The 72,089-nt window shown below is 38.7% G+C and overlaps 2 long non-coding RNA genes across 2 annotated transcripts; one reads left to right on the top strand and one right to left on the bottom strand.

The window, feature by feature from the left end:
* Positions 1 to 13,016: 13,016 nt before the first annotated feature.
* Positions 13,017 to 70,628, top strand: LOC113479750. The gene is made up of 5 exons (XR_003398330.1): positions 13,017 to 13,108; positions 31,034 to 31,118; positions 57,199 to 57,341; positions 58,330 to 58,472; positions 70,414 to 70,628. It is a non-coding gene; the product is annotated as an uncharacterized LOC113479750 (long non-coding RNA).
* Positions 45,992 to 64,571, bottom strand: LOC113479751. Its single transcript, XR_003398331.1, has 5 exons — positions 63,162 to 64,571; positions 61,192 to 61,283; positions 58,818 to 58,912; positions 47,432 to 47,522; positions 45,992 to 46,056 (listed from the first exon to the last, which is right to left on the bottom strand). It is a non-coding gene; the product is annotated as an uncharacterized LOC113479751 (long non-coding RNA).
* Positions 70,629 to 72,089: the final 1,461 nt, after the last annotated feature.

Here is a 72,089-nt window from a genome sequence, read left to right as displayed (position 1 = left end):
AAATCAGGTATAGTTTGATGAGATGAAGTTATCACAGATGGATTAAAAATGTATCTGACTGCAAAAAAGCAGATCTGTTTCGCTACTGTACATCTCATGTCGAGGACAAAACACAATTCTTCATTCTTTCTACACCCTCTAAAACTGTGTGCTTAAGACTTCAACAGGGGCACACAAGAAAGTTCCATGGTTTGAAATATAGGAAAGGGGGCTGCACTTTTTTCCATCCTTATGAGCTGACTTTGGTTTGCACAGGTCGGGAGGAGTCTCAGGACAGTGTCTACACTTGTCATCAGTTTGTATTTTAGGGGCTAGTTGCGTGGATGGGTAGCAGATTTGTAGACTCAGTTACTCTGCCACTGAACATGCCTACTCATGGAAGTAGGTGAGACTATGCCAGAAAATCCCAATATTTCAAAGGTACAAGTGTGTCATTTGAGTGTAAAACTTCCTAAGGCTGTTTCATTACCTATTACAAAATTCTATCCTACAGTAATGTTTCATGAAGTGCCCCTAATATCTGCTACACTGGTGACCCATCAGCTGCAGGCCAAAATCACTGCTTCTGTAACTCCATTGACTTCAGAAGTTTGCACCAGGAAAGAGTTTGGTCCATTGTAACTAACTATAACATAGAGTTCTTTGCAACTTCCCAGGTGTATAATTCTCATAGCCTTCTTTCACGGAGTAAAGGAGATTAATTTTAGAAACAGTAGATTTTACAGATCCCAAGACATTTGCCCTAACCCTTATTTTGCTTTGAGTAAGTAGGCTCTCTGGCTAAATTTCACTTGTGGGGAATTATATCACAGCCATATTAACAGCTATACCCCAGTTAAAGTGTGTAACACTAGGGATTGTCTTCAAGCCCAATAAGCTTGGTATTATTTCCTATTTTAAAATCTGTGCTAAGTAATAAAAATTGAAAAAAAAAAAAAAGTTTGAGGTCACACTATGGCTGCAGTCTCACTGAGAATTCAGATGGAAAACACAAGCTAATCTATACAAAAATAACACCTAAAAATGACATCTGAATAATTCTGGACATGAAAGACAATTTTTTAAGTCCCACAGTATTAGCAGCTTTAATAATATGTTAGAGTTGTAATCACCTTTCCTGGTGATGGACAGACAGAAGGATGTTTTGTTGTAACCTTGTCCTGGTCTGGGAAATCCATAAATCCATTTTCAATTATATGCATATGATCAAGTCTCATTCCTGTTATGGCCAGTTAAAGGTGTGATGTTGCCTTATCTCTTGAAGGGTGCGTGAAGACCTTCTACCTTAACTCCTACAAAGAGCCACACGGTGTAACATATTCTCAGGGGCAGGAAGGGACTGTTGATTCCTGCCTTGTGGCTTTCACTAGCCAGTTAAGGAGTTGTATGACTGGAAGCTCATTTCTGTTATGCTTCCCTTGACATCTTCATTGAGTGGCCTACACAATTCTGTAAACTAAGTCATTCTTAATTTTAAGACAATTTAGTTTGTTGAGGACTTGGGAAATCCTTGATGTTGCAAGTAACCAGGTGATCCCATAATTAATTATAATTGAGCTGATTGGTATTTTGGAGCAAATATTTTTATAATTGACAATGGACTTTCTTTTTAAAGTAGGATCCCCATCCATTAAAGTGATTTTAAAATGGTGAGGATATTTCAGCAATTTTTAAAGTTAAAAAAATATATATTTGCAATTATTATGTGCATTTGTTTCCTGTGATCACATTTTTATCCTCTATAGCCATCTTGCTAATTTTGAAAATTGATTTCCTCTGAGCTAGAATGGGAGGGAAATGAAAACAGGCAAAAAAGGGGAGGAAGAAACGGAAATCTGTAAATGAAAGATACATTTTACTTTGAGTAAAATGTTGAAAGACTTGTGAATGGGAAAATAAAGGAAGAAAACTTGAAATAAAGAGACTCAGAAGCAGGAGAAAAAGTGTAAAAATTATTAATGAAATTGCTTTCCAGCTTTTCTAACATTTTGTCTCAGTAAGCCACAATACAAAATTGTCAGCACAGTTCTAAAATGGACATTTTAGTGTCTCTTTCATAATTCCATTTCAGAGCTATGGAAGGAGATTACAATCTGTATTTAATTCTTAGACTTACAAATATGCCTTTTCCCAATAAATAGAGAATCAGTGATGAACTTTACTGTTTTTTCAGCTTTCTTAGTAGGGAAGTTTGGCCTCTTTACATTGGAAGACCTCTCTGTGGTGTATGTATTTCAGAGCCTTCCCACCTGCTTTTGTCAAGCTGAGTGAAATATATCAGTAAGTAACATAATTTTGACATAAAAGTAAAACTGTATGCAGTCACAAATAATTGAATAAGTGAATTCACAGTTCAATTTGAACAGACCTATGACTAACAGTAATCCAGTGTTAGTAGATTATTAACTCCACATTTATTAATATTTATATGCTAACAGATGAAAATATTTCACATATGAACTAAGTACTGTTCTGTTCATAACTAAATATTTGCCTGTGTAATGTTTTAGAAGCAGAATAAAGAGTAGCTTCATGTTGAGTCAGGCTACGGGTTGGAAGAACTATGATATGTTAAGACAGTCTTATTAAAACCTTCTACTCCCATTGGGAACACATTATTGCGTATGAGGGCCATCCTACTACGTTCTTAGTATCAGCAAAGATAATAAGGTCAAATTTCCATGGATGCTCTTGTAATGCAAAAATTTAAAAGCCCTTCAGGCAAATACTAAAACCACACAGAGCTGTGTTATCTGAATGATACCACTGATCAGTAGGAAGGAGAGAACACAGGGCTATCTGAAACTGGTTACCAACTCAAAGCGGTGGTGTGTGTAGCAACAGCAGTTAGACTGTATGTAAGGTAACTGTAAGTCCATCTGACAAAATTTCTACTAACAACAGCCAAACTCAGCCAACTTTCCTATTAACACAGTAGGGGCAGTGGAAGCCTCACAACAAGATCTTGGAGTCTGTTCAAAATACTGTTCAGACAGTATTTTGGTTCTGACCCTGCAGAGACTTAATAACTTGGTTAATTTTGACCGTTGCATGTGACCAGAGAAGTCAATGTTAAGCCTTCCTATTTGGCATGAAAGAATAACAATATATGTAAATGTTTAATTTCCATATCGTCTGATCCAGTAAAGCCAAATTGACATCTTTGCATTAATTAAAAAGAGGAGTCCAACTCAGTTATTTGAGCGGTCAATGAGAATAACTGACCTGAAATTAGGATGAGAGGCTTTTGTTTTTCATTACATGCTCTAAATTAGACACACCATTATCAGGTGTAAGGTTTTGAATCCTGCCATGACTTGGGGGATTTTTTTCTCCATCTCTGCTGTTCATGCAAGAGTAAAACTTTTGAGAAATATTCCTCACAAGGAGAGAGGGAAAGGAACAGTGCATACCAAGAAGATAAAAAAATTCTAGTGTCCTGAATGGCATGATCTTCTGTCTTTACTTACCTGGTTATAATAATGACAAAATTGTTGGGCTCTTCAGATAATAATCTGTTTAAAGCTCTTGGAAAGTGCCCTTTTTAACAGCATTAATTGCTTCCAGTGGGACTAAGCATTAGTAAAAGTAAGTCTTTGCATCACCAGAGACTAATTAGGATAAGTGCAAAGGAAAGAGAAGTAGAGTGAAAATTGTTCTTACTATTCTTAATCTTGCTATGTATTGTGTTCTGACCCTAACAGCACACTTTTCTGTTTCTTGCTTGTAACGTTGCCTTCTAGTGTTATAAACATTGTCTAACTTAGAGGGCTTTTTGTCTTTTGTCTCTCCTTATTTTTCATGTATTTACAAATATGCTACCAATTAATGTTTATTTTTGATGCTGCTTTCAGTGGGAAACCACAGTTGTGAAGATCAAGTATGCAAACAGTTTAGTGTCCTATTCAGGGAACACTGCTGAACAGCTTGATGTAGATTTTTCCATAGTGACTTTACCTGGACACATATGGGAAAACATAAGATGTGCAGTAGCTAAGCAGGAAGTATATTATTTAATTTTCTGTTAGCTGTCATCATGTTTACAAGTTTAGGTTGACTATATTCCCTCATTATTTGGCTTTTTTGAAAGATCAGTAATGGAGGGATGAAAGTTTTAGTCTTGTAATAGGTCCATACTGCATATAGTATACTAGATGTGTAGTATTAGGTATAGCAATAGGTGTTTAATATTTATGTTATATATATTAAAATAGTGTATTTAAGATTAATAATATATTACCAATACTTTCAGTGAAAAAATAAGAAGTTTGATTCCTGTGTTTACTCAGGACCTTATCTGACTCTTTTATAGTGGTGTCCCTGCTGGCTTGATGTAGTAATCTGTTATAATTAATCTAGTTAATCTGATTATAATGTAACTGAAAGTAAATCAATATAATTATAAACCAGAAAAGCATTTTTTCCCCAGATGCTCACTATCACTTCTGAGAATGAGCAGACAAATTAATATTTCCAAAGGCACAGTAGCCCAGGCATGAAATGAGTCCTTAGCCCAGAAGTTCTGCAGCCACCATAATTCTTCAGGATAGCAGCATGAGCTGGTCAGTTTGGTTTTAGTGATATGGCAAGGTGAAATTTTTTGTTGGTTTTGCATCCTAAAATTCTTAAAGGCTTGTGAGGGTCAAGTTTAGTAGCCAACTTATTTTCTCTTTGTGTAATATATAGCTTTCGCATATAGGCACTACTTGATCTCTAAAACAATGTATTTTTCAGTGGTGTAAGAATAGAGTACTTCGCTGGAGACACACTCTAGGGCATTAGAGAATAATCTGTAAGTAAAAAGCAGAATGTTGTGATCACCCCTCCTTATTGTGGTTTCTGATTACCCGATTTACCAATCACACATAGGATTTTCCTTAATGGAGATAAGCTTCACTGACCACAGGACCAGCCGACACTTAAAGTGTAAAACTTGCAAGTTTAATTTATGCTTGTCCGTGTTTGTTCTAAGAAGAAACAATCTGATCAGAAAAAAAAAACCCAAAATAGAGTATATTTTAAATGCAAGAAAAGAATCCATTTCATCATATTAAATGTTTCCAGAAAATTATGTACTTTGGAAGGCATTTCTGTGCCCTTTTAACTGTTAATATTGTAATTACTGTTTGCTACTATTGTAAAACACTTTACTGTCATATGTACACCATATGCACAAGGTAGACTGTCCTGTTTAGTATCTCTCTGTGTGCAAGTAAATTACTGATAACTACATTCTGACTATTTCTTTCCTTGAACAACTGGGCATCTGTTGTTTAATCTTGACCATCTCTCCCAATTTGCTTTTGGGACTTTTATGTTGGACTGTGTCAAAATCTTTGTTATGCTTTGCAAATTTATGTTGTAATCCTCCCACTCTTCACCAGGCCAATTGTAAATGAAGGAAAGTAAACTAGTTTAGCATTTGGTTTTGATAAATCTTTGCTTTTCAGCTTACACTGCTTTCGGTGCCTGTAAATTGATTGTAATAATTTTTCCAGATGTTTTCCCAGATAGTCAAATTAGGTTGCCTGTTAGGTTCCTGAGATGGCGTTTTTCCCTTCTTTTTTAAAGATAGGTAGGATGTTTGATATGGTCCAGTTTTCTGGATTTTAACTTAGCTCAGAGACATGGAAAAAAGTGAATTTACCCAGGTCACACTCTGTTCGGATGCCAGACCAAGCACAAACAGAACAGATAACAGGTATCTCCTGATTCCAGACATATAACAGATACTACCTGATTCCAAATTCACATTATGCCACGCTGGCCCTGAAATCTCTTTGAAGTACTACTAACCTCTTTATACTTTCATCCTTGTCATTATTGTAGTTGCAGAACCAGAGATTCTGGAGGCAGTCTATATAATAAGCTCTGAAAAACTTCACTGAAGTTTGAGTTAGATCTTCAGCTGTTATCAGTGGTTTACTGGTGTTGTCTGACATGATGATTCACAAGACCGAGGTTAGGCAAATGTTGTGATCAATTCCCACATTTAAGAAAATGCCTTTCTGCCTCTGGTGTGCAGCTACTCTCTAACTAGTCAGCCCTGTCACCCTCTCCCCAGTTTATTTTAGCTTGGAAGGAGAAAGTGGGCCTGATCACAGGGAGTCACACTGGGGCACACAGTGAACATGGATCCCAGTAACAGGTAAAGTGGCAGAAATTTGTGACCACGTGAAGAAAGGACTACAGACGGGAGTAATGAGGGAGAAGTCTTATCTCTAAGAATAAAGAAACAGGAGAGCACTGCTGTAAAGAAACAGAAAAATAGCATGTTTTTTGGTGAGAGACCTCAATGATTATTGTTACTGGAATTATTAAACCTTTCTGTAATTAAGTGAAAAGCTTGTAATGTTCACATACCCATCTCTGTAGGAATTCCTTGAATATTTTGTTTAGCCTGTAGAGGCATATCTTAAATTGGCCAAGTGGTAAGAGACAATCCTTGGTTTATTTTTCCCTGGGGACTTCTACACCACACAGGCTTTGTGTTTAACCTTTACATTTTCTTCAGAGGACAAGAGGTTGAAGTCTGCAGGATAACCAGAAATACCCAACATGGCACAGCTGCTATGGAGAAAACCTGAACTGCTTTCGAGCACAAGTAGTAAACATCTGGGGATCATTTGAAACTGTAGATGCTCGCTCACCATGGAAGACATGAAAGAAGCAGTTAATGTTTCTTTTCTGAGTAGGGGATTGATCTTTATCACCACTTTCCCTAAACTGTATTAATAACAATCACCAGGGACAGGAGAAGTACGCATATTTTAAAAGGCAGCAGTAGTTGCCCCAGGTCACAGAAGTAAAGGAAGAATTTAAATCTGAGGTTTACTTATTTTCTATCCAGAAGCATGAACCTCTTTTGTTGGAAATAATTTTTGTGTGAAGTTTGACTGAGACTTCTAAGGATACATTCAAATAAATCAACTTAACAACAGCAAGAAAAAATAACCCTCCTGTAAGGCCTCAAAAATTGTTCTTTCTCTACTATACCAAAATATTTTTAATTTTCTTTTTCTTTTTTTTTTTTTTTTCTGGTTTTTTTTGGTGCCAGGGATTTTTATTTTTAATTTAAGATAACAGTGTATAGGAAGGTAGTTCTTGCTTCCTAGAACATTTGGTCTAGTATTTTCTATACCAGGTCACTGAGGCTGTTTCCATCTGTGGAGCCAATAATCTCTGTAGCACGCAAAAGACTGTCCTCCAGCCAACCAACATGCGTGGTTTGCTTTGTATGGAAACCAAGTAGAGGAATGGAGGAGAAGGAATGGTCTTCTGTAAACATACCTGGTGAAGTTGCTTGAGTCTACTGACATGAAATATCACTGTGGGAGTACTTCTTTGTACACCTGCAAGACCATGTAAAATGGGACTAGGGAGTCCTCACTCATGTCTGTTCTGAGTGATCCTGCATCTTCCTGTCTCAGTCCCCACTGACCAAAGTGAGTGGGAAGGGATGGCATCCAATTCTCTCAAAGCTGTCCCTTTTGTTGAAATACTGCCATTACCATGGAGCAAGTTGTCTTAGGAGCTGGCCTATCTGCTGCTCAACTGTATCTTTCTTCTGTAAGAGTTAAAGTCTTCTACTTCACCCATACTTCTTGGATGCTCTTGTTGAGGGTGGATCAGCATGAGAAGCCTCTGCCCAGAGGGGCCATGGAATTTCTGTCCCTGGAGGACCTCAAAACTTGACAGAACAGTCTCTGGCCAACTTGATCTAACTTTGAAGTTGACTATGGTGTGAGCAAGGGGTTGAACTAGATGATGTCTAGCAGTCCCTTCTAACAAATTATTCTATGATTCTACTTTAAGTACTAGAAACTGTATAACTCAGTAGCAGATCTGATGTCAGAAATAATGAGGAATCCTACTGGCTGCAGAAGCAAGATCCTTGGTCAGTAACAGCTCTTTTAACTAGAATAGCCTTTTGCCTAGCCTCAGAACTCACCAGGCTACATTCCGGCCTGTCAAATGAGTTAGTTTTTTGGTCACAGACTTTTCAGATCCAAGTACAACTGTCAGGCATTCCTGAGCTCAGAATTCACCTACAACCATTAATGCTTAACAGTCACCTGCTCTCCCATCAGTGTATCTCCAAGGATAGCAAGATCTCGTGTCCTTCCCAAAATGGAGGAGCAGTGGAAACTAAGAACCATCCCTTAGAGCTCTTACCCCAGGGCAAAGCAGCTGCTCTTCACTCCCAGCTGTTCCTGAGTGTCAACTCTCCTCTTAAGCTCTTGGAAGATGTGCAGTGTTGCTCCCCCTTTCTTCCTTCCTCCTTCTTCCACTCCCATAATGTAAGATGAAGCCTTCCTATTTCTTTCTATATAGGGCCCCAAGATCCAAAGGAAAGAAACGTGAATCTTTTGCTTTTTCTGTGGGTTTAAATGAAAAATTTGGGTTTATGCCTTTAAATTCCTACTGAGGAAAGTGCGAGGTGCTGCTTGTAGTGGACACAAGAACTAGTCTACATTTTTTAAAGTTCCCCTATCTGGAACATAAACTAATATATGGAGTAAAATTGCCATCTCAACAATCTAATGTACCCCACAGGTCTTTATGTACCTTGGGGATGTTGTCTGAGAAAACTTTTCTTAACTTTCAGAATGTAGTAATGCACAGATATCAAAAACAATGCAAGATATTAATGATGTAGGAAATTTTCTAAACTTTTCTTGACAATCTTTAAATAAACTTTTCTGCACAACTATGGCAAGGCAGATTTCCAAAGCAGCATACTTGAGTCTTGTTGCTGTTACAGATATTAATGGATGTTATTTGGTTGAGTCCCCCTGTGGTGCTTTGAAAGGGTACACTTGTGTGTATAATAAATTAGTTTGTTTCCTTGTTCACAGATTTTTTTTGAGAAGCAGAATTACAAAAGCATTCTTTCCCATAAGACAGAAGCAAGGCCCACATATCATAATTCTTTGCTTCCAAAGAAGATATTTCTTTGCTGCACCTGGAAAGAATGGCAGGATCCCAGCTGACAAAAATTGGATTTCAGTGAAGTCAGAGGGGAACATGAAATCACTGAAGGAACAGACCACATATAAACCCAACAGCACAAATTAAGGAAAAGTTCTTATCTGTCACAGACTAATTGACCAGGGCCTACCGATTCATGTATCAGATCTCTCCCTGCTGTTCAGAGAATCTTGAGTAAAATAAATCTGTGCCAGAAATAATTTATACTTATATATCTGTTCATAGATCACAATGTGGCCTGCTTTCTATATACCCCGTCTGTTTGCAAGCATCACCACTGATTTAAAAGGAGGATGTATGCATCTACACTAAACAGTGTTTGTAAAGTTTGATACCACACTCATTCATCTTTATTGGATCACATGTTGGTAAGGGTTTTGTTAAGTGCTCTATTATTTTGAAAGTCAGTTTAATGACTGCATACTATAAAAGTTAAAGCAATTATATGTAATGCATAATGAACAATATCACTTCCAAATGTTCACATGTAATGCATGTCAGATTTCAGTTGAAAAACAAAACAAACCCCTCAAGGTTGCAGTCTGCTCTTTAGAAGAGCCACATGTTGTAACCTCAGAACCTCAAAATATCAGCTGCTTTCTGTGCACGATCTGAACAGTGGAATCTATGCCATACTCTGCCTTTTTTTTTCCTGAATCTGGCTGCAGTAGTGATCAGATGTGTACTTCTGCCAAATGCAGTCAGTGTTTGATCCACATACAGATCAGTGAATTGATCTATAATTTTTTTTTCTTGTGACATATCTCATGTAACATAATTTTTGTACAGAATATAACAAAGAAAGATACAGAAATAAGGAATGACCTTTTCTAAAATTCATCTGTGTATGCTATTCTTATATTACTTTTGGTAAAATGAAAATATCTACAGATACCAAATGAGATCAAGGACCATTGCACTCTCATACCAGAAGAGTTAGTCTTTTGTGAAACATGCAAAATCTAAATACTCTGGACAGATAAAGATGCAGATCTACACCTGCCTGGACAGAAGAGTAGGAGTGATCAGTCATGGTTGCCAGGAACACCTTGTTGTTGTCAGAAGAACCCCTTGAGGAGGCCAGTTACTATTGTTCCAGTCCTTCAGCACAAATTTCCATGTACCATACATCTTTCCTATCCTGTTTTTGTGTACCTGCTTCTGCTGTTCTTATCCACCACTGGTGCCGCCTTTACCACAAAGAACGTTTCTGGGGGTTTTTTTTTATTATTATCAGAACTGTAGATGTAAATTACCATAGTAAACTGAGATTGAGTCATTTAGAAACAACTACCTGTCCCTTCTGTCTCACCTTTTCCTTCCCAAATGCATTGGCATACAGGAAAGAGATAGGGCTAAAGGCAAGGATAGCTGCTGCTTCAACTGTCAAACTCTGATCTGTCTGTATTTGTGAGCTGGCACTCTGAAATTATACACCAGTTCAGTCATAGAAAAATTCCAAGTAACGATCATTAAGAAGGTCAGCGGGAAAGCCTGGCTGGACCACTCAGATGTCTTATACTGGATTTCTCTGATTTCCTCCTTTGCAGGTGAACCTATTTATCTATGAAATATGGCCACAGGCCCTGAAGTTTTGAACACTTTATTAAAATGCATTGATCACGATTTTGCTGAGGATTGCAATATTTCTTGAAAAGTTCATATGAAGGGTTTGGTCTGGGGGGTTTTTGCTCCTACAGAAATGTTGTCATCTTCTGTTCTGAAGCAAATCACCTTACCGGGAACTTTGCAACTACTCAGATTAGTTTCATGTAAGCTGTTTAGGAATATTCCCTTCATTCAAATAGACCAACAATACCCAAGCAAGGCATTTGAGTATTACATTTGGAAACAAAGCTTTTTATATATTGAAATAAAATTTTATGTATGGAATTTTATTTAATACAACATTAATGTGATTTTAGATAAAACTGTCCAACAGGGTGAAGCAAATGCTTGAAAGAGTTTTTATTTCACTTCTTTGCTTATATTGTGGTTGGTATAAACTGCTTTTGTTAGTTTAATAACAAGGGTGGGAAGAGGCCAAGCACTGGGAGATTAATTTAAAAAATAGCTCAGAAGAATTAGTCACAGGAGAGCAACTTCAGGGTGTCTGGCACATATCAGCATTTTATTTCATTGTAACCAAAATATTGCACATGGATTCATAAAACACATTTGTTAGGTTTTCTTGTAAGCTTCACGGTTTGTTCTTTCTTTGAAAACCTGTGGTAGGTCAGAATTAATGGTATCAATTTCCTTTGCTAATGACCTTAAATATACTCTTTTAAAACCCAAATAGAAGCCTTTCCTAGAAAGGGCTGGAGGCTCTTCCAGCAGTATCAAGATAAAGCATGAAATGACACTTGTAAATCATGTATCTACATTTGTATTAAAAACTGCAGTAAGCCTCAACAGAATTATTTTTAACCTACTACAAAATGTATTTAGTGTTCATAGGGAAAACATCATATACTTATATGGAGATAGTCTTTGTACAATAATGCTAACATCAACCTGAATGTTATATGTGAGATCACAAAAAAAAAAATGCAGCGATTACAAGAATGTAACAGAAATGTAATCAGGTTTTTTTAAACATTTGTCACATGTGGTTTTCTGGTCAATCTTTCTCTCTTTTGACAAAGAGGAAGAAACATCACAATCCATTCTTTCAAGTAGGATTTCATAGTTGTATAAGCTGGTTGTTTGCTTTCTGTAAAGCGTCCAGCAGGGTAGTAGAAGGATTTGTCAATGTTCTTGGCATGAACTTCATGGCTGTGTGTAGGGGGCATATCTCTGTGTAAGACATTTGTATCCTTGGACAGCTTGAAGGCATTTTCATGCTATGAAGTTATGTTACTGGAGATGTTACATCCGCTTATGTCACAGTTTAAAGTAATCTGTAGAGAAGTTAGGGATTTTTTTCATATTTTATTTTTAGTATTTAGAGCACATGATCATTATTAATCAGATTTAGACTAAGTGCCAATAAATTCCACAGGCTTATAGGCTAGAGATATATCAAGCGACTTTGTCCTACAAAGACGAAGGAAGTAAATATTTCTTACATTGTGCAGTTTCAGGCTCTGATTCCATAATTGTTAATACAAAATCTTTACTGATTGAACTTTACTGATGTAAATGTGATCTGGATCAGATATACGAATACAGTTGCATTTCAGTTGAGTGAGCCAGCACATTTAGTTCAACCTTTATGCCATCTTTATGCTTTTAGATAATCTTTAAAAACATGCAAATATGCCCCAGAAACAAAACCAAAAACACTCTGCAGAGTGAGTCTCTACTGGATTGGTAAATTGTATTGTGTGGTTCTAGCAATTTTGAGTCAGTGGTAGAAGTCCATGAAGTGGATGTTCTTGCTTGGTCCATAATTTAAGAGGCAAACAAATGCCTGGGAAGGCTATCCAAATAATGGATCTTGTTTATCACCCTCTAGACATAAGCGAGGACATACTTATCTTCTGTGATAGAGAAGACACAAAATTCTGTCTACAGCTAACCTGTGCCAGCAACACTTGTGCCAGCTCAGCAAAAGGCCAAGAAACATCATTTCCAAGCTACTAAAGACCCACTCTAATAAATCTTGTACGAGAGGAGGTGCGAGTGGGCAACTGCAAACATCTTAATTCAAGTGAGCAACATCATACATTAGAAAACAAAATAAGCATTTTTCTCTAGTGAAAAGAGCATCTTGGTGTGATAGGTGTACTTTGGTGATGAAAATGCTGTAATTGAAGCTCTCTAGACTCCTCTTTTTTCCCCTTCCAAATGACAGCTTCACATTTCAACAAGGTTGCATCAACACTTCATCTTGCTAAGAAAGATTAATAGTGTGCCATAAAGTTTCCCATGTGTCTGCATCTATCTGAGGAACCTTTAAAACCTTATCTTCTCAGCTGGACATTTTTTTTTTTCTTTTTTTTTTTGTTTAAGCCCAACAAAAACAACAGTAGGGGTTTGCCCTAATGACCTCAGCCAGTCTCTTTGGAGAGTCATAGCAGCTTGTTTTCTGAGTGGTTGTAGCACTGCGCTTCAGAGATGGCTGCTCTTTAATTAGTTTGCTACTGTTTATGAAGGGAAGACCTAGATAAAGGTACGCTATTCAGTGAGCGTTTTTTCAGAAGAATTGACTAATCAAACCCTTTGCTTACTGAAGTCAGTCAGGCTTTAAGAGGATCTGAGGCAGGGCACCACTGGATGTTTTTGAAAAATCTATTCCTGCATTTTTGGGTTATTTTAGTATAAACAAATGCATTTTCCTTTGTTTATCCCTTCCTTTCTTCCATAGAGTTTTCTAGCTAATGGTGACTAAAAAGAAATGGTTCACCTCTCCATTTTCCAAGCATGGAAGTGCTCATGGAATTTTCCCTTGCTGTAGGTGTTAAGACATGGACATGCTGGTTTTGCTTTATATCTATAGCATGTTAGTTTCTGGCATGTGCACAAAGACTGGCTGTGTTTATTTTCAGGTACTGTTTACATCGTTCCTCTGGAAACTGGTTTAATGATACCCCTTTTGATTCATCTGCAGAACATCTTTTTATGGGTTTGTACAAATGACTTGAAATATACAAAAAGTCAAATGTCATTTAAATGCATTTCTTTACCTTCCTTTTGCCAGTGTCATTTTTCTGAATCACCTTTGTAAAAGAGTGCCAAATTTTTCATGCATTTCTGCATGATCAGCACATGCCAGTTTTTATTTAAATTTATTTGCTGTCCAATGTTTTTTGCAAGTGCCATCCTGGGGCAGCTGCTTTTAAGACAGAAGCTTTGCAATGAAGCAAAGTACTACTGCAGCACCTATGGGGAAGCCATGCCTAGTAAGAGCACAGCTCTAGTTTTTGAAGTTTTTTACTTGTTCTCAGGCACAGCACATATCCCACCCTATCATATCATTTCAGAGGATCCTTTGAACAAAAAACTTATATGCAGAACTAGTATTTTGGGGTTTTAAATTTATTTTTTCTTTAAGATCATTATTACTAATGAGGGCCTGATCATAATCCTCAAAGCTTTACTACTCTTAATTTGTCCTTTCAACCTAGAATGAACAAAATTATAACCTGGGATGAGCAGGAAATCTGTACCTCCTTGTCAAGTGTTTTTACAAGAACAGAAGAGCAATCAGTCCACCCACACCACCCTAGCTCTTCCAGTCTTCTCTTTTCTGCAGTGTCTCAAGCTTTGATTTCTGAACTGTTTTCCTCGAATAAGAAAAAAACCTTAGACAGTAGCCAGTATAGGGACAAGCTTTGACGCTTTAAGGATTTCTACCTCATGATGGGCATGAGTATGCATTTTCCATCCCATGCTTCTGAGATTCAGCTAATGTTCATTTGTGTCCCACAAAGGCCCACAGACTCGCAGCACACAGATATAGCAAAGCAGGGACTAAGCAGAACGGCATCAAAGGCCTTTTTGTGAAAATATGGACAATGCTATAAAACTAACCTTGTGTTAACCTACTGAAGAACAGAGGACAAGAATTCTGAATGCTAAAATATAGAGAGATGTGTGAAAGGGAAAACTTATACAAAAGTAGGCAGAATGAATAAAACTATTTATCTTTAAGCCACACAAGTCATGGTAATTAAATTAGGTCAGGCTGGCTATAAAGCTACAAAAAGCAGGCTGTAACTAATTTAGAAAGAGACAGAGAAGACCTGAAAAGAAAACAGATTGACAGCCCCCTATTATTTTTTATCTAATCAAGACAACAAAACTTAAGAAAGAGGAAAAGGAAAATAAAAAAACCCACCAGGTTGATTTATCAAGATTTTCTCTCAAGCCATTTGGATAGACAAAAGCATGTAGTCACATCTTTGATGTGTGAAGGTTTTCACATTGTTATTAGTGCTAACAGGGGCTTACACGCCTACAGATTTTAACCCTGAGAAAAACAGAATAATTGAATGCCTTAAAGTTCAGAAAGTGTGGAAAGTATAACAAAGAATAATGTCGATCTGAGCTTTATCATTACAGTATCATTCCACTGAATCAGTCTAAGCATCCGTATCATTTGCTGCTATGTGAAGAGAAATCCTCAACCTCTTGTATTAAAACAACCCTTTCTGAAAATAGTTTCAAATATTTGCTTTGCATTTGAATGTGTCAGGTTGTATGGGGTGTGGGAACTACCACTCTTGGAAGTTAAGAAGGGAAAGATTAGGAGTTTATTTACAGGTGTGGATCCCAGGCTCATTAAACTATGTTTAAAATAATATTTCAGTTGATTTCTACAATAGTTTTAATTCTCCAAGTGATTAGAAAAATTAGCATGCTAAGGCTGTCTGAAGGGCGAAGAAGAGTGTGTGAACAAAATGGGGGAAGGGAACAGACAAAAAGCCCAGCTTGGTTTGTGCTGGTGTTTAATAGCAAACAACCCTTTCCCACCCTGCTTCTCTTTTATGCCTGTTTTAGTTTTAAGTAACTTCTAAAGGTTTTCCAGCAGCAGATGATGCTCAGCCACTGCATTCATCTGAAATAAGATACGAACTTTGCCCTGCGAAGAAAATATTTGAGGTTTTCAACACAATATAGGGGTTGCAAATTCTCTGTGAAAATGGAAATTCCTTCTCATTTCTACCAACAGGTCCCTGAGGGTGAAATTTTGACCCTCAGTTTGAACTTCACTCTCTTTCATTAACACTAGAGTCATCTCTCATCCCATCTTGCACTTGCAACAATGAAATGTGGATAGTAAAGGAGAAACTGTCTCTTTGGGGTATGGCCATTAGTTAACACCTTTCCAGACAATGAGAGAGAGAGAGAGACTGAGAGATGATCAGAAAAGATACACAAAAATGCATGAAGTAGAAAGGGGGAGCAGGCAGGGGGAAAGCAACGTTCAGCATTTCTCCTTGCAGAACTGGCCCTGGGTCTGGCCTGATACCCTGAAGGTAGAGAAAGAAGGAAATAATTTGAAAAGGGCTTTGTGAGGGAGAGTTGATTCTGTTCACTGAAGGAAAATGTACTATAGAGAACTTAAGCAGTCAGAGCTGGCTTGTCACTTTTTCAAAGTTGAACTGGCATCACCAAAGAAGGCTTATTTGTGTTTGAGAGAAGAGGAAGCTCCCACCCTTCAACTTAAAGAACACTTAAAGCTCCTTATCAATAGAAGGACAGAATTTTAGCAAGAAGTTGCAAAATTCATTGACAGAACCCCAGAGCATTGGCCCAGAATTTGGCCCAAACACAGGCTCAGAGATTCCCAGTGGTCTTGTACCAAAACTTGTTAGCAAAACCTTCTTTTTCCCCTTCATACCTCTCCAAGCCCCTTCTCATCTCACCTGTACAAGTGTACAAATGCCAATACTTCAAGACATTTTTTCCTCATCTGTCACTTTAAGTCACTTACATAATAAAGAATTGCTAGCAGAATGGATCACCTCCATAGACACAGACATTTCCTCTGAGTTGTGCAATATTGAATTAATACACTGTGGAGAGGTCACGATCATAACCCTTTTCCTCCCTTTTTCTTTTATTTTTCCTGCTTTGGGAACAGAATATATTTGGGAATGACTGCTGTAACAAGACACAGAGAAGAAATAAACCTACCTTATGACTGAACTTTGAGTTTTGCCTTGGCACACCCTGATTTGAAATGTCTTAAAGCCACTTACAATTGTTACAAGGAAGGTAGGCCACCACTTTTTGAAACGTATATCTGTCATTCCTGTCTTACTCCTTTACTTGAATCTTACTTAAGTAATCTCTTTGTGTGCTTAATGTATAGTGAATACAGTGGAGCTCTGAATATATCCGAAACTGCCATCAGAGATGGGCTGAGGCACCAAGAAGGAGCAGTTACCAGGTGCAGAGCCCTGCTAAATATTACTACCTAGAGAGTAATATAGAACCAGATTTTTAAAGATAAACCGCACAACTAGGTCTGAACCCCAAGATTTCACTATAGCAATTTACTGCTCTGTGCAGTGTTCACATGCAGTCAATATGAGCCAAGGGACTGAATCAAACCTGCTGAGTTTTGACAGATTGGCTTTTACTTCATTTTTATGGCTATAGGTAAAAAGGGGCCTGCCAACCTACTATAGATTTTGGATCTACAGGATTTGGACCATAACATCTTATGTTTTATTGTGTTTCTTTAAAAAGACCCATTCTATTTAACTAGAAGCCATAGTTTTATTATTTTTTCTATTTATACTTAAGATAAATTGGAGATGGCACAAAACAGTGGAAGAGCAATAGCCTTTAGAAGCACGCTCCAAAATTAGAGTTTGTGAAATACTTTCCAAACATTTGCATGAACAGTGCTACATCGACCTTTTAGACAACTGGTTAAAAAGAGCGTTCTTTATCCTAAAGCATGTTTTTTTGGGATTTCTTAATGTAATTAATTCATCTTCTTTTTATACTTCGCCAGTGAGAAACTGACTTGTGGTCATTACCTCTGAGCACATTCCACTGTTTCTTTCAGTTTTGGCACGATACTTTACATTTTCATTGCATGGGGATCTCCGCAAACAAAGGAAAATTAAGAAACTGTCAGATTATATTTCATATATTACTCTTGGCATTGTACTCACTAGACCTGGTACACTGAGTTTTGAAAGCCTCTGATCTTTTATAACCATTTCCAGTCCTATACATACCCTTTAAAGTTTCTCATCTGCAGTCACTGGGAATATTATTATTAAAACTGAGGTAATCTGGATATTTTCTTTCTGTAAAGATATATAGACTGATCCATTACACCATAAATAATTTCCAATGTTTCATTATCCTTTCTGTTACACTTCTTATTGTTTTATTAAGATTCTGAATTTATTTCTTTCACCTTTTTTTTTTTTTTTTCCTGATAGGGATATATAATTCTTTAGAATTTAAAGTCAAAGTGCTTAGATGTAAGAATAGATTAATCCAGTTTGTTATATTTTCAACATGTTTGGTTTATAAATCAGATTCATGCTTCCTTTTATGATGCTTATTGCTTTGCCATTTTCTAAAAAGTGTTCTTTTATCTCTGTGCATCTTTGATTTAGTAGATTCACATATTTAGATAAATTGCAAAATGTTCAAAACTGTGTCAGCAAAAAAGGGTCTCTATCTACATCTCTGATACACAAGAGGGGATAAAATCAATGGGGTTTGTGACTGCTTTGCTAGAAGGACAGAGTTAAAGTTACTCAGGTATTGGTCAGAAAATGTGCCTATGGGAATGAACACCGAGAACAGGTTCAGAGTTGTGAGCTCCTCCTAGGTCTTATAGTACCATAAAATAGAGACATCAAGGACACAAAATCTTCTTTTCTCCTCCCAGACTGCTGTGTCAATCTGAAAGCCTAATGATCATGCATTAGCACCTCAATTATTAACCATCTTGCGCGTTGGGATGAGTGCGACTTCTCTGCACTATTGTGCTCCTCCTCAGTTCAGGGAAATCAACCAAACTGAAGATACGTTGACCTTTTGAGGCTTAAATAGAAGAGAAGATCCCTTGACACAAAATCCTTTAAGTGTCTCTATACAGCAATTCCTTTGGCCAACTCAATGGGCCACACAAAGAATTTCTAGAGCCGAAAGCATGAGCCTTGACAACTTGAGCTACAGTCTAAATTAAATGAAAAGGCTAAGCTTGCTGGAGAGCATTAACAGACAGAAATCCCATGTTATTTGTGGGATTGTAACTCAGCAGTTGCAATCACATCTGACCTCTTTAGGAAAGAAGAAGTTTTCTGGAACAATTGGCTGAGATGACAGGTTATTCAGATATCTTTTCTGAATGCAAACAAAACCATACTGTCTTTAATGCTTGTGTTATAAACAACTTGCATCAACTTCTGAATCCCCTCCCTCTTTTCCTTTACTCATATGAGCACTTAAATTTAAAAGGGGGAGATATTTTGTAAGTCTCTCTCAAACTTCTGACTGTACTTCCCTTCTTACTTGTACAGCTCATGGACAAGTCAGGGTAGAATATCTGCGTTCCTTTGTTATGAACACAGTAGCATTATTGATTGTGGCTGCCACTAGTTCCAAAACCATTTCTTAGTAGCCTTTTCATCCTATCTAGGTGATTAGTAACTTTCTTAGAAGGATCACTTTTATCCTTTCTCTTTTTTCAATTCCTTTGCATTTTTCTTGGCCACGCAGTCTACTATTCAAATTCCATCTACTTTTCTTAGTTCTGATTAAATTCTTTCCTTGTTTACCTACCAAATGTTGGTCTCCAACCCTAGTGTTTCTTTTGACTTGTCCTGTTATGAGTTCCATATCCTGATCTTTCAAAATTTCAGGGAGTATATTCAGATAGCTTATAGTATTTCAGTGTAGCTACTTTCAATTATGTTTATTACTTCATAAATCATCCTGAACTGACAACACTAAATCAGTCATCTTGCTTAGTGAGGAGCTCTGCATGAGGTGTGAGGAGTTTCCTTCACTTTTTGTCTTCAGCACAGTAAGCTTTCCTACCTCTATTCACCCTTTGGGCTTTTTTTTTTAAAAAAAAAATCAGACAACTTGCTTCTCTAAATATTTAAATCTCATTGTATGTCAGTGAGAGTCAGTGTTATTTCTGCAAGGTAATGAGCTCCTCCAACCCTACAGTGTACCAAGAGTATGACTGCATTCTGGGTTGAGTTGGGACATGTTGAAAACAAATAATTCCTAACACTTCCGGGAATAAATCCTTGTGGATTCTCTTAGCTGAGAGTCTCTTTCTTATTTCAGAGAAATTCCAAATTTAGCTCAGCTTTTTTTTTCCTGCACTGGGAAGATATGTGTAATGTCTCTGAGAGAAGGACATTAAAATATATTTTTTTTAAATGAATTTTGTGGATAATATTACAGAATCACAGAATCATCTAGGTTGGAAAGGACCTTGAAGATCATTCAGTCCAAATGTTAACCTAGCACTGACAATTCCCAACTACACCAGATCCCTCAGCACTATGTTAACCCAACTCTTAAACACCTCCAGGGATGGGAACTCTACCACCTCCCTGGGCAGCCCATTCCAACGCCCAACAACCCCTTCTGGAAAGAAATGCTTCCTAATATCCAGTCTAAACCTTCCCTGGTGCAGCTTGAGGTCATTACCTCTTGTCCTATTGCCTACACTGGTCTTAAAAACAAGCATAAAGCGTCCATTGCCTAGAGAAACTCTGCAATTTATTAACTACTTTTTCTTACAAAGAAGAAAAAAAAAATCTGACTGATATGCCCATCCAACACTCTGAAAAGAAACAATTTTTAGCCAGACCATTCCTTTCCCTAACAAGAAAGCCAAACAAAGACAACTCACACATTAACTTTTCTGATTCTCAAAGATAGTCTATAATCTAACTAAGAACTATTTTAGATTTAGAAAACACGATAGAACAAAAGTAAATTTTAAAAAAGAGAGCTTCCATGGTATGCATATGTCAACATTAGCACTCTGTTAAATTTTGTATCTGAAAAGCAGCTTTAAAAGAAAGGACTGTGTACAGATATGAATAAGAAATATGGCAAGGTTAACAGTGAATATAACATGAAGGAAATTAGTCTTTAATGAATAAAAAGGAAGGTGTTTTAGGGGAGGGATCCTGTGTTTAAGAGAACCCTAAACTTTGGTCTAAGTGGTATGGGCAGAAAATCTGTGCGGCTTGCTCAGAGCGGTTCACCTTGTGACCAAGAACATCAGGGAAGCTCCTATACAGCACCAAGTTCAGTATGGAGATTATTACACCACTTAACCTTATCCTCAGGTCAGGCCCTCCTAGATCCATTAACTGTCATTTTGTTTCCTCCTGCTTTCAAAAGCCCTTGAGAAGGTCTGAAAATAAAGGGCCTGTTTTACTTCAAATCATTTAGCATGGATGTAGCTTTCATCTCATAACCTTTAGCCATTGCAGCACTGCTGTGGTATGGCTTAAGCAACACTGTGTGACACTGGTAACCCTGGCATCTGAGACAGCATTTCCTATTATCAGGACTTTAGTCACATTATTAGCTGGTAGAGTGAATAATTTCAGCCCTAGAGTTAAATAAGATTCTCACAGAATAATGAGTGAAATTAATTCTATTTATTTCATTTTTAACATTTCTTGGATGTGCTCCACTACAGTTAAGGAAAAGAAGAAGGGAAACATTCAGTCACCCAATGGTAAAGAAAGGTGACTTGTATTGGGCTGAACAACAAGGCAAAGGAGGCCACGTGGTCAGCACACACTGCATTCCAGCTATTCTCAGATGGAGGATGCTCCTCTGGAGGCTGGCATAGATTTGAGTCTCCTGATGGTGTCTTACTTTACCCTGGATCCTCACAGAGAATTTGAAATTTGGCTATAGGCAGATAATCTTGATCAGGGCTCCTCTATAAATAAAATGGAACCAATGGGACTAGCTTAAGATAGAGGAGTGAAGCACTTCTAATTGTAACTACATATGAAGCATTTAGATTGAAGACAGCATAGCATGTGCAGTATGATAACAGGATGTCTTATCATCTTATTAACCGGATTAATTGATCAGCCTTTCCTAAGTGAGCAGTGAAAGGAAAAAAAGCTTTTGTTTAAATATTGGTTTACTTTGCTATGATCGTTTAAGACATATTATTACTAGAGGTGGTCTTTAATACAAGTCTCATGGTATCCTTAAGCCATAACACTTGGAACCACCTTGTTTCTTATACCTCTTCCTTTGAGCCAGGAGTGTTGCAGCAGAGCACATTTCAGCACTACACGGCCCATTAAAGGAGCTTATATAGCATCTTATAGGCCTGTAGGTCCAGTGGGAACTTTTGGCAGACACAGAAATACCTTGGAAGACTGTGGGAATGTTGATGACCTGACAATGATTGATAATATTGCTTTAGAAAAATAAATACCTGTATAATATGGCAGAACCTGTCAAGATGGATAAAACAAAGATTTGCCAGTAACTATGCTGCGCAGCTTTCCAAACCACTGAACCTGCTGGTTAGCCTAGGCCTCTATTTCCTCCAAACCCTCATAAAAATTTATTGCAGATGGGTACTAAGAAACTACAGGAAAATTCTTCACCGTTCTAACAGCATCTCTGCCTCATGATGGTCTTACAGTAACTTTGGTTTTTTCCTCCCCCAGCAGGAGAGGCTTTTCTGCAGTCCAATAGGGTTTAATCCTCTCTTATAAATGGCAAAGAAAAAAATTTATCGGCCTATCTGGGATAGCCAAAGGGATGAAGTACCAAAAAGCTGTATGTGAACAAGAGAGACTTAAATCACACTTGCAATTGCAGGCACAGTTTCAGCTGCTGTGCGAGGAGCCCTGACACTATTCTCAGCCCAGGTATTGTTTTGCTCTGGGGGCTGATGGTAACTAACTGCCCAATATATCAGAACAAGACAGGTTTGTGTAATTTGGCTTCTCTTCTGCTATGTATTCATCAATACATCAGGAGCAAAAAAAAAGCCCAACTGAAAGCAAACCTGGGTGACAGCATGATTTGGAGCTGACTGAAAACTGGAGTAATGGGGCAGTGTACTGGCACGCTCAGGACCGGGACTTGGCATGTGCCACGGCCTTTTGTACCGCTTGCTGAGCAGAAAGGCATGACAGATCCAGCTGGACATGCTGCACTGATAAATCTCCTCTCACACTGGTGACCCTCAGCATAGCACAGACCTGGCACTGGTGGCCGTACACTTGTACACCATTCATTTGTATCATCCCGAACGCAACGGGTTTACAATCGGATACTGGGAGTTGTGGGCTGCAGTCACCCACCACCCACGGGAAGGCTGCCTGTCCCACCCTGCCGGCAGGCCGGGTTCAAATCGCAACAGGCTGGCAGGAGCCCCAGCTGCCCCCAGGCTGGGCTGACCCGGAGCGGGAGCCGAGCTGAGGCCTGAGCCGTGCCAGCGCCTGCAGCAGCCCCAGGGGCTGGGGTGAACAAAGTGGTGGCAAGTGTCCTGTGCTTTTCTGTGCTCACGCGTGACGGCCTGGCTCTACATAAAGACAGCCATGGCTCTGCACAAAATACAGCACTGCTTATTTCTGAGCAGTACACAAGCAACCCAGGCGCTCTAGAGGAAAACTCTCAAGCCATGTGTTATCTGATGACACGAAGGCAGTAGTTTAGACAGGTGTGGTTCCAAAGCCCTGATATGTCCCTTTGACCCTGACACAAGTACCTGCCTACTTTTAAACTTGACCCGTCTAAACCTTATTGACTTCAAAAGGCCTTCTCCACAGATTCAGGATGTGCACCTGTTTGAAAACAGAAAATCTGTCATCACAGGGGTAGAGTTAAAAGATTGACAGTGTAAATTAGTCTGGAATAACATTTTTTTCTTTTACCAGAGGAAAATCTGCTCTATCTAGATCTGCAGGTTACTAATGTAGTATGTGGATTTACCAAACGTTTCTCAGTGTGCAGACATTTTGCAAAAAATGAACATTATCTATTTTTCTTTCCACTTACTTTAATGTGCTAGTGAATCTTTTGAGGAATTTAATTCTGTGGAATTTGGGATCTACTCCTCAACCAGTAGAGTCCAAGAACTGAAAGCTGCATTTGCTAGAAATATCAGGAATTGGGATGTGGAATTCAGGATGTGTCATTACAAATGTCAGTGACAGACATTCAAGCTGTCTTAACAGTTTCCAAATATTTATTAGTATGGCTTGTCTGATCACATATATATCACATTTTTTTCATTGCTAACAACTGTTCTTTGACATGAAATGTATATGAAATGTAAGCTTATCCTCTATATTGTTGTAGTACTTTAAAAAAAAAAATAATACTAAGCACTGAAAAATCCAAAATAGAATAAAGGACTTTTTAAATGTGAAAAAAGGTGACATGCATGTACAGGCATTTTGAGAACTGATTGGCATTCCATAATGAATAGCATAAGAATAAATTGTAGGAAACCAAATTCTGATTACAGGGTATTGAAAAACATAAAACCTCCTTATTAAAAAGCAAGCAATAGGACAAGTTAATCAAGTATCTGATTCAGTTATACATGCCGTGAATCAAGATTGAATGTGTAGAAATATGTTTATATGGTTGTATTATTATAACTATTTCATTCATTAAGAGATTACAGACAGAATCTCTTATCTCATAAGAGAATGCTTTTTGCTGTATCACTTAATGTTACAGATCTAAGTAAGTTTTACATTGACTATGAAGTGTGCTTTGTGCCTTCCTGGCAACAGTAGGTTAAATCTTGAGATAACCACTTCAGACTGGCTGCATACTTCAGTATTTTTCCCCCTTCACAGTTGTTAAAACTTTATAGAGCCTCAAAACATATCCAGATGGACAGTAACTGTGACTGCCACTTACGAAACCAGTATAATTTAGCACAATACACAAAGTAGGGTAAGTGTGGAAGAAAAACAAGTTCTGAATAGAGGACCTCCTTGGAATATTGGATCAGCCATCAGACACACCAATTCTGTTTAGACAGGCCTGTTATACACACCCAAATGTTCTGCAAAACAAAGCACACCCCCAACCTTTCACCACTGCAACTCCTAAACACTTCTGCCCAAGGGTGGTCTTCACCCTGCTTGAGGCAGTATTTGTGCCTACATCTTTATTCACAAAATGAAGCATTGGTTTCCATAGTTTTTTGGCAAAGCTGAGACACATAAACCATGTTCTTCCTCTCAGAGGAATATCGTATCTTGGCAGTTTTATTTGGGTCTGACCTTTTCAAATATGCAATAGCAAAATATGAACAAATAGATCACTGTACCATTGCTCTGCCATTCTGTCTCCAGCGGATTCCACCGCACACCTCCTTCAGCCTGCTTGTGTGAAGCTGGGATTAACATAAATAACATAACCATAGCTAGGAGCTTCGTCAAGATAAAACTAATGTCATTTGAAATTTTAATCTTTGTTCACTTGTTGGATAATGTCCGCTAAGCACACCAAATAGCAATATATAGTGGCTTCAGTAGATTTTTTTTTTCTGCTAGGCACAAAAATAATGCATGCTTTTTTGCATACAGTATGCTTATATCACAACAGGATGATTAGGTAATAGAACCATGAAATAAGAAAAAAAACCCCTTAAACCTTGGCAGATTTATGACAACTAAATCTATGGCTTCATTCCTCACTTCAGCTAGAATGGGTGCTTAATTCAACTGAACTTAATTCTAACACCTATTTCTACTTAGGCGTCTGTTGGCAGAGACACATCTGAGTACAGCAGGCATTCTCAATTAGTCCCTTGTCGCATTTCACAAATTTCCAACTTATAAGTTAACAATTAAACAAATTGTTTAGGAAATTGTGATTTTAATTCATGGTATTTCATCCCCTTGCCTATCATTCTCCCTTTCAATTCACTGTAGTGGAATTATGTGTTAAAACCCTGGCACAACTGTTCAAGTTGCATACATATTGTTTGTGGAGTGAGTGTGTTTTTAAATATATTGTGCAAAAGGACAACGTCTTTTAACACATGGCAGTAGTGCTGTGTTTTAGTTTGCTGTTTTGCAGAAAAGATTGCTTGCCATATGTCTTAACAGACCCTGCTCTTCTTTTCCAATAAATTGGCTAGGGGAGTCAAGTTTTTGGTTTTTTTTTTGTCTTTTTGTATCACAATTAGAGGTTGGCATGTGAAATATGCTGTATCATTCAGCTATCTCCGACTAACAAACTTAATTAAAAGTAAAAATAGTTAGTTAAAACTTAAATGATCTTGGAGTTTTTTAACCAGCTGTAATATATCCATACCGCACTATTCTACTGAATAAGGAAGCTATCATTAAGGCTTTTGTCAAAGCAGAAAAAAAAAAAAAAAAAAGTTCTGGTATTTTTGTTTCGGTTTTCTTCATGTTGCAAACAAAGCTCCAGCCTTTAGCATTTCAGCTCAGCTCCATTTTGTACCAGAGGTGTCTGAGCCACTTGAACAGTCAGTTGCATGTAAATGTGCTGAACAAGAACCAGATCATAAACAAAAGCACACTGGGGCTTCAATAAGTGAAGCACCAGAGCAGAATATTAACCACGAATCCTGCCTAGGTAAAAATTCCCTTTGCTTGGTCATGGCATATAACAAGGTTTCATGCCTCTCTTTTTGGCATGTCTGGTGCCACAGACTCCCCAGGAACCGTATTTCATTCAGATGTCTGCTTCTTAATGAGCTGATCTTCAGAGGAACAGCTATTTACTGATTCATTGCTGGGTTACACCTTTAGCACATGGTTTTCTCTCACAATGGTTCAGGAAATAGAAAACTCACTGCATCAGGCAACTCAAACCCACAAGCAATTGCAAGCACACTCATACAGCCAACACTGGGAATATGAGATTCCTTCACTTAGCTGCAGAAATTATTTCAAAATGGAATAATCCCTTCCAGTGGCTTAATCACTAATTTGGGACTCTAGGGTACATTGGAAAATATAGGGTATGTTAGAAAATATTCTGTACCATTAAACAATACTGTCTTAAACATCAGAATATACAAAAGCGATGAAAGTGAATTAAACACGACTGTGTCCACTTCATGCCTGGTGGCTGTATCTACTTCACAGCTTTTAATTTTTTCAGGCTTCCACCTTTGAATAGGAGGAGCCCACCATGTACGTGCCAATTGTTAAAATACATTTTCTTCACCCATTCGTTCTGTTCAAACACTTGCAGTTGTGTAAATGTTCAAAACATTCCTTTAGTGAATTATGGCTGTATGAGGAAGTCTGGGACAAAAGAGAAAGAAGATACTTTATTAGTTGACTTCTCCCTGTCGTTTATGTCTTCTAACTTTCTGAAGTTTGACTGTTTTCTTATCCAGAATATTCCCTTGAACACCAGCTGTCTCTAATTTACCATGTTGACAAAATAACTGAAAGATTGCCATGTTAGATAGGCATCAGCAATTAATAAATCAATCTAAAAATATTTGATTTCCTCAATATCTTTTCACTAAATTTGCTTCTTGAAGCAAAAATTAACACAGTTGAAGAAAGTATTGAGCTAGCTATATATGAAAGGTACGCATGAGAGTGTTAACTCTTGGATATAGTTATTCAGCATTGACCATCATTATTTCATCATGTCAGCAGAAAATAGGATGCATTTCATTTGGGAATTAGTACGCTTAGCTGGAAGGAACACTTTTCTAAATGTCATTCATTGATTAGTGAACTCGAGCTAGGTTACAGTACAAAGTCAGATAGATCTGTTTAAATCTAGGCGGTCTCTACTGATTTCACTGAAGTTACTTGAATTTAATTCACAGTAATTATAACTGGAAATGGTCTATTAATGAACAGAGTGTACTACATGTAGCACCGTTAAAAGGTAACGTAAGAAAAGTTTGGCTTGACACAGAATATATCCACAGACTTGTGAAAATAACACATTTGAATAGGCAAATGCTCTTCTGCAACACGATTCTAAATTAGTAAAACATGAATCTAAAGTCATAATCGGTGTCATTTTTCCAGATGAAGGAGAAGGATTTAGGATTAATGAAAAGATGGGTTAGTTTTGTCTCCATCATCGAACTACAAAAATAAAAAATTAAAAAGACAGAGGAGAGAGATATTTTACTGAACCACAGCTACTCAGAAATCTTCCTGTCCTCTTTCCTCCCAGCCTTTTCTATTCTTTTCAGGGCCATTTGGACAAACATCACTCAGTCTATTTACTTTAATCTTTTTTTTGCTGATGTTCTGTGGGTTTCCAGTTTATTTCTGCATAACCTGAAAAATTCATATTTGCATCACAAGCTGACCAAAATGTTCTTCAATTTTTTCCCAGGAGCTTTAATTTGTTCTCTGAGTGGGCACCACTGCATTGCTACACTGAAGGGCTTGTCAACACTGCCATTATAGATGTCTAATATTGCAGGATATGATAAACCAGCTGACTTAATTGTGTAGAGCTACAATTTGTTTTACAAGATTTCGGGTATTTAACATGCTTACATTGAAATAACTTGTCTTTTTTTTTTTTTTTTTCCTTAAACATGGTGAAAAAGAAAAAAAAAAAAAAAAGCAAATCACAGCAAAGTCAAAACTTGCTCAGTTGCTTCTTGTCAAACTAGCCATTCATTCCCATCCATATGTTGCCCTTCTCAGCTACCAGTTTTTAGACTTCAGTGTCTGTCACTTCTAGAGCCTTCTAGGGGAACTAAGTAACCAGCTGATTTCTTGGTAATGTCTTTCCTTTTCTCACTTTTAATCTTCCTGAGACTTTGAGGACTATAATCTCAAAATTGGAGATGATAAATTTTTTAATGACTTATTAGAACATACAAGTTTTACAAACAAGCTATTGCAGAACACCCACTGCTTCAGCTGGGTACCACGCACCACCCACGTGTGGCCCACACGTGGCATCTGTCTCCATGAGTAGGTACTCTCGATACTAAATGGATACCAGTGTATCTAGCCCTAGCATGTCTTCTACCAGTGGCTGGAGAAAGCACACATTAGCTTCTTGTCAGCAATGCTGTTGCCACTGCCAGGAGTTCTCCCTTCCTCCTAGTGAAGGTAAGAAAGGTACTCTTCATACTTGTGAGGCCTTCAGAAGTTTTTGTAGCATTTAGATTAGGTTCAGATAAAACTCTGGCTTTCGGAGTATTTATGTATGAAAAATCTTTGAACTTGTTGAAAATTGTCAACAATATCTTCTGCATTTGTTCAGTCCAATGGGATTTTAAAAATTCAGATTGGAGCAGCTGAGGGTGAGAGAAAGTTCACCCCTTATCGGTCATCCAAATTTGCTGAGGCAGTTTTATGAAAGCAGTGAAGTGAATGCAGAAACTAAAACCATGGACCACTTGATAATGCTCTAAGCCAAAAACAAAACAGAAAAAAGAACAGGCATTGCTACTATAGCTTACATCATCTGTAACTTAAATAAAAGGGAACAGGATCGAAACAGAGTGTGTGGGTGAGGCAGGCAGACACATGGCGTTGGTGATACAAAGCCAAACATGAAACCCTTTCTTCCAAATTGAAATTCAGGGAATTGTCAACAAGTCCTCATCCACATGGAATAAGTGAAAATGTGATTGTGAGGGGCCTAATGATAATCCTAGGACAAATGCTGCTCTCCTTCAGCCTGGCGCCAATTCAGAAATCTGCTGGCTGCACAGGGACTGCTTTGCATTGCCGTTCAATAGGGCTGGAGCAGAGTTTTGCCCTGTATCATAACACGTTTATCCCCCATGCGAATGTATGCATCTGTTTTTGTATTCAAGTTTTTTCTTATGCAGTTCAATAGTTTCTTGCTAGTAGCCTCAGGGATATTTAAATGAGATGAACCCTTTTACCTACAGGACCATAAAAAGAGAATAGCTAACAAGGGGCTATGAGGTGTTACAGCAGAGGTGATGAGGTGCCTTTATGGGACCTCTGCAAAGTGCTTGACACTGTGAGTACAACAGGCAGAATTCGTCTTCCACCAGTGTCTCCAGGAAGATGGAAAAATGAATCTTTTCCCAACCGTCACTCCTCTGCGCACGTGTGCACAGGAAATCTTGAGGCACCATCTGCGGCATGTTAAATGCTCTGGGCTCAGCCAATGTTCCCAATTCCCATCTGAAAATGCATGGAAATCCACTGCTGGCAAACCTGAGGCTGTCAGGGATTTAAGTCATTACACTCAGCCATATTTATATTCTATTAATGATAGATCAGTCTTAATACCATCAAGCTCCACCACTAGTTGCGGTTACAGTCTATGTGATACAACGACATCGACTGCTATACACTGTATATGGAAATTTCTCACCAGTGGGAGAGCATGGACAAATTCTTCACAGCCACCTTGTATAACTGATGGATGTATTAGCCTCTTTTCTTGCCAACAAGATCATAGGAACTTGGCTTCCAGACTCTTGAAATTTGGCTCGGCCAAATCATTTAGCATTGAAATCTCGGTAAGCAGCACTGTGCTGATTTGCTGTTTAATCATTATCCAAACTACCCACCAGGCTGTTACAGACAGCTCACATCCAGTGCCCTGCCTCGAGGAAAAAAGATCCAGCATCACCAGTCACTGCTCCTTGCGTCGGACTGGCAAGATGAGCCAGGCAAACATGATTCTGTCTGTATTTCACTTTTTAAAATTAGTCAGGATCTATTCCTCTACATTAAAGCATATTTCAGTATTTCCTGAGGTCAAATGGAGAATACCAAGTTTGCTCTTTTCAAATCAGTAATCTGAAAAAAAGTTAGAAGAATGAATAAATACTTCAGAAGACAAATTTTATATGGATGTGTAAGCTGCAATTTCTATGTGGATTTTTAAGTTAAAAGTCTGGTTAAAGGCAAATTTCTTAGACCCTCCCTCCTGCTTTAGCAATTAGAGGAATATTTCGTAAAGTTTAGATCTACAATTCAAAAAGCAACTTTTCAGCTTACTCTGCACACCCATCTCCTCCAGCTTTAGAGTCCAAAACTGGAGGGATTCTTCCACTCTAAGGCTACAATATTAAAAATAAGTGTTCCTAAGCCTGACCAGGAGACATGCCTAGCTTCTGACCAGAGCATTCCCAGAGGCTTCCCTGAGAAAAGATCTCTGAAGAGTTTCACCTGGCAGACAATTTTGGGAAGTACGCACATTTTCCATAGATCACCTCAAAGTCATAAAAGAAGAAATGCTGTTTGCTAGCTGAAGCATTAGCTGTTACCAAGAAAATGATTCAGAGGGTGCAATGTAGAGAATGAGAGGTTTAACATGATGCTTGAGTGCCTAAGGATGACATGGGAAACATGGGTCAGTTGGCAATAAATACCATCTACTAGTATTACGTACTATCCCATATTCCCCAGATTGCCGTCACAGAGTTGCATTCACTCAGGGCTTTGTTTCAGAGATACCAAAATATGAGTAGGGGGTCTCCAGAGGTTTTACACAGATGAAGTTTTACTGTATCAGCCCTAAGCAATCAGCTCTCATCATCTGCCTATGATCTGTGGGAAGGGGTTTTTGGACCTCATTTGGCAGTTTCTACCCTAGGAAAGGACTGGATTGATACTATCACAATACAAATAATGAATTATAATCACCATAGGCATCATTTTGTTTGCTATAGATGGAGGCAAGATAGAAACGGGAATATTTCACTCAGCCTTATTTTGGAATTCCAAAGACTGTTGGGAAAAATCACATCATCCAAGGTCAGACTTTCTTTTACTACAGTAATTTTAAATTAAAAAGGAAACATTTTAAAAATATAAATTAAATTATAATATTTTTAAAAATAAAAAACTTAGACCTTTAAAGGGATACTTGTAGTAACAGGACAATTAGTAACAGTACATGGTGGAGCGTATGGCTAAAACTCTATTACAGCTTTTTTTCAGAGCTCTTCTGTGAACATCGGTTATGGTACTGTAGTTAAAGATAAACTTCTACTGTGATCAGGGCTTTCACATCCTCTGAATTATGGCCCCAACCTTCTCAGATGAGCAACAAGGATAATAACTTTACACGCTCCCACAATTTGCTGTATGCTATTTTACCCAGCATTTATAAAACACTTTCATAATTTATGATAAAAATGTATTTATATATTTTCTCTGAAGTGTAAGAGGAAAAAAAAAATAGATTCACTAGCATGGGATGCTTGTTGAATAAATAGTAGGAATCTGAAAAATAGTGGCTAAAGGTCTTCTGAGAGAGGGGCTTTGCGTGTGCAGAAACTAATGCCAGGTTTCCAACAGTAACAAACTGCGATGACCAGTTCTCTTCTGTGTTTCCTGATTTGTTTTGTAAAAATCTGTTCACATTAAACAAATGTTAACAGATTATTAAGCAAAATAAAAGGAAAAAAAAAAAGGCAATACAAAATACATTAAGATGGAAACATTAAAAAAGAACAATAACAACCTGTAAGTGACTGTTAGCAGTTTTGCCTGGCAGTATAGGTGTTGAGGGTGCCAACCTAAGGTGAAAATTGTATTTATAGGCACAGCAGATCAGCATTGGACCTATAGGCATTATCCAGGATGGTGTCAGAGTTGCAGTAGATCTATTACTCCAATCGGTTTAGTTGCACTATCTTGATTAGGAGCTGAGTTTTCATTGCTGCCACAAGCCTGTATGTGAAATGAAACTTGAATTTTGACTAGAATGTGTGTTGGACAGACGCTATCTCAGCACCACTGTGTGTTTCACCAAACTGCACATTCATAACTCCAACATTGAGAAAGACAGACAAAAGACCATGGAAAAAAGTTCTACTTCTTCCCTGAAGTGATCATAAACACATCTAAGAGCACAATATACCAAGCATTTGTATTATGGTGTTTGAAACTATGTATTGTATTTCCCAAAGATAACCCAACAGTTAATTTTCTGTTTTAGTTAAGCTTTTCCTCAGCATCAGTTGCTACTAAATAAGTCCCTGTCATTTTTCAAGGGCATAACTTGCAACAAGACAGCAATAACAATTACATATTGTTTTCAAATAAGATGCCATTTTCCTTTCTGGCAGGCAGCAATGGGGTTTTAATGTGTAACATTTGTTTAATAAAACTCACAGATGCTTCCTTGACAATTGCAAAGGAAGAAAAGATGAGAAAACAAACCCAAAGAAAAGACAGAAAATATAAAGAACAAATGAAAGATTCAGCTTCCATCACAACTATTCATCTTATGTCCCAGACTAATTATGCACATTTTGGCTGGATCAGACATTTCTGGTGAACCTGTGCATAGCAGGGAGGTGCAGTGATTTGAGGCCCTGCTTTGCTGAAGCATTGCCTTGATTTCCAACGAAGAAATATTGTGTGCTACCAGGAGGCCCCACCTTCACAAAGGTCACAGCATTTTGGCATTTGTATTCTTATGAGGCAATTCAGCTGAGCAGGACAGATTTTTCTGCTGATTACACATGGCTCCTGTATCTCCAAGGTCTGCCTACACTTTTTGGTTAATAGTGAATTGCAGTGGACATTTCTTCCTTTGGAGCAAGAGATAACATATGTAAATTTTCACTGATTGACATTTTTTTGGTGATAAACTGAAAAAAAAAATCATTCTGATCTTAAAACCAAAACAAACAAAAAGAAACCCCACTTCTTTGCAATGAGAACCCTTTAATATTATGGTAATGGATACACTACAGAAAGCAGGACCACCTCCAGCTGAGAGTCCTGAGCCCTTTCAAATACAAGAGGCTAATCTCTATTATTATCTCTTCAACTATAAAAGGATTTGGGGCTGAGAGAGGAATCTTCCTCAGGTCATCCAGCTGCAGAGCTCTAGTGAGATCTTGGGTCTCCCACCTTGTGTAGTGCCCCAGCCACTGGCTAATCAAACGCCCACTCTGAATCATGATGGAAAATACTGTAAGAGAATTACCATGAAAGTGGGGCCAGTCAAGTAAAAGCAAAAATCATAGGGGATAAGCTTTCCAAAATATAAAAATAACAAAATATAAATATAGAAGACAAATATAAATGGCACAAATGTAATTCCGGTAGATGAAGTGCACTGTGAAGTTGCAATAGTCTAACCTGAACTAATCGAAAAGCCAACATCTACAGAAGAGCCAGGACAGTAGCTATGGCCATTGCTTTCTCCATGTCTATTTTCTGAGTCTCCAGTATATTTGGTGAGCAGCAATAGGCAATATTTTTCCTGAACAGACCCAAACCACGAGCCTTTGAAAACAGTCCATCAGCTCTGCCTCATGGCTAGAGCCAGAGAGCAAGAGACTGGTGACTATGAATGCCTCAGTCTAAGCAGTTGGACAAAACCCAGGGTCTCCATGTATTCTGTTACAAAGAAAAATTGGTATCGCCACAGTGTAGCTTTCAAGCAATCCTGTTTACCTACAAGGTCCTGTTCCGCAGGTCCAGGAAGAGTCAAGCCATGGAAGATGATTTTGTTCACACAGCTCTAGGTCAGGTTCAGCCAGGACTCAGCCCACCAGCCTACAGCTTCCCACACTTGCTCCATCTCCAGTCTGTTTGGACTGTTTCCTCACTCTCAGCTTCTCTGATCTTTCTGCTTTTATGCAGACACAAAAATCTCCAGAGAGCAGCTAAATGGGTCATGACTAGTACATCTCCACACCTTTGTTTTGGATGGTAAAATCTCTCTGTACATGGAGTGTCTGAGCGTCACACGAAGCAGGTTCAGTGAATTTTCCCTCAAGTGATCCCAATGCCTTTAATCTGAATGACCATCTATGCAATCCAGTATTTATTAATCATAGCAGGTCCAAGAAATACTGCAGCAAAAATACCATTTCCTAAATTTAGGTATTCTGAAAGAATTTGTAAGTGCAAATTTTATTATAATGGGATACCAGCACATTATAATCTTTAATTAAAAATTGTATCCCTTTGTAATGTTTGCAGCTCTTTCACATGGCTGTCATCCAGAAACAAGGCAATGTGAGTTAATCTCCACAGAGAATGGGACATCGCATCCTGACATTGGTACACAGACGGGTTTTTTTTTTCAGTTGTCACATAAATATTTCACTGGCACAAAAAGTAATCAGCAGGCATAGTTTTGTAATGGATGACAGACTGGAAAAGGGAGCAGTTTCTGCTTGACAGAGCAGTCATGCTTCTTCAGATCAGCCTATAACTTGTGATAATATTGTGCTCAGAAATTTGTCTAGAAAAGGGATTCCCCAGACAGCTACTGATCAGGAGATCCTTCCTCATTTTCCACCTGAAACTGTGAACAAACTCCTGGGGAAAAAAGAAAAACAGAACACAACAAAGAAATGTGTCTAGTTCTTATTCTATAACAAGTCCAGTGTGTTTTTCTCTTCCTTCAGCAAGTGAGAGAAATGCTTTTACTTCTGGTCTCATTTCCCACCTGTACATATTAGAGCTGAATATCTGGGATAATTGTAAAAGCAAAATGAGACTTTTTGTAAAGCAGAAATATCCATTAATAACCACATTTTAACTCGTAGTAATATTGTGAAAAATCATGTGCTTCAAAGTCTGAAAAATTTTTAAGGGATTACATGCTGAGGATGGGACAGAAAAATATCAGCCAGAGTCACTGGTGTCCTCTGATGGCTTGCTGTTCGAGTAGCCTGTAAAATTCCCACTACTTTAAATGAAGGCATGATTTCAAGCTATAAAGATCACACCTACCTGAGAAGTATGCGTATGTTTTCACACAGAGTAAGTATACGTTCGGTGTGCCTTCCCCCACACACTGCACTTTCTACACTGCAAATCTCTGAGCAAAACCTGGTGCACAGCTTTCTGTAACCATGCACAGGCCCTGCACTGTTACAGCCAGTCCATGGTGCTGCCTCTGGCATTTCTTTCCTGAGGCTTTGCCTGATGCTCTTTTAATTTTTCACACCCTGGGAGTCCATCACTCACTTTCCTTGAGAGATCATTCCAGAGTTTAGTAGATTTTGCTAGGGCTTTGTTCATTCTAGATTTCACTTTCTTTAATTTAATTCTGTTCGTTACAAATATTTTTTTTTCTCTCTGGGTATTTTTTTTATTCCAGATAAAGTCAAACTACTAGCAACTAGAAATCAGTCTTATTCCTTAGCCAGAGAGACCTAATCTTGAGCAGGCATAGGTAATTGTGGATTGTATTTAGGGGTCCGCTAAAACTTTCTGCTTGATTAACCATCCCTGCAGGGATGACAATTGCTGTTACACATGAAAGTATCAAGCACAGAGCAGAGGCACAGCCCCTCCAGCAGTGTACAGGGTAGCACTGGTGGACTCTGAGAAAAGCTCTGTGCAGTCCCCTGGGCCGGGAGAGAAGAGGGAATTGCGTCCCAGCTCTTCAAAACACTGGAGACCAAAGCAGACCCATGAAATACACTGCTGGAGGGACCACAGTTAGATGATCTTCTCCCCAGACTATTGTATCCCACTACAGAAATAGGGAAATGTAACTACCTGAAATTAAATTTGTAAGAACAGGAAGGAATAGGTTATATTTTGATTTCACATTGGCTTAAACCAGTAATTGCTCTAATAATACTGTGGAATCAGATGGGCCTGAGCACCAGGTGAAGTAAAAGGCAGCTCAGGCTGAGGCCATGTATGCCACCAGGTTTGCTTTTACTTATTTAATTATTTTTTCACCAGTGACACTTAAATACCAATCCCACCAGTTACTAACAGAAGATTCAAGGAGCCTTTCCCAGCTGTTTTGGGCTGCAATCCCCAAAACTTGACTCTCATAATTCAGTTTTAGCTTTAGGCACTTTAAAGTTAATAGACTCATTTGAGCAAAGGGCTTATTTGAAATCCACACTGGAAAAAAGTGAGTGTAAGTGTGCTAGTGCCAAGCTATAAACACATTTATACAGTGCAGTAAATCAATACTGCTGCCTTTCCTTGGAGAGACTGGACCAATTAAGCCGAATGTACAGGACATGATGATGGAACCTGTTCAGCTTATTATGGGACCAGTAGCAAAGACTGCAAACATACTACCCATTTTGACATTTGGCCCAGCTGGCCAAATTTTAGACCATTTGCTTTCAGCTTGTCATGCATTGACTCCTGGAAGAGAATTAGGGATTTTTTAATTTTTTTTTAATTATCTGAAAAAATGGTGGAGGTCAAATAAAGGATTCAAGGAAGGGTATAGTTTATTGTTTCAGTGTCCCAAAAAAGTTTGCAAAGTTTTTTTGTTGGAAGAGTCATATAAGAGTCAAATACAGGCTGGGCTACAAACACTGCAGTTTTTTTCTGTAGTCATCTGCTTAAATTTAAGCCTGTGAATAGTCATGTCTATTCAAATGTTTGTGGGTTGGCTGTCTTCCTCTGGACTGGGGTTAAAGTTATTAAATTTATGAACCCATATTGATCTTGATGAGCATGCAGCACATGGAAGGGAGGGAGAACGGCAATGAGAAAAAATGTACAATGAAAATGGAAAGACATTACAAGCATTGTGTGGATGTGGCATGAGAACGAGCAAATGGGAGGAGGCAGGAAAGGTGATGCCTATCTACATCTTCCAGCAGTACAGTCTATAAATGTAGCTGGACTCTGTAATGCAATAATGATGCTACACTCACTCTCATAAATTCCTACATAAGTAGAGATCATATAATCTGACCAGTGACTTTTTGCAAACAAGAAAATGTTCAAGTTTTTGTTACCATACCATTTCATTCAACTGTTTTAATTATAGGGTGTCCCGTCACCCCCCCTCTTTTAAGTTATGCAAAATATAAAAATATAAAACAAGAGTATGAAAAAAGGGAGCAATATTGGAGAGCTGGTTAGTTTTTGGAGCATTAAGTCCCTGAAAATTATATTTTATGTTTATGTAAAACCTGTCATTGACTATTAAATGTAAAGTTACCATTGCCTGAATAAAGAAAGCTTAGTGTAGTTGGAAGTTGACAGCTGGCAAAGCTGTCTTATAAAAAACTCTCTAAAATGCATTAAAATGTGCACTAAAATTAATTTTTTAAATGAGAGAAAAACAGGAATAAAAAAAGCCCCATTCAAAGGGAAGAGTTCAGACTTTGAGAGAAATAAAAAGGGGAATTTGAAGTGTTCTTTCAAAGGTTTTCATTTTCAGATTCAAAAAATTCAAGCACACTTGCTGCTGCCCTAGCCCCTAATGCAAGATGGTCCTGTGTATATCTTACCTGTGTGACTCTGCTGATACCTATTTAAAGCAGGAGGAAGAGATTTCCAAATAAAGTGCTGAAAGGGAACTGCCAGGTCACCAGCAGTGCCTGACCAGGTCCCAGCCCACGGCACTAATTATCCATCTGTCTTGCCAGTATCCATCCTACGGCTGAGCAAAGGAAAAGGCTGCCTTGCCTCTTCTCACACATCTTACTCTATGGGTAGGGGTTTTTTAGAATTTTTTGTAAACTTTGTACTAGCTATTTTTCTGTTTGTACCTTCACTCATATCATTACTAGTTTCACTGCTCATTTACTTACTGGGTCAAAAATTGATGAAGTTGAGACAGGCAGTAAAGAGTGCATGTCTGTGAAACCAAACTCATTCACCTCTCAAGGTTAGCAACTCACCATCATAAAGCAGAGATACATTTACCCTTAAATCTTGGCTTTTGGAAAGCAAGGAGAGGAACACATAAGCACAAAGCACATAACATAAAAATGAAAATCCACAAATACCTCATACTAGCAGGGCAATACACTCACAGTGCTGTCGCTGTGGGGGGGAGCCCATAATCCTAAAGATGCACTCATGAACCGCTCATTATTTGGCAGTTCTTTAGATGAAATGCTGTCACCTGGAGAAATAAAGGAGATATCTTGGCATGGGCTGTGGAAACTTTTCTTTCCACAAAGGCTAACTAATATCAGTATCATCTAGCATGGGCAGGGGGGAAGCACACAGGCTCAGAGGCGAGAAAAGCAGTGGCCTCTGATTGCAACTTAGCTCTCAGAGCACCCTGGCCATATGCTGCTGCCCACCTTAATCCATTTACTTCGTCAGTGAGGCAAGAGGGTACTTTTCCCCCTTCTATAGCTTCTGTACAGCATGAATTAGTGAGATGGCTATACTCTAGTAAAATATATCCCAGCTCCCATCCACTCCACCAAAACTGTCATTATCTGCAGAGCAAAAAGAGTGTAGAGCGGAAGATAAAAATCTCATGTGTGAGCTGTTGATAACAAAAGTGATTCTGTTTGGCTGCCTCTGTGAGTTATGTCAGCCTAGCTATTCCCCTCAGTGTGGTACTTACTGTGCAATACATTATCTTTCACAGCTAGTACTCTTAGTTTCTTAATATATTGACTGCTTCTTCCAGTACATTAGTCCCATTTACATTTATAGCTAGGGTCTCTAACCAAGTTAATTTGTCCTCTTCATCATTTTGAAGAGATTTTGAAAAGCAACTCAGAAACTATCTGACTGTTTCCAAGTGTGCTTCACTATTACAGTGCCCATCACATTGAGTTTGCATTGTCCTCATATCTACAAGGTATGGGAAATTCAATTCATTGCAAATCCTTTATAATAGTCTAACTTCTTGAGTGGATTTGCAACACATTTCGTTACTAATAAGCTTGCATTTCAAAGTTGCCAAAGGCTTCACACATATACCAGTCTGGTGTGGCTTCAAATTTGGTTTTCCAGACTCACATTCAGGCTTTGAAGAATATCAGTTTCACAGACACATACAATAAATAACTTCATGATTACTAGTTTTTGTTCTTCAATTCCCACACCAGTTTTTTTCCCTTTTCTTTCATATCAATCTCTGATCCAGGGATGAATGATTCCTTTGTACCAGTACCTACTAACCTTAGGTGTCCCGTTTGCCTGAGGTGAGGTATATTTGGTCAGTGGGGTTCTGATGCTCTCCTTTACAAACATCAGACTACACTCAGTGTAACTAACCGAAGTTTAGCATCATTATTCTGATTCTTAGCACAGCAAATGAGATCAAAATCTGCCCCAGTGAGTACACACTCAGAATAAGATGCACAGTTGATTAGCTGCATATGAAACAGCTTAGATTGGCATAGTCTTCTGTACAATCAAAGAATGGCATTGGTAGAGTATACAAAAGCCTCAGAGGGGTTGTCAGGTGTAAAATATTTCAGATAACCCCCCCAAACTTTAAACAGTTCACTTATTTGTGGCACATGATGTGACATGATATGGAAATTAAATATTGGGGTTGTATTTCACCATTAAGTCCACAAGCGTTTAGTAAAGAAGTCTGCTTGCTGTTTGTTTTTCTGTGATATAAACTTATAAAAGTACGTTAGTTCCTCATCAGTTTGCAGTTTATCTCTGAATATTCCCCAGTGGTGTTCCCAATAGCATTGTGGGGAGGAGTGAAACGGCCACAGGGATTTCAAAGCAAATGCTTTGCCGAGAAGATAATGATTTACAATATGTACATTTATTTACTTCTGCCATAATTGCTACATCTGCTTTATTGACACTAATTAATTACGCCTCATTTAATTAGTTGTGTTCTCCAAGGAAGGTAGTGTTGACATTTTGCAGCTGGTACTTGAGAGGGGAGCTGTGGAAGGTGAAGTTCTTGACAGCCTCCCTGGTTTGAAGTCCTCTAGCTCCTCATGCCCCTGCCAGTGCCTGTGGACTACGCTGGGCTGCTCAGCTAGAACGTGCTGGATGTAAGCCTTCCTGAATTTGCCAAAAACCCCTTCAAACAGAGAAATAACAATCCAAAATCTGAGCTGAGTCTAAATAAACGCCAAACCCAGAAACAGAGATGTAGATGGCATACCTTGAGTTTCCTTTTAGTGCTGTCAGTGAGACCTCCTCCTCTATTTATTTACTCATTTAGAGTTATTTAAACTTTCTTGTGTCAAACTTGGATGTGATGGGACAGATCTTCTGTTGTTCTGGATCAACTTAATATCAGCCCCACGTCTGACTTGCACATCATTCCTGTGTGTGCCTGCATGTCTTGTTTTACACAGATGGGCAATCATGCATACAAATGCTCCTGTAATTTATCCCAGAGTTGCTGAACTGTTTATACAGGCAACTTTCCATCTATTCCTAACATTCCACATCCTACAGAGGTGTTTTCTCTTGTTCCCAAAATATTATTCTTCATTAATTAAATTTTGGTAAAACAGCTATACCTTTGAGAGCTAGAGATTGCTCTTTGTGGTTAGTGGAAAAAAAAAAAAAAAAAAAAAATTTCTTGTCAAAATGGCGCGTGTTTACAATCTCTCATCGATGCTCTGACTTGAGTTTGGGAATAAGACCTTTGCCAACAGCCATTTTTCGAGCAAAAACTGCGCATTTCTCCCTGAAAGCTATTTTTTAAGAACACTTTCTTTAAAGAAAATTCGTTTTATTATTTCATAGCTTAGACATCCTGCTCCCAGTTTAGCTTTACTGATTTCAGCACCATTACACCAGGAATGTATGTGACTTGCTTGATTGTTTTCAGTGGCATGATGTCGCATGCATTTACTATATCCTTGGCAACAGCAAGGCTGCCCTATGGCCGTTTGGGAAGAAAGAAATGGAGTGAATCAGAATAAGCCATAGTCTCTGCAAAAAGGGGGAAGAAGAAAAGAAAGAAAGAAAGGAACAGCTACGGAGTGGGGTCTGGGAAGATTAGGCACTGGTTTGAAAACAACGACGCAATGAACTGAAATCTGAGAGATTACTTGTCTACTTTCTAGCTGCACCAATAGTCATTTCTCTGCTAATTACCTTCCCTTTTGTGGAGTGGGTGCCATTAGCAGTATCACAGCAGTAATGCTTCTGTACCCATGGCAGTCCAAGGGTATACATGAGGCAAAACTTGCACAATGCATGTGTTTGGGGTACATGCCATGGGATCAGCCACCAGACAGATTTCAGGAATGAGTCTCAGTGCCTGAGTTTATTTTGTTCTGCTTGCAAACATCTGAGCTCTCAGATTTTGAAAAAAAAAAAAAAAAAAAAAAAAAAAGCAGCACTGCATGTCATTCTCTTTAGGACTCCACATAAAAATCGTATCAGTGGTTTATAGACAGCAGCATGGTAGTTCTCCCAGCTCCAAATGCTTTCCTGTTCCTGCTACTCATCCAGATGGAAAGGTTCTCCAAACAAAAGTCTGGTACAATGAAGGCATGAGTGAGTTTGCTTCCAGCCACTTCAGTTTGCAGATAGTTGTCTTACTTTTTGCTGTTGACAAATCTGTCCTTGAAGAGCGTAACTAGAGGTTTATTAGAAATGCAAAAGAACCTTCCTGTCCTCCTTCACTTCGTCTTTCCCGCAGAGCAAGTTATCAGCAAACAATTGTCAACATTTGATTGCTGTAATGCAGGTGATTAAAAGAAATAAGAAATATTTGGTTTTTCTGAATGTTTTCTGTCTCAGTCTGTACCCAGGGTGCCACTTCCACTTGAAATTGTTTTTCATTGCTGTTATCTGAAGCCCACAGCTTATAACAAAAAGGGCTGATTATGTAAAAACAAAGTGACATTGGGATGTCAAAGCAAAACATCTTCACCACAAATCCTGGCCCGAGCCTTGAGCTGGCAGCTGGATTGTGGAGCAAGAGGAATGCCTTTGTGGAAGTGGAGTGGAAATGTATGCTGCTGAGCAGGGCAGCCCAGCCGGTGTGCAGCTCCCCTTCAGGTCCTTATTCATGGGAATGGGTCAGCCTCTTCACACGAGTTTTGCAATTCCTTTTGTGCATCACTCGCTTCTAGATCAGAAGGGGGCACAGCATATAGGGACCACTGGCAAAATATGTGCAGCTTTAATAGGAACAATCTGGAACCAAGTATTTTCCTGTGAAAGACTTTTGATGTGTAATAGAAGCCATACTCCTCCGTAGTGCTGAATAAATTGTAGCCCAGGAAAAACCAAAGACTTTTGCTAAGGGTTTGAATTTTATAAGTTAGCTCTGTCTCATAGATCATGTTTATATATATATGAAAAAAACCCGAACATATGATTAAGTGGATTCTTTTTCTTTACATGAATGCAGGCACGCTGCCGATACCCACAAGCTTCATTTTACACCAAGTCAAAGGGAGCTGTCTTCACTCCTTCGCCTTATATTTCAGTTTAGAACTGATACTTCCACTGATAATTTCAACAGAAACTATTACTCAAAAAAACCTGGCATCACATAACCTGGGGCAGGATTCAACTCACCTAAGTTTAGGTGGATTCAACTCACCTAAGTCGGGCATTGAGTCTCAGCTGCTTGTTTTGACCTTCTCTGTAGTGAATGGAAAAACAGATATTTCTCCATAGGACAAAAGTACCCTCTGTAGCATGCCTGTCACATGGAGAGGTCTCCAGAGGTACTTGTTTTTCTGTCTCTGCCAGTGTAGGGCAAATAGTTAATCCTTGACTCCTAATCAGCTGAAGCTGGATAAGATGCATTCCCCTTTATTATGTTCTTAAATATTGAATCATTACAGCATCTTAATCTGATGGGTTTTGGGATAATTTTTTGAAACTCTTCTCCCCATCTTATTATAAAATGGTATTAAAAAAATTGTGTAAAACTGCTCCCTCTTTCAGGATAAGTTTTTAATTTTAATTTTGGACTCATCAGTAACACAAACTGTAATTTCAGAAAGGCTGCTATTATTTTTAAATTAGTAAGTCAAAAGTCAGTTTTGGGTAGAAGAGTTTGGTTTTTAGCAGAGCTTATTGCTAGAATGAAAACATGACTTTGATAAATTCAGAACACATCCAAACTACAAATCAGAGTTTTTGTTAACTTCCAAAAAACCTCTTCCTTGGCATGCAGTTGGCTGACTCTATGGGGTTTTTTTTGTTTTCTCTATTTTTTTTAAGAACTCTTGGCAACTTCTACACTAGCTGTGCTAGTTAAGACCAATGGTATCTGTAGGATTACTGCCAGAAGGAAAAAAAAAAACATAATTTCAGACCCTTGCTTCAGAGAAGCCCTATCATGAAAAGGGGCGGAGAGATCTCTCCTCGAGAGTAAAGCAAGTGACATGAAAAATCTGAGAAATGAAATTAAAGCCAAGAGCATACCATGGGACAAAATCAGGACTTCTGGGTCATGGAAAGCTGTGTCCCTAGGAAAGGTGGTAAATCCACATTTAATATAAAGAAGAAATCTCTTAAAAAAGGAGAGTGAATGAGTTTAGGTAAGTACAGAATAAATAGTAGAAATATCTAATAGAAAATTCTAAGGAGAACAAAAATGTCCAAAAATTATATTGGCCTTGGTATGTAAGCATTCACTGCGAAGGTATGTTAAACATCCCCATGCAAGTTTTGCCCACAGGCCATGCAAAAACATTCTCCTGACTCCTCCGCTGTCAGTTGGCCATGTCCAGCTGGCAGGTGACGTCTGGCTGCATGATAGCTTCCAATCAGCCAGGGCACAGTCACACAGGCTTGTGCAAACCACGTTCCCTGGTGGTGTGGGTGCCTGGGTCAGAGTGCCTGGCGATGTGTGGGATATGGGCACCACATCACACGGACCGCTCACGTGGCCGTGGCCTCTCTTCTGCATCTCTTCTTCAGTAAATGTCTAGGAAACAGACCTTCTGCTGTGGTTCTGTCTGGATCACGTGATCTTGCAAATTGCTCTGAATTATGCAGCCATAAACTTAAACCTGTATCTTCTGCAGTTAAGCTAGTAAGGTAAGATTTATGTATCATAATTGTAAACTGAACAAAATGGGTTAAAGTGGAATGGAAATCATTAGTATCTCAAAACCTTTTCTGAAACAGAAATGTCTTCAAAGATCAGTAATTCTTTGTAATTATGTAAAGAGCAAACGACTTTCCCAGGCAAATGCCATATTAGATTGAGGTTTATGCTCTTTTGTTGCTTGTTAGTGAAAGAAGGGTACTATGACATCTGCTGGAAAAAACAAAGTGACATATGGTCTGGTGCCCTTTGACTCACTAGGGCCAGGAAGAAATATGACACAGGGGTTTAAGCTGAGGAAGAAAATGAAAAATATGTGGTACCCACAGGCAGACGAACCATGGTGAGTAAACAGCACACTGAACAAGGTGTAAGAGCTGCCACCCAGCCAGGTCTTTGACTGTACTCACACAAGGGCATTGCAAAAACCCTGCCAAGTGCAATGTCAGAAAACTCTCATCGAACAGCCTGCAGCCCTGGAAATACCTGGTTTTCCAAGACTCCTGATGGTAAGTGTAGTTGGCAACATTTCAGAAAAAGCAGCAGCAGATCTAAAGTCTCAGCTTCTTGGTTCCTAGCATTGTCCTTCCAATACGGTAGATAACAGAGAGATCTGTGAGACAGGGAGATCACTGTCATTTATGTTCCTGGCAGTATCAACCAGACTTTTATTTTTAAAAATAAGATAAAGCAGAGTCATTTGGTGAACTTACCTGATTTTCACTGCCTTAATAGCATCTTCAGTGCAAACAGCTGGTGTTGTGTTCATCCTCCTCAGATCCCTGTATTACATACAGTCACATAAATTTTAAAGAGAAGCATGACAACTGGTGTGGTTTTTTCCCATTTTGTGATCCATGGTTTGACATATTTACTAAAATTATTCGTTTTAGTTATGACTTGCAGGCTGAAATTTCTTTAGATTCTTCAGGACTCTATTATTAAAACTGACAGATGTTCCTATCTCCTGCTTTGCTCTGAAAGTTTCAGGTATAAATTACTAATGTGGTAGGACTCCTATAACGGGCAGAGAGGATACATAGTACAGTAAAACTGTTCCCCTTTATTTCAACCTCTTTGTCACTGCCTTTCTCTTCTATTAAGAAAAATCATTTTTCCCACTCAACACTAGTTCTTTTCAAAAGCAATTTGCTGTTTGTGATCTGGTGTAACCACTGCCCATGTAACCCTCAGCTCCATTTCTCTCTGGAGAGGCTCCACGCAGCACTTCCCAAAACAGACCCCACATCAGATGCCACTGGCGGAAATGGCCAAGGTTGGTATGAATGAGGACCGGTGAGACTTGGGGTCCTGCTTCCTTCCATGTCCCTGTGGCCAAGGGACCTTGTGTGAGCTCCCTGTGCTGCAGCAAGGCTTAACCACTACTGACTGCTGAATAAACCTTTACAGGATTGCCAGACTGTCCCATGGTCAGCAGACCGTGGGACCTATCAAGTGTAGGGTGAATGAATAGTTTTTCTGATACAAAGCCCTTATCACTGAAGTAAATCTTAGCTGCTACAACTTAAAGTTACAACTACAATTCCTAATTACTGAACAAGGAGTGTGTTTTAACCTCATTGTCTTAAAAAATTCTGACTTTCCTAAACTTGGTAGCTTCCTTTTCAGCATTTTTCCTATTTAAAAAAAAGTCAGGGAAAGAAAAACAAATAAGCAATTAAGGATTTGACTGGAAAGGAGGCAGAAGTTTGGGAGAAACATCTCCCTGGTTGTATCACACTGCTTCTGAACCTGAAGACCCCTTTCTGAGATGCAATGGAGGGGCAGTGTAGGGCATCAATATGGCCTCAGAGGCCTGAAGTACTGTGGAGAAAATAGCACCATACCCAGCATTTTACCTCCACAGATATTGCTGGTATTCCTCGGTAGCACTTCATATTGATCAGACCTCAGATTTGTACTGATATAGTATAAACATTAGTCTATGTTGAAAAGCAGCTATTCATCAGCTAGCGGGAGAGGGATCTTCTTCCCCTTGAGGAATTTCCAGCACATTTGTTGTTGGCCAAGCTGAAAGAAACAGGAGAGTTCAGACTACAATTTTGACTAGCATGTATAAACCCAAATTTTTCCTAAGCACATATTTGGTGTTTAATTGTGAAATGAGCTGAGCTGCTGATATTCTTTTAAATGTAGAACTGGAAAAATGTGAAATCTATGAAGCCAAGGCAAATGCTGATGCTTACTTTAATATGTCAGCTTGGATCAGCACAAATGATAATACCAATAGCTCCTTTGTTGTAAATGAGGAGTGTCTTTTCTTCAAATTCCGTATTTAATTGCTTTTTGAGGACTTTTTTTTGAGGACAGCATGACAAGTCAGTTGGTAAGTGGCGATCAGCTACAGGTAGATTGTACTAAAGTCTATAACTACTTAATCTTTTTGGCATCTTGTACTAAGAGGAGGTCACAGAAATGAATGGAAAAAACAGTTTTTAAGACGGTCTGAAGAACTGTAATCTCGCCATGTTTCACAATGGGAGAAAGTCCATGGAGGTCACTGGAGTTACAGTGACTTGACACCAGTATGAGTGCAGACAAAATGTGATGCGTCATGTTTAAGCCCTTGAAATTAGACAGTAACTTCAGGACTCCATTTAACAGGAGACCAGCTACTGTTATAATTTTTTCTTGCCAGGAGAACATTTATTTTGCTTATAGCCTATCTGGAGACTGAAAGATGTACTAAGAATAAAAGGTACTAGGGAAAATGATGGGATAACTTTACTGTCTTGTCCCATCAACCCTTGTCTTCACAGGCAGCCCCAGGAGCACTTAACTTGTATTCCCACTGTGCTTGCACAAAACATTTAGGTATGAATGGAGAGAATTAACCCAAAATCTCCCTAACAGACAAACCCCAAGCTATTCAAATTGATCTCAGTAAATAGGTTTTAAAAACATTTTTTTAGTTAAATGGCACAGTATCATGAAAAGGTTTGGCAGCAACCTGAATCAGTGACTCAGGACCTCTGTGAATCTAGTCAATTGTGACAGAGTTTTGAAAATCCCTGCAGGTGTAGCTGCAGCTTTCTGTTTTCAAATACATACAGAAATCAAGCCTTTTGTCCCAGGTTCATCCTGCCTCAGGCTAAGCTCCCCAACGTAAGCATCTACTACCCCAGAGCCCAGCTGTACTCAGTGCAAAGAGGCAGTGCCAGGAGGCAGCTCAGCACAGCTAAACTGGGTCTCTCCAGACACCTCTCCCTCACTGACAGCTCAAAGGAGTGCTGACCCTGGGGGCTGTGATTAAACACGAGAACTTAGGTAGGACACTTGCAGGGATCGGGAAGTGCAGGATGTAGTGGGTTCACTCCTGAACTGGTAGAGCTGCCAAGCCCGAGATGGTGAAGAGCAAAACCGTACAATGTCATGCAGGTGGTACCTGTGTAGGCATTCCACTGCTGTTTCCAAGTTTCACACAGAGAGAAGTGGATCAGGCTTCTCTTCACCTCCAGTACAGCTGGGTCAGCCTCCTGTTGAACAGAAAATATGCACAAGATTTCGCTTCCTGCAAACAGCTTCTTGCTAGTAGGAAACTAGTTGTGACGTCTCTGGCCCTAGAGAAGTGCCGGGAACTATTAGTATTGTTTAACAAAGCATTTGGCTTGCCTCTGATGACGAAGAAAGGTCAGAGGCTAGGGACCTATGTTGAAAACTAATTGCTGAAGCTTTTGTCTGGCTTGTGTTAGATGATTGGATCCTGCTATACAAGTTAGAAGTGCAGAGTGCCCTAAGTGCAATATTTTAATTTAAATGGTTATATTACAAGAGAGAATTCACTGATCATCTCATTAGAGGCTTAGCTATTTACATCTGGAGAGCTTTTCCTCTTTGATCTTTGTAAGAAAAATGAATGGAAGTTTAAGACATGTTTATTTGCTTTTATAAAGGCTTGGATCCAAGCAAAACACACTTATATCTGGGAAATAACAATCAGAGGTTGTAAATGTATTAAATACCTTTGACCAGCACTAGATACCAAAACAGAGATTTCCAAGGCTAAAGAATTCAAGAGTGCTGACTCCTGGTTTCTATTTGTTTCCCATTACAAACCTCATTTCTATGCTACTAAATGAAACAATATACTTCTCCCTGTGGACACACGAATGAGTTGTATCATCATTGTTTGGATTTATTGTTTTCCCCTTGTAGTCTTCAAAACCTTCAAGTGCTGTAGCCTGAAAATTCCATGAGTAGAGAAATCTCTGCTCCCATCTATTGGTGAGCAAGAGAAGAATACCCATAAAACTAGTTAATCTGTTTAGCTGTTTTACCTAAATCACTGATGGAGAGATAATCCAGAAAAGTAGGGGCTCTCTGATAGCATCTATTCATTATTAAAAACTATGGCCCTTCTTTGTATTTTACTTTTCATTCTTTCAGTGGCACTCTGGGCAAACATCATAGTTACATTTCAACGACCACAAAATCCTACCAGTCTTCTCCTGTATTGGGATGACTTCTCTATAAGAGCTCTTGCAGAGGATTTCATCAGTATGGAGAGACAGATATGTGATGGAGTTGAAGAAAGGAAAGTGGTTTTTACACAAACCATGGTAACAGCATCAGAAGTGAGACATTTTGGGCGTTGGACTAGATGATCTTTAAAGATCCCTTCCGACCCAAACCATTCTGTGATCTTCATTGAAAACTTGTTTACTCACCATGAAATAAAATGAAACCTTCAGACTTGTTTTTAGGAAGGAGATTCAGAAAATGACAGAATACCTGTTTGCAGGGGGCTGGAAACAGGACTGCCCAGTCAGGAGACAGACATCTGGAGCTACACTGTTCAAACAGTTCTAACCGATAGGGAAATTTAGCAGATAGGGAAGAGGAAATGATGTTCAGAAATAATGTATGCCTGCAGGAAACTCACGGCATTAGCTGGTGACCAAGTCAGTGGTCCTTGCCAGAGGTACTGAATGAAGTAGATGGTTTTATTTATTGTGCATTGTTTTCCAAAGTTAATGGTATCTTTGCCTTGCTAGTAGTGAAGGCCTCTTTGTTTCAAAGAGTTTCATACTTTGAAGGGATGGACTATTGCCTGAAGGTGCTTGGAAAACATTTTGAATAGGAAGGGACACGGTGCTGTACACTGACTTTGAGGAGGGGGCATTTTTTTGAACCCATGTTCTTTTTGCTGACAGGAGGTCTAGCTGGGTTCAGGGTATCCAGTGATTCGACATGGTGGCAAGATCCCAACTAGGTAGAGGAAAAAGTAGTCAAAAGGAGGTAAATTACTGGATACATATGGAAGGGCTAAATTTCTGAGCTCACCAGCTTCTTTGCTTGAATTTTCTCAGCGTCCGAATCTTAAATGAAGCCTCACTGCCATTGTTTAGGAGCAACATTCAGTTCTTGCCACGCTCACATCGGTGGTCATTGCTATTCTAAGATCATTATGAAAGAGGTACAAGAATGGTAAGGAATGTAAAAGAGGGTTGGAGGGAAAAGATGCTGCTGAATAAATTCATACTGGGGTGAATACAGCACTGAGACAGAATATCATTCAGCAGAATGGTTTATCACTAAAATGTGGCATGTTGCAGTTAAACTGAGATTTTCTAAAGAAAACTGCACCCACAGACAGCTGACTGATGAGTTCACATTATAAAAGACTGTTCAGGAGTTCATCCACTGAAAGGCCATTTGTGGGCTTTACTTTCTCACGGTCCCACTCTGGAAAGAGTTACTCTGCTTGTAAGAGTTACACAGCCCATGCATATCCTCCCATTGTTTCAAGTTAAGGGAACATCAGCTGTTTTTTCTATTGTGAACAGGGGCCATGATGGAGGGCTAATTGGTTCTGTTCAGTTAAATGTCTGTTTTACGAGGCCAGGCTATTTCATACACCGATGCTGGACAATGGGACAGCAGTCTGAATCTGTGATCTCCGTTAGACAATAAGCATTTAGGCCACTTCTGAAGGATTTGGCAAGAAAACTCCTTGTTTCTTTTTCCACACAATAAAACCCCCCAAAAGATAATTAGGTAATTCATAGTGGATAATGATTATCCATGGTTTGGAAAGAATTTCTTTTTGACAAAAACTCCTTTGCATCTATAGTACAAACTGATTTTACTGGAAACTTGCTATCAGCCAGAGGAAGCAAGTTTCCCAGAAAAACTTTTTAAGGTGTGAAGTACTTGTTAACTTGTTAATGCTAGATACATACAAGGGTACATAAAGGTTATTCCTAGCAAGTCATATTACATTCTTGCTAAAGAAAATTTGTATATCTCTACCACTTGATGAGATCGTGGTGTCCAGGATCACAAACCTATTTCCAAAAGAATGCACTTCCTTGGGTTCTGGGGTTTTGCTTTGAGGCCAATGATCATGTGCCAGGTTCTCTAAGAGTCAGGTCTCTGAGCTACTAGAATCATGCTTTGTTACCTCTGTGACAAAAAAATGAATCCTACATAAATTTTAAATAGACAGTTGATTCTGTAGCACCAAGGTATGGGGTTTATTCCAGCTCCTCTTCCTTTCTGGGAGACCCAGATGGTTGAACAACATAGGAAGCACTTCAGGGATCTTGAGGAGGAGAGGTGAAATAGCACGTGCAGCTAATTTCTGAATCTTGACCTTGCTCTTTCAATGATGAAAACTGAAGTAGACCCATGGATGTTCTAGTCCAGACAAGATCCTTATTCAGAGCAATGCTACCCACAGGAACAGGGGTAGCATTTTTAGTTTTGCAGGGGTACAATTTAAAAAGCATATAAGGAGGTAAAAAAGCAAGGAAGAGGTCAGAGGATTATTTTATTTAGCACATATCATTGAGGCCCCTTTATAGGAAGTAATTAATTGCAATATGGCTCACTAGTAAGGTAAATACAGAATTTCCATAATATTGCTTCTTTCATCCTCTGTGCCATATGCAAATCTGCTGATTTCTTCACCAGAAATGTCATGATACAAGTCACAACTTACCATGTAGCTTCCCTTCTTCAGCTCACACCTGTATGCAGCCCACGGGGAAATGAAACAAACTTTAAAAATGTCTTAATATATCCATTGACAGAAATACTGGGTTTACACTGGGGTTTTTTCCATTTTTTTGTATCACACTGTTCACCAGCATTCAAGTTGCTGCCAGGTTTTTGCTTAATTAAAAAAATGTAATGAATTTGAAGCATTGATATTAAAAACACCTAGATATTGTTTCCATTAGTTTATAAACCATTGCTCTGTAAATCCCAGAAATCCTAGTTATGCGAAAGAACTTAAAACCACGGAGCTCTGATCATACCAACCTGAAATCCAAGTGACCCTGGGTTAGAGACAGTTTTTGTCTTGTGTAAAGGGAGAGTGTCATGAGGGACTATAACAAATGCAGTCTTGCTTAACCCTTTTTTGAAAATTTAGTGAGCTCAGTCTTAAAAACAGTTAATGCGCAACTCCTGTTACTCTATGGCAGTTCCAGGATGTCATCGCTTATAACCATCACGATTTCTATCTTAAATGTACTTATAACAAATTTATCCCTGCTTCTTCCTAATACCAAAGTTGTTCTTAGATTGCTTAAGTAGCTTTTTGTCCCTTGATACTCATCTGCAAAAAGTATTCAATGACAATGATTGTATCCCCTCTTAATTTTGTCCAGCTGTGAAGCTGTGATCTCCACTTTTCTCTTGTATGATAGATTTCCCATTCCTCCCATCCTCATATCACCCATTCCAGCATCAGTTTGAGCTCACCTTTCTTAACCATGAGTGGTAAAAATTTTACACAGCCTTTTGCAGAGCACTCTTCTCAGGGCCTCGTACAATAATGCCAACACTTCCCTATCTCTACCTGAACTATCTTTTCTGATGCATCCAAGTGCCACTTCTATAATGTATACTGTTATTACATTTATATGGTTTCCTGGTGTTGGGGGCTCGTATTCTTCACGTGTCCAAGTAGGACACGCAGACCTTTTTCTAATCCTAGCTATAATATATTGCGTCAATGAAACAAATCACCAAAATCCTATATGGTGAAAACTGCTTACCAAAATCCACTTATAAAACAGGCTTCCAGAGATTTGTTGAAAAACAACTATCTCCTGAAACTGGAATTACACCTGGATGTAGTGAACGTGCATGAAGTGAATCACTTAACCAGCTCTGTTAAAGAGTCAAAAAAGTGAATGTTTGTTAGATATTATTGTGACTTGCAAACAAAAAAGCATTTTTATTACTGTTTATTTCTTGCAGTGCATTAGTGCCAGGTGGCCTTCCACCAAAAGGAAACTTCTACTCTACAGTGTCTTAAACAAACATAAGTTAAAGCAAAACAAAAAAAAATATTCCTCAGCAAAGTATTTCCTACTCTAATTTGGAAAAAGAAAAAACCAAAAAAGTCCAGGGAAGGTGAGTTTTTAGGTCACTAGCAGCTGACATTGGAAATAATACCCCTATCATATGATTTCATTTTACTATTGTTGATGAGTAACTCTTCAAAGAAAAATTGCATAGCAGCTGTTCACAGAAACCAGTACAATGTGAAAAACCATTGCCTTTTATAAAATAAGGACCAATCTCTTCACAAGCTTGCATGAGTGCTAGCATGTATTTTTGCAAGTTCATTGTAAGTTGGACGCATCTCCCCACCTCCATTTTTGAAAGGGAGGCAAGGATGGCTGGTGACTACTGCCCAGGTCAGCTGAAAGCCGTGCATCCACACAGCCTGCAACCAGAGCGACTGAATATCTTCCTTCACAGAGAAACTGGGCATGAAATGGATGCATTAAGAAAAGCTCAGGAAGGATAAAGAAGGCATTAAGAAAGTATGTTGAGGGCATGGCAGAAAGATCTGCTAACAATATGGAATGAGGAGGCAGATAATTGTGTTTGATTTTACACTAAAACTAGTTCTAGAAGAGCAGGCAAACTGTTTGAAAGACATTATCTTCTCCAAGATCTGTGCCTTCCTCTCGCCATAATTCTCTGCAAAGGCTTAAAAAAGTCAGATGGGAGAAAAAAAAAAAAAAAGCGCCTGTACATAAAAACTCATGAAAAGCAGATTGAACTGAGATCTGGTTTCAGATCAGCATGTGCCAGCTAAAAAGCAACCATACCTCTGCCCAAGTGTAGTGCCTTTGGAGAAGAGCATGCCTGCAATAATTAGTACAATTGCTGAGACTGTTTCAGAGATTCCCAGGATGTATATACTTAAAAAAAACCCAAAACCAGAAACAAGTATCAGCATTTAAAAAATAGGTGAATAGCATTTGCCTTGTTAGATGGCAATCTAAATGCAATGCTGGAGGCAGTGTTAGGAAAAGCGTCAAGCATGGGAAAATACTCCAGTAAGAAACAGAAAATGGTGCTTGTAGCTACTTATAATAACATGTTACTCACAGGCATCGCTGACTCAGAATTTATCCTTAAAGCCATTATATTGTATAATAATTCAAATGCTGGCTCACTCTAGATCATGCTCTTTTAAAAAACAGAAGAGTTGGCCAAACTGCTATTGATCATCCCTGATGTGATAAAAGAGAGTTCTAATGACCAGAGGGAAGGTGGCTCAGCAAAGGAAAACCTGTCACACTCTTCAGATTTATGCTGATATAGTTGGGTTCAGCTACATAAAAGCCACCTGAGAGAAGATGGGAGGCAGCCATGCCAGCAGTGGCGTGGCATCTAGGCAATACAGGGGAGCTGACCAAAAGGGGAACAGAAGAGGACTGAAGGATGCAAGGACATATGCTCACAAAAGGTCAGCACTAGGAAAAGCCTCAGCTCTAAGCCTCAGACAGGAAGCTGTGGTAGGTGAGCAGCAGTGTGCCAGCTGGGAATCTCGTTATGAAATGAAATAAGCAGCAGGCTAGAAGCAGCCTCCTTCTAGCCACCACTCAATAGTACAACTGAAGAATCATGAAGCTTACCAGCCCACCATGCCAAGGCGTTACAGGGTATGTCTAAAAGCCATGTCCTGGTGAACCTCTGGCCTCAGAGGTTCTGCAGACAGATAAAACAGGAAGGAGAGGTGAACCGAACTTAACAGGACTTGAAGAAGGAACTTAGACTGATGGGTGAAGATGTCTACAGGGCCACTGGGAGGCCAGCCTTTGTGTACATGGCTGGACTGCTAGCAACTGCTCTGGTATTTCTGTAGCTCTCTATATTAGAGTTGGAATGCAGTTACAAGCCTGGAGGCTTTTTGTGTTTTTACACAATGTACAGAGTGTGAAATATATTCTAAAAAGAATGCCACAAAATCCACGGAAGATCACTGCATCTCACTTTCAATTTGGGAGAGGCAGAGACTGAAGCAAGCCAGACCTTCTTATTGGAATTTGAATAGATAACATTCATTTGCATGCCCGCTTATAGGCTCAAACATTACTCATCTGGTCCAAAGTAATTATAGCTAATGAGACTACAGGTAGTCTAAATTATAGATTTTTCCATGAAAACTGTTTCATGCTACTCCTTTACCCTATAGCAGAATTTGAAGTATTGTCCATTTACAGACCACGTTGACAAAATTCGTGCAATATTTAGAGACATATTGGAAAAGAAAGGTATTTTTCCACTGTTGCAGAAGAGTTTCAAAGCAGAAATGGTATTGCACACCAAGTGCCGCATTAATCACTGGCATACTGTAGTAAGCTCTTCTCAGAAAATCAACCTAATTAGGCCTGGATATTTAATCTGAAGAATGGTTGCCACAGTTGGGTTACAGCTGAATGATGGCTTTGAACTCAATTTCATTCATTACATGGAGGTGAAAGATAGTGTAAAGACACTATTCCAAATAAAGATGGCTTGCCTTGTGGATGACTGGCTTCATTTCCATAAATTTCAAGGCGTGTAGCCTTGAAGAAGTAGCTCACATAAATGTAACAAGGCTTTAGCTTCAACTTGGTTTTGGCCTTCCACATTTCATCAGTAAGTACCTAAGCAATAAGTTTATTATGTGCCCCCTGCTTGCCTGTCCTTCATCCTGCTTCTTGTATGGTCTTCACTGCCATTTCAGACCATTAAAAAGCTCCTTGCTTAGCCAAGAGGACCTCTGCCATTATTCCCTGCCTTCCTGCACAAGGGTCAGTTTGGTCCTCAGCTTTCAGTAAGTTTTCTTCAAAACGCAGCTCCTTTGAGCACCTTTGCCCCTTGTGGCAGCTTCACAGAAGATCTTAAATAATTAGCTAGCTACACTTCCTTGTGTAAATTATGATCTGATTATTCCTACAGCTGGTTTTAATAGCTTTTTTAGAACAATGCGTGATTTATCTGATGGGAGAACATGAGTCAGTTTTCACAGATTTCTCCTACTCCTGGGTCATTTTTTAATTTGATTTCCAAATATTCTTGCCTTTCTTTTTCAGACCAAAATACTAGGACTAATGAAGACATTTAGAACAAAAATGTGCTTTATCTAACTTGTGGTAAAAACTAGTATTTTCAGAAAACAGCATGATTTTTACAAATTAATCTAAAATGGCAAAATTTGAGCACAACTCTTCTTCATGTCTAGTTGTTGCCACTAGAGTGGGCCCAGTAATAACTAGAAGGAAGAAAATTAAAAGCAGCAAAAGCACCACATGTGCCTTTTGTCCCATATTGCGCCTGTGGCTTAATTATATAGCTGCATTGTGTGCTTAACTAAAAAGCAATAAAGGCACTGCAAGAAGTACCATTAATGAGTCAGCATCACCCCCTGAAGATCAGCTTAGTTACTGGAATCCTTCTGGTGGAACTGCCTTTTATTTCTTATGTTCAACATTCTCTCCAGCAGTCTATATCCAGAAGTCTTCTGTTTGTTGGTACTGGTGTAAATATCTACCGAAGGGTGAAGACTGAGGTAATGAGCAAGATCACAGTCAAATCCTACCAGTTCAGCAGTACATATCCACCATGTGGAGAGTAAACTTGATGAGAGGATGTTAGCATGGAAGTAACAACTTAAAACAGGAGATTTTAAAGTTGAGAATAGTCTACCAGGGGATGAAGGCACATGGTGAGAACATGCAAAATGGGGGCGATGCAGAGAAGATGGCACTCTATGTCCTGGAACTTGTTGCTATGAGGAATTTCAGGATGTTAGACATTTTCAAGACACTTATTGTTCCACTGCCTCTTCAAAGACTTAGGGCTTGGCCAATTTTAACTTGTGGAAGTTGCAAGCAAGCTTTCCCTGAAGGTAAGAACTGCGAAAGGGTAGAATAATCTTTATGTGAAAACCGCACAGTTTGACAGAGATAACAGTTTTTAAAGAGCTTAATTTTTATTTTTTTTTCTTTTTTTACAGGGGCAGGGAGACACTGTGAAAAAGCCTGCCTTGGAATGGCCACTGAACTGTGAACACACAGGGAAGGCACAACCTCTCTCCATGTACCATGGATACATCCATCAACACAGATTCAAGATGTGTTCCTGCATCAGTGAATTTAGGTGATCTTCAAATATACCAGTGCTTTTTTTTTTTTCCTTTTTTCTGTAGCACCCTTCAGTAGCCAGGGCCATGGCTTGTTGGGTCCACCCTGTGACTTTGGAAACACTGTCTGTCTGCTCTGGATTTAAAAACCTTATTTCTACGGTTTTCATTAGCTGATGCTCTATCCTGGTGTTGCCAGAGAACAGAAAGCACAAGGAACATATTTGTCCTTCTCTGAAAGTAGAATAATTCACTGGATGATCTCCATTCTTGGTGAATGGAAAACTGAAGGCTATAAATTATATTTTAAAAGTTCATTGTGAACACAGAGTGCTGCAGGAAGTAGCAAGCTTATCAAAGATCTTTACGTTGCCTACAGTATCAAATGCTATGTTCACAGGGAGACCAGACAAACAAATTGGCAGGATACGTCAATAGAGTCTAGACTGGAAAAGGTCCCCCGAGGAACTAATTTCCAAATCTTCAATCTACTACATTTTATATATTTTTATCTACAATAGTGCAGCTTTTCACACATCCATACTTTAACAGAAATGTAGTTGAATACTGTTGAAAAAGAAGTTAAAAAAAAAAAACTGCATGTTTTCCCAAATGCAACTGGAAGTCTCATTTAGCAAAATATTTATATATGTGCCTATGTCATTCTGACTGCCCACACACTTTCTGTATTTACTGAAGTTCATTCGATGCTTTAAACTAGGTATTGAAATGCCTTACTGAATCAGAGCCATAATTTAGATTTTTTCTTTAAGATGAAGAACAAGAAGCTAACTCTTGGAAGCCACAAGAGTTTGTAACAAAGGAGATGACGTGGGAAACCTTGTGCCCCTCTTCTCCTGGGTGACATCAAGAGCGTTGCCAAACCTACCATGTCAAAAGTACTCCAGATTGTGAGGTGTGACATAGCAGTCAGGTCATTCATCACCATTTCAAGCACTCTCAGATCATCGGCTTTGCAGTCATGTACTTTGAGAAGATGAACATCCCTTCAGTTAATGAAAATATAATGGAAAACATAGAAGACGATCATGAACTCTTCCAAAAGTGTTTGGCATTACAGAGGACAGGCCTGTTAAGAAAGAATTGAATTTAAAAAGTTGTGAAGGAAATCCCAGGTTACAAGATAGTCTCTGTTTTTAAAGGGCTATTTCAGCTTTAGCCCGTTTCTCATAAAAAATCGTGGTTTTGCAAGAATTTATGTCCAAATTGTGTGACAGACGGATTTTATGAGAAGAAACTTGTATTCATTTTAAAAAGCCAATGCCATTCTGTCCTGTGTGTTTTGTAGCATCACTCATTGGTTCTGTCTCCTAAGTCTGGATAAAGAACTTAATTGCTAATAACACAGTAATTGTTCTGATTTTGTGAAACTGAAAGTGTTTTTTTCTCCTTCAAGATATGCAAACCATAATCCTTGGTTCTTTTAAGGAAAAAAAAGTTTTCATCTAAATGCGACAGAGTAGGTATTACAGATTGTTTTGAAATGTGTGCACTGTGTATGCTCATAGACATTCTTCATGTTCTACCTACATAGCTGACATTGCATGCATTATGAAAAGAAAAAGTGGGAAAAGCACACCCTCTGAAGATATCATTAGTATTTCATTCCTCTCAATATGGTTATTTCTTTGGTTTCTTTTCCCAGAGAAGCATATCAGATGCCTCTGTGTATAACTCTTGTTATACACAGGACACTCCTCACTGCAGAATATCCTTTTACCAAGTTGATTCTGAAATCACTATGATTTTATGCCACAGTAAAACACGCTGTACTGCAAGAGCACATAGGCACTTATTTCCTGTTACAGGCAAACACCCATTGAGCACTCCTCACAACATCTGGGGAACCTGTCTCATCCTATTGCTTTCTTGTTGCTTTTCAGGATATTTCACCGAAGGAATGAGAACAAATCAACTACAAGCCTGCATGGAAAAAGCACACAAATTTTAGATGTCAATCTCCAATTACCAGTGACCAAAAGGGCAAAGGACCCCACTCCAGTGCCACACTCAATATTCCTCACCGGTGAGCTCTTTCTACAGCCCTCAATTTTCTTTGCCAACTCTTTTCTGACAGTGGAATTAGAAGTTTCTGGGTTTATCACTTCAGGTTTTGTCTGCATATCGTGTTTTCATCTGTCTACCCCCTGTCTGCCAAAGAGAAATGATCCCTCACCTCTATTGCCAAATTAGACAGCCCTTCCCATGATTCGTGGAAAATTACCTTAATGGTTCTTTTAGGGAACTGCAGTACTTTTAGGGACATCTTTAATGCGGCCATATCATTCTTTCACTGCAACACAGAATCCTTATTGAAAAGCAGCAGTAATGCTATTTATAACATTATACAATGGAAAACACATTGAAGTACCTTGAATGATGGTTCGTCAAAGACATGAAATTCAGAGTATTGCTCAGTCCTCTTTTTGGTGATACTTTTGAGTCTTTTCCGTAACTGGTATATTGCTGAAAGATAAGTGTGAGATGTAAAGAAATAAAATAGAGTAGTTAATAGGATCCTAGCAGCACTGACCAGCTCTGACATTTACTGCACTTTTTGAGTTTATATTTTCAGTCTGTCATTCCACAAATAGTCATAGCTCTTCACCTTTTGTGCTTTAGTTTCCTAATGCATCACTTCCATGCCACTGTTCTCTTTGAGCGGTGCTGTTCATGTTCAAAGTGTTGAAACAATAGTCAGACCAAACTGGTCTGCCTGAAAGAGTGAAAAGCCATGTTTTTCTGGTAGAAAAATACTGGTTTAAATATAGTGAAATCCTGTGTCTGCTACAGTAGTGCATTTAAAGAGAATAATTCTTTTAAGAGCTATTTTTGCCATTGCTGTGAATCTGAAGCCATGGTGGTGTTTTGCTGGTTTCTATTGTGCAATTTCAATGTGCAACAATCTCCCCGAGTTGAGTAATTTGGAATCCACGCACGCTTTGCAGTTTTGAGATAATTTGATCTGAATACCAGTTTCATGTAAATGTTTTGGCAGTAACGAAAATATCCTCAACATTACTATTTACAGCTTGAAACGCCAATAACGATTTTACATGCCGCAATGAAAGAGCATGATAGGCAGGTTAAAAATCATTAATTCTTCTCTCTGAAACTGATATTTTCCCACTGAAAGGTTTGAAAACAGATCTACTTTCAACAGGTTATTTCTGTATTAATGTGATACCAGCAACATCTGTGCAGCTACCTCTTCTCCTGTGGGCAAGCACTGTTCAAGGGAGCTTGAAGGAATGCAGCTCTTGCTTGCTTCACCCCACAGCTGTGGGGTAAACATGGGATACAATGTTTGAAGTGTTAAATAATTGGAGGAAGCGAATGGAGAATGATAACAACAGCAATAGGGAAATTTCCCAAGTGATTTGAGAAGGCTGTCTGGTGCAGGCTGGATGTTTGATTATGTATGCACTGGATACCCACCTCTCTCTACTTGAATAATACATGGGAACCAAGAATTGTTTACTTTAAAATATCAAAATCAGAAATGACCATGTTCTGAAAATAAAACCTGGGATTTTCAACTCTGCCACCTCTAGGAAAGCCCAGAGGGAGGGATAGGATTGCTAGAAATAGGGGAGGCCTCCTTTTCCCTATTTGTTATCATTTAACAAAATCTGAAGGCATCTTCCTTTGCAGAGAGCAGGAAATAATTTCTGTGCAGCTCCAGGGCCACACAGAGGTTATGGCGCCCATTTCACTTGCAGTGTTAAACAACAGAGAGCTTCAGGATCATACTGGGGCTGTACTGAGTTGCCAAACACTGGACAAGAGAAAACAAAATAGTGCGTGTACAGTGAAGTGTTTCTGGCTAGTAACAGATGAAAATACAGTGCTCTTTAGCTGCCTTCCCCCTCCAATATTCTCAAATAAAACTTGTTCTGTTCCACTACTGGGGAGATTTTTTAGGGTTCCATTTGGGACTGCATGATCAGCAGACTAAAAACTCCAGCCAAAATGTTCCTGTTAATTGGCAATCGTTTTTGAAACCTGAACATTGTGAATCAATGTTGTATTCTCAGCCTTTGCTCTGAGTCTGCTTGGAATTAGTAACCTAAGGTTTTATGGTGATAAACCCCAGCATCCTATTGAGAGGAACTAGTGTACGTGTTGTCTACATACTAACAAATGCAACCATGCTTCTGCATGTCACTGAAAAATAAAAAGGGCTGTACACATGGCATATATATATAGATATATAACACACTGTTACAACGTCTGCATCTGGGATACAGATTGTAGCTGCCACTTCAGTCCTGGGGTGAGGCAGCCCAAGCAGTGTCAAGAGCTGAGAGGTCCTTGCCTTATATAGAGTGAAATGTGTCACTGACTTCAGTAGCAAAATTCACAATGGCTTTTGTGTTTTGCCCAAGATTTATCATTGTTCCCCATATATGGAAGCAAGTATTTTACCAGAACAAGCATTAGTTCTGCTAATCAGAGAATATGTAATCACTTGGACAATTTGTAACAGTATTCATGAAATGTGAATCTCGGATTTATTTTGCACAGATCTTCTTAGTTTTCTACCCAAACTTGCTTGTTGTGTAAACTCTGAAGACTGTTAAATATTGCTTGATTACTTTTACACAATATTATGAATAGTGTGTTTGGAAAGGACTTCAGAATGGATCTGGCTACAGCCTTACAGCAAACCTCCCAAACTAATACAATTCACAAGGTTTGTATCGATGTGGAAAAATCACATTTCTTTACATCTGTTAGCTTACCTTAATCAGTTTGTTCTTCTCATTATGAATCCAGTTTCACACCTTCAACCACTGCGATTTTTTTGTTCTTATAGCCTCCTCCGTTTTCTTCCCTGTTTGTACGAAAGAAACATCCAGCATATCAAATGGCAAGCAATGCTGCCTGCTTTATCAAGAATAAACTCAGCTAAAGCCATTAGCTAAACACCCTGCTTGTTTCAATCCCGTTATCACTAGTCCTGCACTTTGCAGAGATCCCATCTCTCATTTGCAGGCTTGTGAGCCTTCCTACGGCACGTTGGCTCCAGATGTGCAGTCATAGCATTCCCAGTGGTGTGCGAGCAATGGGAATTGAGATGTGACACCCACCCAAAACCTCCCGCACCCCAAGTCCTGTCCGTAGCCACCTCTTAATGGGTTTTTCACACTTGCCTGGGCTTTAAGGTTCTGAACAGGGAACTTACTCCAGGACAGGGACCATCCTGCTGGGGATTCACAGAAGGGATATGCTCATCCCCTGCACTGTCTCAGGGAATACTGAGCAGGAATTTAACTGATTGAAAAAACAGAACTTTCCAAAGCCCCCTCTTTTTTTTTTTTTTTTTTCCTCCTTAGCTTAACTCATTCTGGGTCGATATTCTTTACAATATTAACCTTTCTTGATCAGTGCTTGTAATACAGCTGTCAGAGTCAACCAAGGAAGATGTTAAGAAATCTTCTCTCCCATTGTTGAATTGCCAAGGATGTTTCAATGAAAACACAGTTCTTTTGATCTTACTTATTTGGGAGCTCTTCTTCTGCAGCTTGTATCTCAGCAGAAAACCTAACAATCTGTTTGCGCTTACTGGGAAAAAGATATTGTCGCCTTGCCAGCATAATTACATTGGTGCGTTAGGGAATAATGAGTGAGAACAGATGAAATATTTAGATATAAATAGTCTGTTTTCATGTGCTGTGATTGTCGCTAATAAGGCAAGGACGTGTGGTTTGTGGTTCAGGGACAGGATGAGGAACCAGGACATCTGGGTTCCTTTCCCAGCCTTACCACAGTGTATTGAAGAAGTCATCAAGCCTCTTTGTACCCCATCAGTTGGAAGTGGATAATAATGCTCTGGGGACTAATTCTTTAATGCTGTCATTTTCAGATGTTCAGCAGGGAAGAGCGATGCAAGTGTAATGTTTTTACATACTAGAAATCGGTCCAGCTAAAACTTTAAATCCAGATACCTAGAAAGTTTGCAAATTAATTTATCCTATCATGACTTTCAGAATCTGACCTACTTGCAATACCATAGCAATGACAGAAAAACAAAAGGAAAATTAAAAATAATACAGAATGTTTCAACAAAACTCTGAAAGTGATCTTAAGTTGTCTGTGATAAGTTTTTTGAGCTTTACACTCAAGATCCATTTTTTTTTAACATCTAAAGTGGTTGAAGTAACAGTGGGATATACCTAATAGGGAGATGGCAACGATGTCCTTAAAGACTGAAATGTGCTCATTTGTTCAAAGCCTGTAAACTACTTAAGCCTTAACTCATAAGGCTCAGAAGGATTTAAAAAGGACCTACAGCAGCCATCTACAATGGCTACGTGTGTTTCCCCTAGTCTATGTGTATTTTGCTCACTGCAGCTGTAACTAATAAAACACTAAACCATAGATTAAAAGCATGTAATTAGTACAAAAATAAGTAAAGCCAAGATTTGTTCTACCTATGAGCACATAAGCACATTTGTCATGTAAGTTACAGTGGAAAAAAAGATGCTTTTTTTTAGCATGCATATGCGAACAGAGGCTCAAAACCAGAGTTGCTTCTTCAGCTGACAAGGAAAAAAACACCCTGCACTAGAGATTTGAAAGCCTTGAGTTTAAATCATGAGAACAATCCATTTGGGATAAACATTATATTATTTTAGGGTTTCCAGCATTTAACTGAAACAATTTTAGTAGTAAAACCAACAGTCTGTAATGCAATAATCATTTTTTTCACCTGCTGATGGATTCTGGATGTCAGATGGCTGTATCTACACTAGGAAGCTAAAGAGCCAAACAGGAACAGATCTACAGTTGGTAATGAGGACCCCACATCCCTATTATCCACGTGGTTGGGTTTTTCAGTCTGGTCCCATGTACTGACTGGCTGGAGCACAGGGATTGTCCTCCTGGAGTACCTTTCCGAAGCTGGTTTCACCCAAAAGTCCAGCTCATATGCAGTGCAAGAAAAAGCACAGGAAGTGGGAGAAATCAGATTTGCTTCAGAAGTGCAGTTCTGACCTGAACTAAAATGCCAACCTTCTCTCACCCTGTTTGCACACTTATCACTGAGTAAGGGTGGTACAAGGGCTTGACTTGTACTCAGAATCCAGCTGGCCAGGCAAGACTGAGTACAAATTTCTCCTTGCTTTCACCGAAATGCAGGCAAGGCTTTGCTCTAAATCACTGCAGTTAGACAATGCTAAAGCAGCAGCTGAAATACTTATCATGAAGCATAATTTCAGACTTTTTTTGAAAGAGCTTTATGGCTGTGTGTAAGAGAAATTGGCTTCAGTTTGTTGATTTTATCTCATTTGAGAACATTCTTGAGAACAGTTTAGTCCACTGAAATATTGGCACAGGAGATACAATCCAAACCAGGGAGAATTAGCTCTTCATCATCACTCTAAGCTAATACCATGTTATCTGTGATACTAAGGGAAAAGCAAACCTCCGGATGCACAATAAATGCTCCAGGAATCTGCAGCGATTCATTTCTTTCCTAACTGACTTGTACAACAAAATAGAGAATACAAGTCTATGGTTAAGCAAGCCCTTCTTTCCTTTCCCCAGTCCTTGCTGCCACCAGGAAAAACATGGGCACGTGGTCTGCCAGGAAATCTTCAGCACACCCTGTGTGGGTCCCCAGTAAGGAGACATAGGGAGCAGCATCCAAGGGCTTGCTACTGAGTGCTCCCAGCAGAGATGGAGCTAATTGTGTCTAGAGCAGACTAGAGAATTATGTCAGAGTGGGTGGAAATTGGTGAGCTGTCAGCTGAGATCCCTCATCTACCTCCAGAATATTAGAAAATGAGTGTGCTCAGGGGATACAGTGAATATGTACCAGGAGTCTCATCATCTTTTCCATGAAAATTGCGCTCATCATAACGATTCATATCATCATAATGTCTTTCACAGTAACTTCCTTAAAAAGACATCCCAAACCAACACCCCCCCACATATATACGTATCTTTAGCTGCATATCTATGTATGCGAAGTCATGTAAGTAACTATGCGGTGAGACAAAGCAGCCTGAACAACCAAAAGATTTAGCAACAAAAATTCTTCTCCTATGGCATAAATCCCACTAGTAGTAATTGCGTTTCAAAATGGAAAGCATAGCATTACATTATTTGAGCACAAAGGCCAAATTTCCCTGCTTGCCAGTAAGACCCCAAGCTCATGCAAACGCAGCAGGAGAAACCTAAAATGATTTTGTTTCCTAGTGGCACTAATTCCATTGCTGGAGAAAATGTAATTATATTTATATTGACATTATAATGATAACTTTATAGGCCAGACTCCATTCTGTCTGTTAGGCCACATATAAATGAAGCATCAGTGGAGATCTAAGGAATTTCTGTTCCTCAGTGGTAGTGTGCCTGGCAGCCCAGCTAGTAATTTCAGCAGTAAGAGGAAAGATCATCTTGTGAAAAAGATAGTTAAGATTTAATTTTGTCTTGATCACAGCATCCTCAGACAAACTCCACGTGGATTTTACGATGTGCAGACAAGGCTTTTGTCCTGTATAGCTGTAAAATTGGAGTCTCCACACAAAATCTCGTAGCAGTTACATATGTACGCACATATGTAATACAATGTGGGTTTAGGAGCACAAGGTTGTACTAAAGAGGAGTGGGGGTATTCATCATCAAGGTAATACTAACAAGGTGAAAGTATTCACTTGTAATAGAGAGTGAAAATGGCCATTTCCTCAGAACAGACCCTGTTACTTTCTCCAGCACAGCCACTTTTTCATGCTCAGCCCAACTTGCCACTCTCCCATGGCCATGCTGTTGGGGATAATCAGCAAAATCCCAGTGGAGGTCTGCTACTCGAGCTCATGAGTAGTCAGTGCATGTTACCATGCTACATGTTTCAGCATTTGTAAAGAACATCAACAAATGTGTATGTATTTATCTGAATGGAAACTTGTTACATGCTGTAAGAATTTTGAACAGGGCTTTTTACTAACTTCTTTGTAGGACAGAAGTAACCATCCTTGTATTACATGCTCAGTGCATATTAAGACAAAACAGCAAAGACAGACTTTAGCAAGACTTGTAAAGTTTTGGTGGGGAGTGGTGACACTATCCCCATGTTAAGGGCTGATCCTGCGTTTCAGGGAAGCAGAACAAAATATGAACTTCAGTTACAGTGATGAATTTTTCAACATAGAGCTGATAAATGATTGCAGCAGGCCTAGCACCCTGGAGATGCCTTGCTGTTGTGAACATTAATTGCCTGCTGGCTGTTTGAGGCTGTCGGGATCACATACAGTAGATTCAGACTGGAGCCTGGCACCATTTGACTTGTGGTTTTGCTTGCTTATTTATCAATCTCAGTTGCCTCTGTATTAAAAGAGAGGCCCTTCAGGAAAATGGAAGTTCTTTCCTGAAATTCAAGGAGGTGGGAATTGCAGTCATTCACTGCTGATACATTAATTTAATACATAGTGGCATTTTTAGGTATTTATCCTGGCTGTATTAATTTAATATGTTATGGTACATGTGCCAGCCTATCCTATTGTTTTCTCAAGGCACTTCATCACTGTGAGATATTGGTAGTTCTAAAGTCAGGATCATATAAGTATTCATTAATTCTCCTGCACAACTGGTGCCACTGCCCACAGGAGAAGCAGTACCAAGGGAAGGTATTTAAATTCAGGGTCGAAGGATTTCTTTTTCTTTATATAATTCATAAAGAAAACATGTCTAGAGAGAAAATTATTTGCAAGCTGGAACTGAAAATTAAACAATTAGAAGATAGAAATTGCTCAGCAACTTACACTTTTCAAAAGTTAGACTTCAGTTGACAATAATATTCTAGGAGGATCAGACCACATTGATTTTTTAAACAGGTTAAAAAAATCCAACCAACCAAACACAAAAAACCTTGTTTGGGTCAGCCGAACTTAATTTTCTTTGGCTTTTTCTTCCATATTCATACACCAGGACAAAACCCACCACTATAACACCTGTAATTAGGATAACCAGCAGAAGGATTAGTTAGACACTACCCTAGCTAACATTACATGTGTTGCTGGGGAAGTCAGTTAAGGTAGATTCATTTTTCCTAATTTAACCATATAAAAGAGAGGCATCTGGTTTAACCTACCACCCCATCTCCCTCTACTTTCTGTGGGAGGAGAGAAAAAAAGAAGAGAAATCTGAAGCTGTAGGTGGAATCACTCGCTCCTTGGTGGTGCCTCCTCCACCACTGGGGAGGGATGTGCTGGTGTATTTGAAACTCAGTTTTCTCTGTTACACAGAAATTTTATCACTCCTTACCACACAGAAGAGTTAGGAGGATGACTGCGGGACATTCAAGCATGAGGGCAGTAAGAGACACATAGAAGCCATTGACAGACTGTGCAGTGCTTGAGCTCCCTGTCCTCCGCAGCTGGATGTAGCTGAGAAAGTTTGTCAGTGTTCACAGTCCAAGCCTGGAGCACAAATTTGGCTGAGCTTGTTTTTTCCATTTTCGTCAATATTAAAAATATGTCCTGTATAGGGTACTTCTTCTGGCATTCACCACAGAAAGGCCTTTGCAGACAGAGTCCAACACCATCACATTTTTATAAATGCTTCATAGAAGTATACAGATTTCACAAGCTTACATTGGCTTAAATTGGAGGAATTTAATGTGCTTCACCAATGTTACCTGAGGAAATATAGCTCCCAAATGGTGATTTTTATTTTTTTTTTCCCAAATACAGTTATAATATGGGGGTGAATGTATGTTGGCACCAGGCCAAAGTTTCTTAAAGGACACTTAAACAATTTTAGATATGAAGCTTTCATAGCTTGCTTGTTCTTAACTGTAAGTTTTGCTTTTGCTGAACATTTTAAACTTAGTATTTTGTCTAAATTAATCTCTCCTCTAAGATTAAATATTAGAATACATATTAGATTAAATGCCACCTCTTTAATTTACAACCACACTGCTTTCTTTGCAGATGGTTTGCATGCACAATGCAAAAGTGAATAAAAGAATCGCTCTTTTATAATCTTGAAAAAAATTCAAGAGACTTGTGCAAATACCATAGAAAAATGAAGGATAACATACACACTAAAAGTAAATATAAATATTTGGGAAGAATGGCAGAAATCCTTTGCTTATGTACAGAACCTCCCAGAGTACTAACAGTGGTCCATCATTTTCCGACGTTCTGGGGTACCTTTGTGTTCCTAAAACTAATAATGTTGTTCAGTTGTCAGTGGTTTAGAGATGCCTGAATTGGTTAGTGAAAAAGAGAGGTTTTCTGGCAGTGGAATATTTCTTCACAGATGACAATAATTCCTGACAGCTTCTTTTTTCTTTTTTTTTTTTTCCCCCCCCCCAAAGGACAATGATACCAAAGGTATAACTCTGAAATCAACAGAATTAAATTGCCATAAACCCACTGCTATTGAAATCACATTTACTTGTTATTAGTTTGGTTTAGTTGGTTGGTTTTTACCTGGAAAGATTTAGGAGATCAATTTATAATATATAATGCATTCAGTTGACAATAGATGTAATAGGAATATGGTCATATAGTTATAACTAGTAAAAATGCACCAATGGCAGAGAATAACTCAAGTATAAACATAATGTCACTGGCACTGTCAAATTCTAAACTTACTACATGACATCTAATAGGAAGCCAGTATATGAAAGCACTAATGTTTAATATTATAGGTAATCTCTGTCTGATTTCATCTGGAATTACATTTATCTGCTTCCAGATTTAACTAGGTCCATAATAAGCAAAAATACAACATGTGAGTTGGAAATGCATATATCAATTTGTATAGAATAGCAGATAATGTAAATTTTATATTTTCATCACAAAATCAAGCCACTTGAAAAAATATATTTTGCAGGCTACTTAAAAATATTTTTTCCCAGTTTTTCACTCTTTTTTGGAGCTGAGGTAATACCAACAGTGTAGCAATACTTTAGTGCAAGAGAGAGCATTTTTGCAGGGATCCTGCCCTGTCCAGAGTACTGGAATTGTCATAGCAGTGTCATTGGAAGAGTCCCACTTCCGTTTCTAGAGGAGATTTGAATAAACATCTGTGCATTTGGATGATCATCTAAATTAAACTGAGTATGGCAGAGACTTCCTTTAGTAGTTTCCCTGTCACTAAAGGAAATGAGAGTGTAATTTTGTAAGTCCAATTACAGCATGACTGTTTAGCAGCCAGACATCAGGTCAAATGCAAAAAGACAAATTAGATGTATCTCACTGTAGATTGGTTTTTGTCTATTACACCTCAGTACTTCAGAACTGTACTACATCATATGTAATGCCTTGTTCCTGAACCAGAGAATTTATAGTCCATTTACATGATAGACTACATAGATGAAGGAAAAAAAATGTAGCCATTTTTAAAGTCCCACTAATTCTAAAATAGTCTTATTGTGAATCACAAATTGTGTTTTTCTTTTTATTCACTTGATTTTATTTTTTTTTTTTCATTTTATCTGGTGTGCCATCTCAGTCATTCAAGTACTGCTGCATCACTAGGACATATAATTTAAGATTAAACATAAAAAGATGAATTATTAAACTAATATACAGGTGCTTCAGGTTCAGTCTGAGTGGGGATGGATCATTCCTTCCTTCTTCCTGAGCACTGATTTCTTTCCAAAGATTTGCTGAGACAAGAATTCACCTACTATCAAATCTATATCACTTTCGTGCACCTTGTCAGCTACTTCTTTCCTCAAAACTACTATACAAATATTGAATAAGGTACATGAACCATTTATTGGGATGTTCCTTGTGTAAATATACAGGTTTGATATAGTGGGCTGTTAGTAAAGCAGTCACGAAAAATGGAGAATGGCTTCAGATAAGCCATCTCACAGCAAACTCTCATAATATAAAACCTAAGCTGTTCACAAAATTCTTATCTTTTGACCTCAGCCACCTTAGAAAATTGTTTTGACAAGACTGAGGGCCAGACAACCAAAAGGATTGTGGCTGGTTGAGATAGACTTCCCAGGAGCTAGGAATGGAAGTCACCACTGTGGAGCCATTCAAAACCTCATCATCTGTGTCCATGTTGCCCTGTAAAACCAGCTTCTCTCATGCCAAATTCACCAGCTGCCCATCATTTGCCTGGATCAGTTCACAGGAGGCCTAGTTAGCACGCAATGAAGAGATTCAGGGAGGTTCAGCTATTTCAGGTTCCTTCCAAAGCCAACCTGGACAACGCAGGTCCCCACAAGCACCTTGGCCAGAAGCTGCCCCACAGAGCAGTGCCAGGGTGGGCAGCAGACGTAGTCCCCCTCAGCTCCTCACCATGCACTTCTGCCTCTCTGGAGCCCCTGCCTGGAGGTTGCGAGTGAGCAATCCAGTTAGACCAAAGGATTCCCACCACCTGCTGGGATGGTAGCAGCCACTTGCAGCATGCATGGATGGCCAGCAGCACATGCTGTTGTTTCTAACCAGACCAGCACTGTCCACATGAATATAATCGAACCCATATAATATAATCCAGCGTGACTTTGCTGGTAGTACCTAGCATGTCCGTGAAACCAAATGAAAAACTTAGCTGTGTGGAACTGCAGCACTCTGGTAAAGATTTGTAGTGCTTTAAATTCAGTATTATTTTCAGCAGGATACCCTTCCTGCAGAAAAAACTTCTGTTTTCTGTATCACATTCTTGCAAACAGGGTCAGCTTCCAGGAGTTTACAGCACAGTGAATGAAAATTAGTGCTATAAATCAGGTGGCTCAATTATTTCAAGAAAGCAAAGTCATGTTGTGCCAGAAATGATTCTTCAAATATTTATGTATGAGTATTTATGAGGCATGAACTCTTGTCTATATACATGTTCAGCTTAGCCTGAATTCAGCTGAGATAGGCTAAATCACAAAGTAGCTAGTATCTAGCGGTTAAGCTTGCATTTGTACTCACATAAAGCATAAAAGTGTCCTGGATTTGCATCTAAAATTGATGTTTGACATGTAATCATCCAACTTGTTCCTGTAGGACACTGCAGAATCAAACTTTGAGTCTTGGTTCCCACTGCTCAGTGCCATGCATGATCTCTGTACCTCTCCAAGTGCACAAAGCAGGAATGTAAGACATGAGAAGAGTAACATTATGGTAACTGCACAAATGAACACGACTAGAATAACGCTAGAAGTGAGGCGAATTAGGTCTCATGAGTATAAATTTTGAGCTAAAGAATTAATTTATGTTTGTTTGAAAGAGCTCAGTGAGGCATAAAAGTGCTCAGGAATGTTTAATCCTAAAGGGAATGAGATTTATCAAAGCAATTTGAAAGGATAATACATTCATTTCTGGTTCTACAGGCAAAGAAAAGCCAAAACAGTCCAAAGGATTAACAATTTAGAAGCTATTTTTCATGTGGCCAACTTAGAAGCTCTTTTTCATACTCCTATCATTACTTTGGGTTTGATGCTACTGTGAAAGGCAAGTGTAGCTCTGGTAAGCAAATACTAACTTGTGATAAACATTAGGTCTACGTTTAAAAAAGAAAGCAAATATATATATATATAAAAATACTTTTGACTACATACATAAATATTTTTGAGTACATACATAACCTCTGTGTTATGTCCTTGCTCTTGGTTTTATATCCAGTCATCACGGTGTTTCCCTCTTACCTTAGGTTACCTTCTTACCTCCTGAGTACAGAGCAACCAGAATCTGTATTGGGAAAAAAAAAAAAAAAAAAAAAAAAGTTAAATTTAATTCATAGTAATATGTAATGGACTAAAAACTTCAGGCAGAGGTTATCTCAGTTGGTATACTAGACCAGAAGAACTAGAAGATCTGTTACTATCAAACTCATTAGAGAGACAATGAAAAACTTTCCTAATGGTGTTATCTTTCTCCTCTCTGAAAATAGCTATTACCCAAATGATCAAGCCATTAATACTACATATTTACTTAAACAAAATTCCCATTTATCTGACAAACCCCAACACTAGAGTTCCCCATAACTAAAACTGCTATTCAAAGATTATTGTGGCATAAGCGGGTGGAGGGTTGGCAATTTTCATCATTTCAGGGAAAGAATCATTAACTCTGATAGATTCCACCTACTCTTTCCAGAAGTGAACTTGGTCCATAGCTAAGCAATCTGCAGGTTATCATTATGACCAAATCCTGAAGTCTTACTCCTGACTGAACTCCACTTGGGATCCATTTGTGTGGGGTTTTTTATGCTTCAGTAAATCTGGCCCTTTGCTTCTGTTTGTCCCTCGTCCAGTCTAAAATTTTCAACTGGATAGAAATTAAGGCATCATCTTGAAAACCCTTACTGAAAAGTCTATTTTCCAAGCATTTTATGAAGAGCTTAAGAGTATGGATTTCAGCTCAGGCTCTAAATAGAACAATTTAGTTTGAATAAAACTCACTATATCTTTACTGTAAGGTGAAGCAATAAAAATACGCTTCATTTCTCATTTTAGGACAGACTGCTAGATATGACTTCGGTGCAGTTATTTTAACAGGTTATGAGGTATTAATCTCTACTTACAGGTAACAGGTTCTTATAAAATTACATTATCACATGTATAAACAAGCAAATTGATGGTAGATTTACAATCATTTTGTAAATGTCCCTGTAAAAAAATATCTGAGCCTATTTGACATGTAGTAAACTACTGAAAAAAAAACAATGAGGACAACTTGAT

The sequence above is a fragment of the Athene cunicularia genome, assembly GCF_003259725.1.
Source record: "Athene cunicularia isolate RWA chromosome 4 unlocalized genomic scaffold, athCun1 chr4_part2, whole genome shotgun sequence".
NCBI classification, from domain to species: Eukaryota; Metazoa; Chordata; class Aves; order Strigiformes; family Strigidae; genus Athene; species Athene cunicularia.
The sequence above is the reverse complement of the archived record's forward strand: the minus strand, read 5'-3'. Positions and strand labels throughout refer to the sequence as shown.